Source organism: Eleutherodactylus coqui, chromosome 6 (genome assembly GCF_035609145.1).
Source record: "Eleutherodactylus coqui strain aEleCoq1 chromosome 6, aEleCoq1.hap1, whole genome shotgun sequence".
Taxonomy (NCBI): domain Eukaryota; kingdom Metazoa; phylum Chordata; class Amphibia; order Anura; family Eleutherodactylidae; genus Eleutherodactylus; species Eleutherodactylus coqui.
The window spans coordinates 228,472,914-228,534,618 of NC_089842.1; the positions used below are offsets into that span (position 1 = coordinate 228,472,914).

At 50.2% G+C, this 61,705-nt stretch overlaps 1 protein-coding gene across 1 annotated transcript; it reads right to left on the bottom strand.

Annotated features, from left to right (window-relative positions):
• Nucleotides 1-13,015: 13,015 nt before the first annotated feature.
• DCAF8 (DDB1 and CUL4 associated factor 8) lies at nucleotides 13,016-56,580 on the bottom strand. Its single transcript, XM_066609039.1, is given in 14 exon segments — nucleotides 13,016-13,929; nucleotides 18,643-18,759; nucleotides 20,541-20,660; nucleotides 24,003-24,133; nucleotides 25,259-25,366; nucleotides 26,552-26,609; nucleotides 38,948-39,020; nucleotides 39,466-39,576; nucleotides 39,651-39,745; nucleotides 44,248-44,388; nucleotides 49,422-49,456; nucleotides 49,459-50,097; nucleotides 50,472-50,554; nucleotides 56,301-56,580. Coding segments are annotated over 13 exon segments (1,794 nt in total). The 5' UTR covers nucleotides 50,518-50,554; nucleotides 56,301-56,580; the 3' UTR covers nucleotides 13,016-13,809.
• Between the last annotated feature and the right edge of the window lie 5,125 nt (nucleotides 56,581-61,705).

The following is a 61,705-nucleotide window of genomic DNA, read 5'->3' on the forward strand; positions in this document are numbered from 1 at the left end:
TGACAACTGGGCCCATATGCGACGGCTCGTTCTCAGCCGGACTGATGTCACGTGGATGTGCCACAAGTGCATTAGAGGTGAAACACATGAGTTCCCCAGCGGGCAGGGTAATGGCGTCGCTCGGAAAGAAAGGAAGCAGGTTTTTGTGATATAGACCAAGCGAGAGAGACTGGACCGCTGGCCGAGGTGGACTTCCCATTGGATGGTCTTCAGCTAATCCAATAACCTTTCTGGTTGATATCTTCACATGGGAGACATATTTGAGCAAGATACAAAAAGTAACTCTGGGGAGCATCGGAAGGAGAGTACTGAGTTTTTTTTATGTACTCTGCACCCCCCACTGCCACCAATGTACTTGGGAAACTCTTGTTTAGCCCAAAAATTTCATAAAATGTATTGGATAGTTGCACAATGTCATCATCACAACACATCACACACACAGGTCAGCATGCTGTAAAGTCAAAAAAGCCAAAATTGCCATAAACAAATGTATATTTTTGTAAAATTTGCCTACCCACCACTTCTTACCGTGCCTTCCAAACCGATAGACTGCAGACTGTTTTTTGTGTTGTGGTACGATCGGATAGGTTAGCTTTTATCACCGGCCGATCGCCTCCATGACGTTAGGCCCACAATAGAAGAGTATCGTCACACTTTGCTACCTATTTCTAACAAAACATCTTGGGGGGGAAGGGGTTCATCCGAAATTGAAAAACATCCCAAATTCTAGGGAATGTATATCAAAAAATTACCAAGTAAGAATCAGACTTCAGAAGATATGAAAATGTTTTTCCTTTAAGGGGAAAAAAACAAAAAGTTTTAAATGCGTTGGCCCCGATATTCTGTATTCCATCATGTAACATCCGATGACTTTGCAAAGTCTCAAGCAAGTATGGAGGAGGCCTTCTCGATGATATTGTGTGACCATTCAAGGTCACCAAATCACTTTATACCATGTCCTTAAGCACAGTATAATCACAGCTTAACGAAGGGGATTTCTGATTGGGATGAAGAAATGAAACTCAACGCAGGTCAAGGTTGCGCGTTTCAGTCCGTGTGAGAAACAAGAAAGGTCAATGATGGAGATTTATAGAGGAGTCGTAAGTGAAAGTTGGGCAGGGTCTCGAAAACCGTTCAACATGATGTGCATCCCTCTGACACACAGAGCTCATGAGGAAACTACTCAAACTACTAAAAGTTTTTAGTACGCAGCCAACACCCCTCGATTTGACGGTATTAAAGAGACACTTCAGCATAAAGGCGATACATCCCCCTCCCCTTCCCCAGTAACAGATCCCTCCCTCCTCTACATCGACAGTCTAAACCGAAAAGGCGTGACTATTTTACGCAGACACACTGCCATACTTAGCCCTTGGCTGTGTCCAGTACTGCAGGTCAACTTCCTTCACTTGTTGAATGGGGATGAGCAGCAATAGCACAGATAACCCATGTGCGAGAGAGGCCTTGGCCGCATTGGGGACTATCCTTTTAACTTGCAGTCCACTCTTTAGAACCAAGCCCTGGCCAGCATCTCCTAGCTGTGAGGGTGACACTACCAGCACTTTCATAAAATGCAAATTCATAAAATTAATTATTTGAGAGTCATCCAGACTGAAAATTAAGATTAGGAAACTCCCACAGCTACCAGATAACTCCAGATGACAGTGCGCCCCGTCTGCTTTCCCACTGGTTTGACCAGCATAGAGCACCCTTACTCAGATAGCCTTGGGTGCTCCGACATATGCCGCAAGTTTACATCATACCAACAGCAGCCTTGCCCATCATGATCAACTACATATAGATTATATATAGCTCTAAAAAAATGGGGTTGTCTAGTTCAATAATCTATTCTTAGGATAGACCATCAACACTAAATTGGCGTGGTCCACCACCTGGGACCTCTAGCAAGCAGCTGTTCTCTTGGCCGATGCACTCGTTCACCGAGCTGATTTCTGCAGGAAGCGGACAGCTCCATTCACAATGCAGTGGGAAGGCTTGGAATTACAGGCCAAGTAGCCAAAAAAAGGAATAGGCTGCAATACTAACTCTGGCCACTGCAGTGGGAACGGAGCTGTCCCGTTTAATGAAGAAATCAGCTCAGTTCACAAACACACCAGCCCAGCAAGCAACTGATTTAGTGAGGATTCCTGCTGATCTAAGGATAGGCCATCACTAGTTTACAACTGGACAACCCCTTTAAATTGTGTGGGGGGGGAGGAGGGGGGGGAATATATAAAAAAAAAAAAAATACCATTACATTTAAAATCACTGGTGGCGGATTCATACCCAAATCAGTCATGGAAGTATATGCTGAAGACGTCCCCTCCAAGTATGAGGCACACATCGAAATGCACAGCTTAAACAGAGTATATGGATAGGATATAACTAAAGCAGACATATATATATATATATTTTCTATAGATCGTACAAGTGTCCTTCATTATCTGAATTCAAAAAAAAGAAAAAAAAAAGAAATAAAAAACAGCCATTTCCGTTATATCTCCATTCATGATCTGGTCGCTGCCTATGGAAAAAGCCATATTAGAAAACGACACAAAAAATAGAAAACCGCTATATAAAAATAACCTAACATTAAAAGACACAACATTTTAACGATTTCTTCCCTTTTTTTGCGTCAGAACTTTTTTTTTTTTTTTTTTCCGTGTTTGGCATTCGTATCGTCCACTTTGTTTTCCAGTTTGCTCTTTCCCAGCATCCAACGCTCAGACCGTGTTAACTGTGTGTACATATATATATTATAAATATATGTATATTAAATATACTAAGTGTTCCTCTCGCTGTTTAGTGTTAATTTATTGCAAATCTACAGGACTTGAGATGAAAGAATTCAACTTCGGTTTTTTTCTATACTCCAATTAGAAATCTATTATTGTGGAGAAAAATATATATTTTATAAATATGGAGAAAAAAAAAAAATCTATTTAAAATATATATTTTTTAGACGGCTGTCATTGGGAAGAGGTTACAAAACGGCCCCAATATTGTTCCATAGTATGAAAAAAAAAAATTTAAATTAAATATCAAACTTCAGATATGGTGTGGTTGCCCAAAAAATTTACAGGGGATTAAGATTTCAAATTTAGCAAAATTTTGCCAAAATTGTATAAAAATTTTTATAAAAATTTCAAAAACTTTAAAAATTCTTGTAAAATTAAATTCATTTGTTTTGTCTTCTTTTGGACCTTTAAAGTACTTTACATCGTTGTTAACATACAGAATTTAATGAAGTATGACAGAGGTGGAGGGAGGGGTGGGGGGAATAAAACTCAAACCGCCCCCTGCACTTTTCAAAGATGTCGCCGCCCTTCCGCAATGACAGCAAATGATAAAAAAGAGGGATATTACGAAATAATGTGAATCTAGAACTTCTAACAGCATATTGCACTGACCACTTGGAACACCTTCCATCGAGAGTCCCTTATTTGCTAAACTTTGTTATAAAACAAAAAGAAAAAAAAAAATTTTAAGCGTAAAAAATTAAGAAAATGCATATTGTTAGAGAGAACTGAAAGTGGATAAATCCCGAGCTTGGCTTTAGCATTCTATTCAAGTTGTAAGAGAAAAAAAAAGTGACAAAAATAATTGTGCTAATAAAAGTTTATTGTATTGAAATGTAATCTGTGTTATCGCCGTTTTTGCATTTGTAAAATCGAGAAAGAGGGCGGGGACTCAAACTCCCTCTAGTGGTGGCTGCAGGCAATAACATCTAGGAAGGGGATTTGTAGGTCTATAAAGATATTAAAAGGGAACCTGTCACCATTTTACATCTAAAATCAAAAGGTTTTAGTGTTCCCACACTATATGCAAATTATGGGTCAAGTGGGCATGCTGGACAGTCTCAGAAGGCCTGCGTAAATCCCTATACACCGCCCCAATCTGTCTTGGTGATGTGGTAAGTTCTCACATCATTGCCACTGGTCTAGCTCTTGCGCAAGTGCCGTGATCAACGCGATCAGCGCATGCGCAGTCGATTTCATGACTCCGCTCAGAATAGGAATTGGCTGAAAAGCAGTTGCGCCGATTACATTGGTAACAGCCCATGGCGGCGATGTAAAAAAAAATGTCCTATGTCACTAGCTCAGAGTGGGCCGGTGTTCATGCACGCACGATGGCCGCAGGAGACGGCACACCCACCAGACCGATCACCCATAATTTGCATGTGGTGTGGAAAAAACAAAAACCTATTGTACAGGTATGCTCAGTTCTGGATGGCTAGCAACGTGATTATGTAGATAACCATTTTATCACTTTTTAACCTTTTCCAATCCACTGTCTGACCTCTGAAGACATTATGATTTAAGGCTGTACAGCACTGATGTTGGGAGACGTCCATCAAGGTTCTCTTACTGTATATTGCCAGCCTCTCTGCTGTCGGAACCTATCCAACGTGTCACCTCATGCAGTACTGGCTTTAGCCAGCAGATAGCGCCGTTTTATAACGGCAGAAAAGAGTAAGCAATCTAGGAAAACCAGGATACAAATTGGATTGGAAAGGGTTAAATGCTATAGGGGGTTTAATAGGCGACAGGTTCCCTTTAAAAGGGGTTGTATCAGCCATTTATCATCTATCCATAGAATAAGGGAGAAAATCCTGATGGGTGGGGATTTCATCATCGACCCCAAGAACTGCAGTGAGGAGCAGAGTGAACAGAGCGTGGTCACAGTAGGCAGAGACACTCCCATTCTGCTATCAGCACAGACAATGCAGGAAGCAGAGGGCGCTGTCTGTAGTGCAGTGGTTGGGGTTAGTATTGCAGGCACAGATCCCATTGCATTCAGTGGGAACTATGCCTGCAGTACCAAACCAGGCCGCAGTAATATTGTCAGTGCTAGCTTTTCTAGCACTGACCACATTGGCAATGGGTTTGGGAAACCAGCTGATGGATAGGAATCCTGAGTGGTGAACCCCACCAATCATCCTAAGGATACGTCATCAATAGAAAATGAAAAAAAAACACCCAAAGTCCCGGACAACCTTTATAATAAAGTATGAATGGATCCGTCTCATCGTGTTTTAAGAGTGGATTTTCATAAACGATCAGTGAGACACCCACCAGTCGTTGGATCCCATGACTGCTTCCACCTAAGACCAACTATGTGCCATCAACATTTAAAGGGCTTGTCCAGCCTCTTAAATGTTGGAGAAAAAAAAAAAGCACAATATGATCACTGTTGCAGGTCACCTGTGTGTTCAGGGATTGGCTGCAGGAGCCACATGTCTGAGTCTGGGAAGAGTCAAATCTCGAGCAGCAAGGGATCAGTGAGGTAAGCATGCCTTCTTTTAAAATTACTTTAAAGCACTGAAAGTCTTTCAATCTTTACATTGTAAGTGGCCAAACAACCCCTTTAATTCTTTCCGGCAATTGGGGATAAGGTAAAGTCCCGAGATGCAAGCACTGAGTCATGACTGACTCCTCGGGTGACGTCCCCTTGGCAGACTCTTTACAGGGTGGTTTGCCATTGCCTTCCACAGTCATCTTTTACCCCCACCAAGCTGGGTTCTCATTTTGCCGACCTTGGAAGGCTGAGTCAACCTTGAGCCAGCTACCCGAACCTTGCGGGGATTGAACCTACAACCTTCAGGTCGTGAGCGAGAGCTTAGGACTGCATTGCTGCTGCCATAACACTCTGTGCCCTAGAACATATTGCCCTATAAACAGAAAAAAGTACCCCAAAACATTTTTTTATTATATACACTAAAAACTTTGGGCAATGTACTAATAAGACGAATAAACAGACAAGACTGTGTATCAATGTGAGTTACTCCAAGGTTTTTCAGACTTCAAAACAACAAAAATAAAGTGTAAAACCTCCACCTCTTATTAATTTGTGGGTAATTACACTCTGAGCATCTAACGATAACAGAGATGCCATCCTAGTAACCCACTTATAGTCCTCTCACACCAAGATGGACCCCTGACGTGGAGCTATAACAAATTGTCCTCTCATAGCCCAGAAAAAGCCTAGGGCAATGCCGATCTTATTTTACGCCTGTTTGATACTCTCAGACCTAGATGGACCCCCGATGTGGAGCAGAATTGCAATCCCCTGCGGCAAACAAAAATAAAGGAGATAGAGCAGAGTAGCATAGGCGCCAGCCCTGATGGCGGACTGGTGGCTGTATCAGGGCTGCCAGCTATCTACTCTGCTCTCTCTATGCCCTTTATGTTTGATTGCAGCAGGGGGTTGCACCCTGTTTAGGAGAATAGATTAGAATCCAAACAGGAAGGCAGCCATAGGGTTTATCTTTATGGTAGGTATCTGAGGTCATTGTAACCTGAGAATCAAGAATTTAGCAGCAATCTAGTAGCATCCAGGGATATTGCAGCGATAGGGATCCTACAGTATGGCAGTCTTTGTATTTTCATCCTGGCATGATTCCCCAGACACTGTTGTAGGTCTTGGGATCTGGATAGATAGGGGAGCTGCCACATCAAGCTCCCCTATAGTATGACATTAGACCACCTGGTTCCTGATGAGTTGAAGGTCAAACAAACACATTGAACCACCATGTACCTCCTCATTTAGTCTGGTGGACTTGTCCCTCTACATTAGGGGGTTTCTCAACCAGACTTTAATTTCATGGAGACCTGACAAAAAGTTATTATTGTCCCGGATGATGATTTTCCGTTCTGTTGCATCCGACTTTCAGTCACTCTATGGATCAATGTTCTCCACGCATTCCTGTTTTTCACGGTGGTGGACTTGATTGTATCTAGCCATCTTGTTCTTTGTCCTGATCTTCTCTTTCCACTGACCTTGCCGAGCATCAGTACTGTTTCCAGTGAGTTAGCGCGCATCACGTGTCCAAAAAAAGAGCCGCTGTTTGACGATTTCGCCCTACAGTGAGATTTTCAGTCTGACGGGATCTAACACTACCTTGTTCGTTGTCATGGCGGTCCAAGGTTTCCGTAGTATTCACCTCCAGCACCATTGTTCAAACGCATCAATATTCCTTCTATCTGTTCCTCTGAGTGTCCAACTTTCGCAACCATGTTGTTATGGGAAAGCCGATTGCATTGACCAGTATGGCCTTGCTTATCCAGATCTTTCCCATTCCTTGCATTTCTACCAAGTGTAATCCGTTACTTGATCTCAGGTCCCTCTTGGACCGACTCAACCCCTACTGAAGAATTATAGGTTCCGGTCAGTTTCAAATAGGTGTAATATAAGATTGTCATTTCCCTAGGGTCCTTCTGGGGTGTGAGAGGACAATTTGTTGTAGCCTTGCCCCACATCAGGGGTCCATCTTGGTGTGAGTGTACTATAAGTGGGTTACTAGGAATGCATCTCTGTTACCGTAAGATGCTCAGAGTGCAATTACCCACAAACTAATAAGAGGTGGATGTTTTAGGCCTCCTGCCCACGGCCGGGTCAGGTTCCACCTGTGAAATATTGCAGCAGAATCAGACCCGGCGACCCCCAGAGACCCCATACTCACCTCTCTGGATCTGCAGTGAGAGTCTATGCTGGCAAGCCAGCACGGAAGTGCAGCGCATGAGGCGCCGGCGCTGGACAGGGGCGATATTTCTTGCAATACTTCCACTGTGCTTACAGCGCGGAGTATCGTGAGACAGACGGCTTCCATTGACTGCAATTTTCGCATACAGCGTTGAGCAGCCTTTCGCCCCAATGACTGCAATGACCCTTCTTAGCCGCTCGCCACCAAATTCCCATAGATGTGTGGAGGGATTTGCCTCCATTCCCAGAGGAGCTTCAGATAGTCATGTGGGGGATGATAGAAATGTGTTGGGTGTGCAGGAATACAGCGTTCTAGCTCATCCCTAAGATGCTCGATGGGATTTAGATCCGGACTTAAGGCAGCCAATTAAGTTTGCAGAAGTTCTGCTCCTCCACCAAGCGTGCCATATGACATGGCGCTCAGTCATGTTGGTGGAGACACGGAGCTGTACCAAAGTATTGGCACAGGGTAGGTGATGCCACATTGTTTGGAATGTCTCTGTACCCATTGGCGGTGAGGGTGGACTTCACTATAACCCATGGCCCTAGTCCTTCCCCACAGTTTTTTCCCCCCTCCATACCTTCACTGTTGGGACAACGCAGTTGTGGAGAAACCACCCTCCAGGCAACGGCCACACCCAAGTGCGGCCATCTGATCGGCAGATGGTGTCCTGCGATTCAGCCGTCCACGACATTTGCTTCCACTCATTTACAATCCGTCGCTCAAAACACCGTCGCAGGCACCACTGTGATGTTGTGTGCAGCCGCTCGTCCATGGTAACCCTTCACATGCCGTTCCCTATGGATTCTTCCAGCACTAATGAATGTTCCAATGCCCTGTGAGACCTCCTCAGCGAGGGCAGACGATGTGTGTAATGTCTTCACAGCTCATACAAGGCTTTGTTGTCCATGTTCTGTCAGTTTACAAGGTCACTCTGAACATGGCGGCACCGTCCCTCTCTCCCCCCCTGCTGTCAGCTCCACACCTGGCGACGCCCCCCCCCCCACCCTCAGCTCCACACCTGGTGACCACCCCCACCCCGCCCTCAGCTCCACACCTGGTGACCACCCCCACCCAACCCCTCCCTCAGCTCCACACCTGGCGAAGTCCTTCACCCCCCCTCCCCCCCAGCTCCACACCTGGTGATGTTCTCCCCCCCCCCTCCCAGACCCCTCCCCCCCAGCTCCACACCTGGTGATGTTCTCTCCCCCCCTCCCAGACCCCGCCCTCAGCTCCACACCTGGCGACGCCCCCCCCGCCCTCAGCTCCACACCTGGTGACCACCCCCACCCAGCCCCTCCCTCAGCTCCACACCTGGTGATGTTCTCTCCCCCCCCCCTCCCAGACCCCGCCCTCAGCTCCACACCTGGCGACGTCCTTCACCCCCCCCCCCCCCAGCACCACACCTGGTGATGTTCTCTCTCCCCCTCCCGCCAGACCCCGCCCTCAGCTCCACACCTGGCGTCGCCTCTCCCCCTCCCGCCAGACCCCGCCCTCAGCTCCACACCTGGCGTCGCCTCTCCCCCTCCCGCCAGACCCCGCCCTCAGCTCCACACCTGGCGTCGCCTCTCCCCCTCCCGCCAGACCCCGCCCTCAGCTCCACACCTGGCGTCGCCTCTCCCCCTCCCGCCAGACCCCGCCCTCAGCTCCACACCTGGCGTCGCCTCTCCCCCTCCCGCCAGACCCCGCCCTCAGCTCCACACCTGGCGTCGCCTCTCCCCCTCCCGCCAGACCCCGCCCTCAGCTCCACACCTGGCGTCGCCTCTCCCCCTCCCGCCAGACCCCGCCCTCAGCTCCACACCTGGCGTCGCCTCTCCCCCTCCCGCCAGACCCCGCCCTCAGCTCCACACCTGGCGTCGCCTCTCCCCCTCCCGCCAGACCCCGCCCTCAGCTCCACACCTGGCGTCGCCTCTCCCCCTCCCGCCAGACCCCGCCCTCAGCTCCACACCTGGCGTCGCCTCTCCCCCCTCCCGCCAGACCCCGCCCTCAGCTCCACACCTGGCGTCGCCTCTCCCCCTCCCGCCAGACCCCGCCCTCAGCTCCACACCTGGCGTCGCCTCTCCCCCTCCCGCCAGACCCCGCCCTCAGCTCCACACCTGGCGTCGCCTCTCCCCCTCCCGCCAGACCCCGCCCTCAGCTCCACACCTGGCGTCGCCTCTCCCCCTCCCGCCAGACCCCGCCCTCAGCTCCACACCTGGCGTCGCCTCTCCCCCTCCCGCCAGACCCCGCCCTCAGCTCCACACCTGGCGTCGCCTCTCCCCCTCCCGCCAGACCCCGCCCTCAGCTCCACACCTGGCGTCGCCTCTCCCCCTCCCGCCAGACCCCGCCCTCAGCTCCACACCTGGCGTCGCCTCTCCCCCTCCCGCCAGACCCCGCCCTCAGCTCCACACCTGGCGTCGCCTCTCCCCCTCCCGCCAGACCCCGCCCTCAGCTCCACACCTGGCGTCGCCTCCCCCCCTCCCGCCAGACCCCGCCCTCAGCTCCACACCTGGCGTCGCCTCCCCCCCTCCCGCCAGACCCCGCCCTCAGCTCCACACCTGGCGTCGCCTCCCCCCCTCCCGCCAGACCCCGCCCTCAGCTCCACACCTGGCGTCGCCTCCCCCCCTCCCGCCAGACCCCGCCCTCAGCTCCACACCTGGCGTCGCCTCCCCCCCTCCCGCCAGACCCCGCCCTCAGCTCCACACCTGGCGTCGCCTCCCCCCCCTCCCGCCAGACCCCGCCCTCAGCTCCACACCTGGCGTCGCCTCCCCCCCTCCCGCCAGACCCCGCCCTCAGCTCCACACCTGGCGTCGCCTCCCCCCCCTCCCGCCAGACCCCGCCCTCAGCTCCACACCTGGCGTCGCCTCCCCCCCTCCCGCCAGACCCCGCCCTCAGCTCCACACCTGGCGTCGCCTCCCCCCCTCCCGCCAGACCCCGCCCTCAGCTCCACACCTGGCGTCGCCTCCCCCCCTCCCGCCAGACCCCGCCCTCAGCTCCACACCTGGCGTCGCCTCCCCCCCTCCCGCCAGACCCCGCCCTCAGCTCCACACCTGGCGTCGCCTCCCCCCCTCCCGCCAGACCCCGCCCTCAGCTCCACACCTGGCGTCGCCTCCCCCCCTCCCGCCAGACCCCGCCCTCAGCTCCACACCTGGCGTCGCCTCCCCCCCTCCCGCCAGACCCCGCCCTCAGCTCCACACCTGGCGTCGCCTCCCCCCCTCCCGCCAGACCCCGCCCTCAGCTCCACACCTGGCGTCGCCTCCCCCCCTCCCGCCAGACCCCGCCCTCAGCTCCACACCTGGCGTCGCCTCTCCCCCCTCCCGCCAGACCCCGCCCTCAGCTCCACACCTGGCGTCGCCTCTCCCCCTCCCGCCAGACCCCGCCCTCAGCTCCACACCTGGCGTCGCCTCTCCCCCTCCCGCCAGACCCCGCCCTCAGCTCCACACCTGGCGTCGCCTCTCCCCCTCCCGCCAGACCCCGCCCTCAGCTCCACACCTGGCGTCGCCTCTCCCCCTCCCGCCAGACCCCGCCCTCAGCTCCACACCTGGCGTCGCCTCTCCCCCTCCCGCCAGACCCCGCCCTCAGCTCCACACCTGGCGTCGCCTCTCCCCCTCCCGCCAGACCCCGCCCTCAGCTCCACACCTGGCGTCGCCTCTCCCCCTCCCGCCAGACCCCGCCCTCAGCTCCACACCTGGCGTCGCCTCTCCCCCTCCCGCCAGACCCCGCCCTCAGCTCCACACCTGGCGTCGCCTCTCCCCCTCCCGCCAGACCCCGCCCTCAGCTCCACACCTGGCGTCGCCTCTCCCCCTCCCGCCAGACCCCGCCCTCAGCTCCACACCTGGCGTCGTCTCTCCCCCTCCCGCCAGACCCCGCCCTCAGCTCTACACCTGACGACATCCTCTCCAGACCCAGACCCCACCCTCAGCTCTACACCTGGCGACGTTCTCCCTTTCCCCCCCGCCAGACCGCGTTGTCAGCTCTACACATGGCGACATCTGATTATTTCTGTACTGGGATATGATCCATGATCCTCTCCTCTCTTTTATACCTCATGCTCACACATTACTGGACAGCACCGGAGTTGTGGTGGGGGGGCAATACTCTTGCCAACATAGCGCCCCCTCCTCTTACATAAATAAACCAAGCACATGCCGGATAACCTTGTCTTATTGCATTTATTTATTTCTATATAATATATAATATTCATTTGTTTAAACTTAACAATTTGCAACTTCATAAACATCCAGCTCGATAGATTAATAAAACAGTGATAAAGCAAAGCCATTGACTGCTTCAAAATCCTCAAGTTTGGTTCAGCCAGTATTTTTTTTTTTACTTTTTTTTTTCAGAAATGCACATTAATTATTTGTTGGGGGAGGAGATTTTTATTTATTTTTTTTCACATTTTTTTTCTAATAGAGTCTTAATGAAAACCGTAGAGAGAAAAAACAAACAAAAAGAAATCCTGAAGAGTGCAAACAGTCGCATTATGTACAGAGTATCCTGCCAGGTAGGAGAACGCCATGGAGTCCGGAGAATAAACGACCTGCGGAGCAGCCACCGGCTAACGAAACAAGTCCCTGCGCTTAACAAAATTAGGAACGGTCGCCAAAGAAATGTTTGTGATGGTTTAACGCACTACCAAGTGGTTTTAACATGACGGCTCCCATTGATGTGTAACCATAGTAAACCTTCAAAAAGGAGTCCGAGCAAAAACAACCTTCGGCCTGTGATCTCACCGGGACCCGGTACAATAGTGACGTCACTATTCCCAGGCGAGTGAACAGGCGGAATATATGTACTGCTGACTCACAACACAGGAATTATCCACTATGGTAAACAGAGAGGAGAAACGGAACATTACAGGAAAAAAAAAAAAAAAAAAATTCATGAAAAACCAAAAACAGCATAATAAAGCGAATGGGGTCAATAACAACGGCTGGAGATAAAAAAAAAAAAAAAAAAAATTCACACAAACACTCGAGCAGCAAACGCTCCGTGCATATTTTTTGTCATGCTTTTTTTTTTTTTCCCTTTCTTCTTTTTACCCACACAGCCTAAAATTTAAGACTTACATATTACTAGGTTTAATGGGGAAAACAAAAAAAAAAAAAAAGAGGGGCGACAGAGGGCCGAGGGGCGGGGAAAGAGCGGGGCGGCAGAGGGCCGAGGGGCAGGGAAAGAGCGGGGCGGCAGAGGGCCGAGGGGCAGGGAAAGAGCGGGGCGGCAGAGGGCCGAGGGGCAGGGAAAGAGCGGGGCGGCAGAGGGCCGAGGGGCAGGGAAAGAGCGGGGCGGCAGAGGGCCGAGGGGCAGGGAAAGAGCGGGGCGGCAGAGGGCCGAGGGGCAGGGAAAGAGCGGGGCGGCAGAGGGCCGAGGGGCGGGGGAAAGAGCGGGGCGGCAGAGGGCCGAGGGGCGGGGGAAAGAGCGGGGCGGCAGAGGGCCGAGGGGCGGGGAAAAGAGCGGGGCGGCAGAGGGCCGAGGGGCGGGGAAAAGAGCGGGGCGGCAGAGGGCCGAGGGGCGGGGGAAAGAGCGGGGCGGCAGAGGGCCGAGGGGCGGGGGAAAGAGCGGGGCGGCAGAGGGCCGAGGGGCGGGGGAAAGAGCGGGGCGGCAGAGGGCCGAGGGGCAGGGAAAGAGCGGGGCGGCAGAGGGCCGAGGGGCAGGGAAAGAGCGGGGTGACAGAGGGCCAATAGGGAGTGGGGGAAAAAAAAAAATGGAGGGATGGGTTGGGGGGGGGGGAGGGGGGCGAGAAAACAGGAGAACAAAGAAAAGATATAACATTCAAAATAAACAAAAACAGACAAATAGGAGAAGCGGGGGGTACAAGCTGCTTAAGATGGCTGCTTATTTTCCTAGAAACGGAAGAGGAAAAAAAAAAAAAACCCTTACAAAAATAATGCTTACTCTGCCTTCTGCCGCTCGCTTTATTTTTTATATTTTTTTTTAACTCTTCATAAAGTTCCTGTCCTGTCGATGCCAGAGGCTGTCAAAATGCTGGTAATAAAACGCTCTCGAACAAAGAGCTGGGATAGCGGGAAGAGACTCAGGTTCCATCATGTGGATCATCCCCTTCTTTCACACTCTAAAGCCGACATATCCAAAGTGCAGTTATGCAAAAGCAAAGAAAAAAAAAAAAAAAAAGTTTACCCCTTTCCAAAAAGAGGAAAAAAAAAAAAAAAAAAACAACTCCCAGGGCGTACGAGGAATAGCGTGGTTTTCTTACACTATAGTCCTAGAACTTTGATAAAAAGCTGAAAAATGTCTGTTAGTAAAGTAACTCCCCGCCGCCTCCCTTAGAGGAAGAGGAAGGGGGAAAAAAAGCTCCACGCCGAAAACATGGGAAAGGAGGCGGCTCATGACGGGATGCACTGGACTCGATCGGGACCCTCTTCGTCCTCGTCTGAGCTGTCGGAGGTACTGGGGGAGTCGTCGGAGTCTGCGTCGGCTGTGTTCAGACCAGGATCTCTTCTCCTCTGAGAGGGGGGGGGGGGGGGTTAAAAAAAACACAAAAAACAAGAATAAAGTAAAAGAGCCATTTCTGATAAAACGATCTCCTGCAGACAGGCGATCGCCGGCGGTGTGATCACATTGTAAACTAGGCATGGAAATGTATTTTTATGTTCCTCTTCCTCCCTTCTGGAGAGATGAGTCAGAGAAGATGAGACAGAAGCGCCGTCTCGGCACCTGCCGCACGCAACCCCTAATTTACAGCAATTGAGTAACTATCTGAGGGCGCGCTTTGTGCCACACAATGGGATTGATGAGTAGCGCAGGTGGAGGGGTCTTAACCTTGGGAGGACACGATCTAAAGCGGGAGCGAGGGGATGATAGATGTATCCACTGAATGGCCACGTTATCAGACACCCTTCTCATAGCACGTTAGCGACAATACATTCCTCGCACCATTACTCCATCGGACAGGAAGGGGTCAGCGATTCATGCTGCCTGTGCCAAATTCTGACCTCCCATCAACACGGGGCAGCAGACATCTGGATCCATCTGACCAGGAGAGGTTTCTCCGTTGCTCGGTGATACAAGATTTGTGCTTTTACCCCCCAGAGTCTCGTCTTCTGCTTCTCTTAGATACAATGGTGCTGAAAGCTGTCTCCGTCCACAGGATCCCCTTTCGCTGTATGTCGATTGCGCCATTCTCCGCACCATTATATGGAAAGATTACCCCCGCGGTTGGCAGTGAGACCTGGCTAGTCTAGCACCGATGACCCGGCCTCGTTAGAAGTCACTCAGATCGTCGGATTTTCCCATCTAATGTGGATTCACACAAACTGATCCGTGGAAAACTTGTCACGCGATTGTACGCCGCACTCCGGGGTCACGGGGAGAATGTCCATACAGGGAAGCCCAATCATGAGAGGGTTGGGGACCGTCATATAGGGGCCATTCAGTATATATTAGGGTAGTGCTGTGCAACCAGTGGCAGAGCATGCCACTGGTTGGAGATCACAGCACCGGGTGGACCGCTCACTACCAACATGTGCGCAGAATCTACACTCAGGATGTCACAAAAAAGTATATTTATCTATCTTTCCGAATTAGTTGAAAAAACATTCTAAGTAATGAAAATTACAACCTGTCAATTGGCGCTTCTGTTTGGCACATCCCTGTCAGCTTGGCATCTGATTAAGAACTGTGTGCGTGCGGTTCTGTAATTACCCATAAATAAAGGACACCAGATAGACAAACCCACACACCGCAGGGGAGACAGAACTGCTGGATCGGCCCCGACTGCATGACGGTACAGACGGCAGAGCCAAGAAAGACATCCCCTTCTACATCAGGTGCAGACAGACCCAACCGACTACTTTATACTACTAGAACAGTATTATAGTAGTTGTATTCTTGTACATAGGAGCAGTATTATAGTAGTTATATTCTTGTACATAGGGGCAGTATTATAGTAGTTATATTCTTGTACATAGGGAGCAGTATTATAGTAGTTATATTCTTGTACATAGGAGGCAGTATTATAGTAGTTATATTCTTGTACTTAGGGGGCAGTATTATAGTAGTTATATTCTTGTACATAGGGGCAGTATTATAGTAGTTGTATTCTTGTACATAGGAGACAGTATTATAGTAGTTATATTCTTGTACTTAGGGGGCAGTATTATAGTAGTTATATTCTTGTACATAGGGAGCAGTATTATAGTAGTTATATTCTTGTACATAGGGGGCAGTATTATAGTAGTTATATTCTTGTACATAGGAGACAGTATTATAGTGGTTATATTCTTGTACATAGGGGGCAGTATTATAGTAGTTATATTCTTGTACATAGGAGACAGTATTATAGTGGTTATATTCTTGTACATAGGGGGCAGTATTATAGTAGTTATATTCTTGTACATAGGGGGCAGTATTATAGTAGTTATATTCTTGTACATAGGAGGCAGTATTATAGTAGTTATATTCTTGTACATTGGGGGCAGTATTATAGTAGTTATATTCTTGTACATAGGGGCAGTATTATAGTAGTTATATTCTTGTACATAGGGGCAGTATTATAGTAGTTATATTCTTGTACATTGGGGGCAGTATTATAGTAGTTATATTCTTGTATATAGGGGGCAGTATTATAGTAGTTATATTCTTGTACATAGGAGGCAGTATTATAGTAGTTATATTCTTGTACATATGGGGCAGTATTATAGTAGTTATATTCTTGTACATAGGGGCAGTATTATAGTAGTTATATTCTTGTACATACGGGGCAGTATAATAGTAGTTATATTCTTGTACATAGGGGGCGTTATTATAGTAGTTATATTCTTGTACATAGGAGGCAGTATTATAGTAGTTATATTCTTGTACATAGGGGGTAGTATTATAGTAGTTATATTCTTGTACATTGGGGGCAGTATTATAGTAGTTATATTCTTGTATATAGGGGGCAGTATTATAGTAGTTATATTCTTGTATATAGGGGGCAGTATTATAGTAGTTATATTCTTGTACATAGGGGGCAGTATTATAGTAGTTATATACTTGTACATAGGGGTAGTATTATAGTAGTTATATTCTTGTACATAGGGGCAGTATTATGGTAGTTATATTCTTGTACATAGGAGCAGTATTATAGTAGTTATATTCTTGTACATATGGGGCAGTATTATAGTAGTTATATTCTTGTACATATGGGGCAGTATTATAGTAGTTATATTCTTGTATATAGGGGGGCAGTATTACAGTAGTTATATTCTTGTACATAGGAGCAGTATTATAGTAGTTATATTCTTGTACATAGGGGGCAGTATTATGGTAGTTATATTCTTGTACATAGGAGGCAGTATTATAGTAGTTATATTCTTGTACATAGGGGGTAGTATTATAGTAGTTATATTCTTGTACATTGGGGGCAGTATTATAGTAGTTATATTCTTGTATATAGGGGGCAGTATTATAGTAGTTATATTCTTGTACATAGGAGGCAGTATTATAGTAGTTATATTCTTGTACATATGGGGCAGTATTATAGTAGTTATATTCTTGTACATAGGGGGTAGTATTATAGTAGTTATATTCTTGTACATTGGGGGCAGTATTATAGTAGTTATATTCTTGTACATAGGGGGCAGTATTATAGTAGTTATATTCTTGTACATAGGGGGTAGTATTATAGTAGTTATATTCTTGTACATTGGGGGCAGTATTATAGTAGTTATATTCTTGTATATAGGGGGCAGTATTATAGTAGTTATATTCTTGTACATAGGAGGCAGTATTATAGTAGTTATATTCTTGTACATATGGGGCAGTATTATAGTAGTTATATTCTTGTACATAGGGGCAGTATTATAGTAGTTATATACTTGTACATAGGGGTAGTATTATAGTAGTTATATTCTTGTACATAGGGGCAGTATTATGGTAGTTATATTCTTGTACATAGGAGCAGTATTATAGTAGTTATATTCTTGTACATATGGGGCAGTATTATAGTAGTTATATTCTTGTATATAGGGGGGCAGTATTACAGTAGTTATATTCTTGTACATAGGAGCAGTATTATAGTAGTTATATTCTTGTACATAGGGGCAGTATTATGGTAGTTATATTCTTGTACATAGGAGCAGTATTATAGTAGTTAAATTCTTGTACATAGGGGGCAGTATTATAGTAGTTATATTCTTGTACATATGGGGCAGTATTATAGTAGTTATATTCTTGTACATAGGGAGCAGTATTATAGTAGTTATATTCTTGTACATAGGAGGTAGTATTATAGTAGTTATATTCTTGTATATAGGGGGGCAGTATTACAGTAGTTATATTCTTGTACATAGGGGGCAGTATTATAGTGGTTATATTCTTGTACATAGGGAGCAGTATTATAGTAGTTATATTCTTGTACATAGGAGCAGTATTATAGTAGTTATATTCCTGTACATAGGAGCAGTATTATAGTAGTTATATTCTTGTACATAGGGAGCAGTATTATAGTAGTTATATTCTTGTACATAGGAGCAGTATTATAGTAGTTATATTCCTGTACATAGGAGCAGTATTATAGTAGTTATATTCTTGTACATAGGGGGCAGTATTATAGTAGTTATATTCTTGTACATAAGGGGCAGTATTATAGTAGTTATATTCTTGTACATAGGGGGCAGTATTATAGTAGTTATATTCTTGTACATAGAGGGCAGTATTATAGTAGTTATATTCTTGTACATAAGGGGGCAGTATTATAGTAGTTATATTCTTGTACATAGGAGCAGTATTATAGTAGTTATATTCTTGTACATAGGAGCAGTATTATAGTAGTTATATTCTTGTACATAGGGAGCAGTATTATAGTAGTTATATTCTTGTACATAGGGAGCAGTATTATAGTAGTTCTATTCTTGTACATAGGGAGCAGTATTATAGTAGTTCTATTCTTGTACATAGGGGGCAGTGTTATAGTAGTTATATTCTTGTACATAGTGGAGTATAACTGCCAGTAACTTATAGCTGCTTGAGAGAAGGGATTGACTGCTTACATCCACTTGTCCATAGGAATTATGCGCACACCCATATGGATGAGCTGATGTAAGCATTCTCCTAGGGTGCAGCACTCAAGGAGGTTTCTTTGTAAAATGTAACCATAAAAAAAATTTTAAAAAAACAGAACACAGTGACATCAGCAGTACATACGTCCGTTATTTCAGAGACGGCCTCATACTCACCCTGCGGTGCCCCCTTTGCCGAAGATGGTGCATGAGAAACCAGAGCATGTGGTTATCAAACAGGTCCGCATGGTGTAGACTGTCTTCGTCCCGCTCCCGCTTATTTTTCTTTATAACCTGGAAGACGAGGAGCTTAGTGAGTGCTGCAGTGACTGAGGGCAGCGGTGTGCCCGCTACTAGTCATACATACAGTGATGGAAGGGAAACCTTAGTCTAACCCATCAGCTCCAGTGCCGCATTATCAGGAGTGCTGATTAACCACTTAGTGGCCAGTCTGTTTTGGCTCTTAAAGGACCAAGCAATTTTTATCATCGCATTGCAAGAGCCGTAACGCGTTGGCATAGTCAGTCGCATGAGGGTGTGATTTGTGGGAGGAGTTGCACATTTTGGGGGCCGCACTCTGGGGTTCCTTTACAGTGTTGTAGAACTTTCATTACTTTTTTATTTATTCTTGGTGGGGGTAACATTGACACCCCCACAGAACTTCCAGTGTTTTTTTTACTTTTTCCAGAGTTCAGTCAGTGAAAACAACATAATATTCTTTCTGACCAGCACGATTACTGCGAGACCATAAAAAGGAGCAGGCAAGAGAAATGAAATATTTCCATTGTCTGGGTTGTTGCAAATGCAGCGATACCCAATATGTGTTGTAAAAAAAAAAACTTTTTAAAATACATATTTAAAGGGGTTGTCCCGCGCCGAACGGGGGGGGCTGTTGAAAAAAAAAAAACCCGTTTCGGCGCAGGGACTTAAAAAAAAAAAAAAAAAACGCACAGCGCTTACCTGAATCCCCGCACTCCGGTGACTTCTTACTTACCCGGTGAAGATGGCCGCCGGGATCTTCTCCCTCGGTGGACCGCAGGGCTTCTGTGCGGTCCATTGCCGATTCCAGCCTCCCGATTGGCTGGAATCGGCACGTGACGGGGCGGAGCTACACGGAGCCGCTCTCCTGCACGAGCGGCCCCATTGAGAAAAGAAGAAGACCCGGACTGCGCAAGCGCATCTAATCGGGCGATTAGACGCTGAAAATTAGACGGCACCATGGAGACGAGGACGCCAGCAACGGAACAGGTAAGTGAAAAACTTCTGTATGGCTCATAATTAATGCACAATGTACATTACAAAGTGCATTAATATGGCCATACAGAAGTGTATACCCCCACTTGCTTTCGCGGGACAACCCCTTTAATACCGGTATTTGTGGGGAAATGTGTATTTTTTTTCAACTGGACTTTTTTTCATTAAACTTTATTGATCTTTTTAATGACACTAATTTTTAGTCCCTGAAGGAGGCTTGAAGATGTTATAGTGCGATCGCTAGTACACTGCATTACTTGTGTAGTGCATTATACTAAGTCTATGACAGCGGCCTATTACTCCTCACCTCCGGCAGAGGCACACAGCAGTATAGAGACCTTTGTTAAGCCTCCGGCTGCCATGAGAACCCATTGGTGCCTTACGATCGTACTGCTGGGTGCCGATGGGTGACAGGAGGAGCCTCTTCCCGTTATCTGCTTACACGCTGCAGTTGCTATTGATTGTGGCATGTAAGGATTAAACTGCCGGGGTCTGAGGTTTCTCCATTCCTGGCTGTTGGAGCAGGAGCCCCGCTGTCAGTAGTCAGCAAAGCCGCTGCCTTTTAATAAAATGGTCTATGTGCAGGTTTATAGCCCATTAATGAGATCAGCTGGCAATGAAGCGGTTACATTCTCGTCTCTCCGTTTTGTACCTTGCACGCCACGAGTCTCATCTCCCGGGCGCGGTGACTACAGCGCCATATGGATCAGAGATGAGCTCACTGCTGAGCTGACTAATTTGGGCCCACACATTCAGAGGGACGCTCTTGAGTTAACGTTAACCCCTTAAGTGCTGGGCTTGGTACGGTGTTGGGGGCTCACCTCTTTCAGTCCGTCCAGCTCTGTCGGATCCTTGGACGTGGGCAACCAGATTTTCACATCGTAGTCCAGGCCACTGGTCGCCAGAACGGGGAGGTGGGGGTGCGGCTCCAAGCAGTTAACCTGTGAAGACACCACGTATAATTATATACCTTCAATGCGGACTCCTCTGTGTAAGGCTGGGGTCACACAGGGCAGATTTGCTGCGGTTTTGCCGCGGATTGTCGTTGCATATCCTCACTGCGGCAAAACCGCTGCGTTTGCAGTGCAATGCAGCACAAATGAGATTTGCCAAAAAGCTGTTCTTACAGGACGGATTTTTTTCCCGCACAGCCGCAGTGCGGAAATGCAACTGCGGCGCGGTTTTCAAAGATGCAGCATGTCCATTCTTCTGTCTTTTCCGCAGCGCTTTTTGTCCATAGACCTCTACGGACGCAGCCAAAACCGCACCAAATACGCGACAAAAAATATAAAACGCTGCGGAAAAATCCGCAAGCCAAAAATTAACCTCTGAAGCGGTTTTGCATTCCCCCCTCCCCCCATTTCATTCCACTGAGTAATTTTGATAACGTTCAGTACATTACAGAGAACCATCCAAGAATACGCAAAAAACAACCTGCAGGCCGCCACAATCCATCGGTTTGAAAAAGAAAAAAAAAAAAGTTATTTTTTTGAAAGTGGAGAGGAGAAAAAAAAAACAAAAACAGTGCCGCACCTTTAAGGGGTTAACCAATGTAAAACTAGCAGGTGGAACTGCGAACCGAGTGTGAAGCCGTGATATAACTGAAGAACAGTTCAAGTAGTATTTCCATAGCGACTAGAGATGAGCGAACCTACTTGGCCACGCCCCTTTTTCGCCCGAGCACCGCGATTTTCGAGTACTTCCGTACTCGGGCGAAAAGATTCGGGGGGCGCCGTGGGTGAGTGGGGGGTTGCAGCGGCGAGTGGGGGGGGGGGGGGGGGGGGAGAGAGAGAGAGGGCTCCCCCCTGTCTCCCGCTCTGCCACGCCTCCCCCCGCATCTTTTCACCCGAGTACGGAAGTACTCGAAAATCGCGGTGCTCGATCGAGTAATTACTGGAAACGAGTAGGTTCGCTCATATCTAATAGCGACCCCAACTCATTTGCCCCGTTGACTAAGAGCTGGCTTCAGTGCCGACCCTATGAGAGGAGCAGAACGGCTGCCCGGCCCTCCAGCTGGGGGGATTTCGTGGCCCTATGAGAGGAGCAGAACGGCTGCCCGGCCCTCCAGCTGGGGGGATTTCGTGGCCCTATGAGAGGAGCAGAATGGCTGCCCGGCCCTCCAGCTGGGGGGATTTCGTGGCCCTATGAGAGGAGCAGAACGGCTGCCCGGCCCTCCAGCTGGGGGGATTTCGTGGCCCTATGAGAGGAGCAGAACGGCTGCCCGGCCCTCCAGCTGGGGGGATTTCATGGCCCTATGAGAGGAGCAGAACGGCTGCCCGGCCCTCCAGCTGGGGGGATTTCGTGGCCCTATGAGAGGAGCAGAACGGCTGCCCGGCCCTCCAGCTGGGGGGATTTCGTGGCCCTATGAGAGGAGCAGAACGGCTGCCCGGCCCTCCAACTGGGGGGATTTTGTGGCCCTATGAGAGGAGCAGAACGGCTGCCCGGCCCTCCAGCTGGGGGGATTTCGTGGCCCCCCTTAATTTTTTTTTTCATTAAACACAATGCTGGAGAAATAAATAATTTCCAGCGGAGCGCAAAATAATTTCGTATTAAAATCCGCCGTTTTATTACACTGCAGCTCGATGTCACATCGGGGGCCGCCGCTTCCGAAGAGTTCATTGCGCATTTATAAGCGTTATTACTGGAGGGAGCAATAACAAGCTGCGCCCCCCCCCCCCTCCTTTCCCCAATCACAAGACAGATGTAGCGCAGTTATGCAAATTACCAGATTACGGGCCGCAGCTGCGCGTCTATAGAAAACAGCGCTGATGAATTACCGGTGAGGAGGCGAAGCTGCAGAGCGCCACCATACTGAACGCCCGAGGAGCCCGGAGACGTCCCAACAATAGGAGCAGACATAAGTGAGAATTATGGCCGTGTGTGAAGACACTGACCACCCGGAGGGCAGCGGGGAAGTAAACGGCTTATCTGCGGCCTAACTACACCATCGAGACTGAAAATAAGGCTTATCATGAGTTATAGCAGTCAGCGGACAACACAAGCTGGATGGAGGGAGGATGGCTGATCACCATGTGCTCCTTCTCATTGAATGCTGGAACAGGCTAATTAAAACTACTGATAGTCTATCCCTAGGACAGGCCATCAATAGTAGTCTGCCGTCCAGGATCCCCGCATAGCAGCCATTGTCCAGGTTGATGCACTCAATACATTCAGATAATTTCTGCAGGGAGTAGACAGCTCTGTTCTCACTATAGTGGCCAGGCGTGGAATTGCATGCCATTCAGATCAGTGGGAAATTTATCTGTAATTGCAAGCCTAGCCACTGCAGTGAGAACGGAGCTATCTGCTTCCTGCATAAATCAGCTCAGAGTATTGAATGCACTGGCCCGGCAAACAGCTGATCAGGGTCTTCGGTGGCAGACTCCCACGATCTATTATTGATACGTTATCTTGCAGATAGGCCATCAATAGTTTGCAACCAGACAACCCCTTAAAAAGGAATTGTCCAGTTATAAACTATTGATAGCCTATCCTTAAGGTAGGCCTTCAATACTGGATCCGCAGAGGCACCGGAGACCCCTTCAATACTAGATCCGCAGAGGCACCGGAGACCCCTGCCAATCAGCTGTTCGCTGGGCCGGTGTCCTTGTGCACTCAGCTGATCACAACGGTCTCACTGCAGTGGCCAAACTTGAATAGGAATTTTGCCTGTAATACCAAGCCTGGCCACTGCAGTGAGAATGGAGCTGTCTGCTTCCTGCAGAAATTAGCTAAGCGTGAACACACTGGCCCAGCGAACAATCGATGAGCAGGGGTCCTGGGCTGCGGCTGCAATGGATTTTTATTAAATTGACCCTCCGATCCTGGACAAACATCTGACGACCTGATGCACTAGTATATGTTGGTGGTCTAACACACTACATGCTACCCTGTGGATAGCACTGAAAAAACAAAGCAGCAAGTAGCGTTTGAGAAGCAGTGCTGACATCTTTGTTTGTCTGGGACCGGAGGGTTGCTTTAAAGGGGATAACAATTTGATTGATTGGGGTCTACCCACAAATCCAGAGCAAGGGGGTCCGATGCATCGGGGATCGGTGGTTGCTCATGTGGACTGCAGCCCCATGCATCGCAACGAGACTGCTGGAGATGGACAAGTGCTTGAAGTCTATGTCCAATGAATGAAGCAGCCACCACTCCATTCATACAGGGATCTTTGGGACCCCCGTTCTCAGGATCGGTAGGGGGTCCCAGACAACCGATCAGATAGTTGGACCGGGAATAACTTTCTAGCTTGGCAGAACCCCATCGCTTGTACTGCTTACCACTCCCCCCTTGTCACCATCCATGAACTGCACAATCTGGCAAGACGCCTTCTCCCACAGGAAGATGTGGCCGCAGTCGCTCCCGCTCACCACAAACTCGCTCTTCGGCCCGTAGAAGTTGACGCCTTTCACTGAAAAGAAGAATTTAAAAAAAAAATTAAATCTAAAATGTAATCAAGTGCCTGCCCCCCCCTGCAACAATCTCTGGTACAAGCGCTGCACCGGACATAACCGTTCTATGCTTGTACTACAACTCCCAGCATTTCCTGCACCCTAGACAACCAGAACAGCCCCCCGCCCCGCTGCACAGGGGTTAAAGGAGTTCATAGAGGACATATTAGCATAAAACTGCACAAACAAAGAATCACTTAGCTGGAAATATTTAATGAGTTCTCACAGCCTTTCACAGAGGCGGCCATAATGAGAACGCAGGGAGAACACTATAATGAACGGATGTCGCCTGCAGAGCATTGCAGGAGCTGGCGGTGCAGCAGTGGAGGGGTTAACACTAGCCAAACTGAGGTCTAGTCTGCTAAATGGTATATCATATAGCAATAAACTAGAAGCGAGTACTATCCTGGCCTGCGGCTCCCTCTGCTGGACTAATGCGGTACTGTACACTTCCTCAACACTTTCTCCCCATCGAGAACCGCAGCCGAATTCAGCCTGCACAGACTCCTCTACCGCTCAGATACTACGCCCTCGCCACAGCACTGCGCCCATCTCTTACCCAGCAACTGCTACTGAGCGTCACCGGTCAGGTGATGCGCTTACTTCTGTAGCACCAAACCAGCAGCAGTGCTCAGTAGCTGTTGCGAGGGGACAGATATAGGTGTTGCACGTTCGGTTCCTGCGGTGGGCTGTGTGCTGTTTTATAGTCACACATATGCTGCAGATTTGGCGCTGCCGCCTCTCCGTCACGTCTGAGCAAACCCTTGAGGTTTTTGGCATGAACAGATCGTCAGCCCAATGTAATCAAGTGCCGATTGACCAGCAAGTCCATTGGCGCTCGTTTGCTTTACGCTACAGGATAATTGGACTGTTTGTCTCCGTAGGTCGGCGGTACATCTCCCTGTTCGCACCAGAAGATGTACAGCAGATCAGTTGGCAGATCAGCCCATGTACGAGCGTCTGCCCCTTTGTTGGCGCTTCTATACGTCTCCACTGCTGGATGAATGAACGTACATCTCCGATAACCATCAACTCCTACATAGCATGTCACACAATAGCATCCAGCCCGGGGGTCGCCGACTCACCTGTGGCGTTGTTCCGGTGCCCCTTGTACCTCTTGATGTATTGTGCCCCATCACTGTGAGAGGAATTGAACAGGTAGATATCTTCATCGTTGTAGCTGGCGAGGAGCTCTGGAGGAGACAAGGAAGTAGTCATTACCCCACTGAGTGACAACTACATAAACAGGGTTCTTTGGTGGGTTAGGAACCAACACTGGGGGAGGGGGGGGGGGTGTAAAAAACACACCTTTGTATTCAATGTATATTTAAAGGGATGCGGGTGTTACACAAAACATTTTGCGCCATTTTCTGGCAGGAAAAAAAAAAAGTGCCAAGTTTTTCAAGGGAGCGCGACACTTGGGTGAGCGCTACCAGGGACTTCCTCATACACTGTATATCCGCAGTGCCTGGTACAGCAGCGCAGTCCTTTTATCTCTCAGGCCATCACTGGTCAGAGAGGAGGCCACACTTGAAGGTGCCAGCTGTACTATACAAGTTAGCTCCTTACTCGCTCGGTTCCTTCTGTTTGCACCCTGCTTCATGTCTAAGTTCTGAATTTCAGTTTGCCTTCCCCATTTTTGCATTGCTTTGCTGTTTCCAATCCACTTTCATGTAGTAAGCCAAGCATGCTGCCAGTAGTTCACTGTCCTGACTTCCATGCCATGACTTCCCATGCTGCATTGCAGTCTGTGGTCCAATCAGCAGGAGGCAGTAGCTGAATGCCCACCCCTCTGCTGCCCCAGGACATTTCAGGCCAAATAAGTAATCCCACTATAATACATGTATACTCAGACATACACACACCCAGGAGAGGCAGAGATTATTAGCACAGTGTCTGCAGATCTGTAAGCCTACAGCCTCTGAGGGCATGGGAGTCACCTGTGAAGATAGCCCATCCCCTGTTGCTAGGGAAACACCGATGGGGGGGTAAACTGACAGTTTCCCGTGTGATTTACTAGGTGCTTTAACAATTGTCCTGTGCGTTTTTCACTGCGCTGGGCTTTCTGGTCTTTAAGGGGTTAATCAGCAGCAGCTTTTTCACGGCGTGACAACGTGTCGCAGCAGACGAGGAATATTTGCAGATCGCTTCTTGTTATTGTGCGGTCTGGAGGATTCCGCAGATGGAGCCGACAGGAGCCAAACAAACATGCGTCATAGGGCTGGCGGGCGCTGAGCGGCGTACCCTGCACCAAACAAGCTCATTAACCCTTGAAAAGTTACCTCCACCTCGTGTATCCCCCTCCATTAATTAAGGAGGAACACCCCTTTAAGTGTCCCCCAGATTGTCTAGAGCCACATAGGAGGCTGCACACTCACCTGTGCCGTCATGGCTGTACACCAGACACGTGATATTTGCTTTTGCTTCACTTGTTACCTGGAACATAAAAGACAGACTGTTAAGAGCTTCCTGGCGCCCCCTACTGTCGTAATATCAGGATTCAGTCTCTCTCTCTCTCTCTCATTGCTGGGGGGGACTGGAATGAAAGCAGTGTGGTAGAAGCAACGCATTGCCATTAACCTAGAGATGACCGCTCCCAAATGCAATGCGATTACCCACAGAGTGCCCCCTCTACTGGCCACATAACAGCAGAGCAGAGCAAAGGAAAACAAGTGCAGTTAAAGGGGTTGTCCAGGGTTAGAAAAACACAACTGCTTTCTTCCAAACACCGCATCATTCTTGTCTGTGGGTTCAATAGAGCCAAGCTGCAATACCAGACACAACCCATGGACAAAGGGTGGCGCTGTGTTTGGAAGAAAGCAGCCATGTTTTTTTTTAGTCCTGGACAACCCCTTTAAAGGAATTGTCCAGTTACCATATGGCAATTCAATGGCAGGCGCACATATGATAAAACAAATCCAGCGTTACGTACGGGTCCTCAGCCCCACGGCCCTCCCGGTTTTGGTTGTCGAAGATATTATCAGCAGATCTCCTCTGACCGCTGCAAGCAATCATCGCCTGGCATCAGTGCTGGCATCCTGTGCGCCATGACGCCAGGACTAAAGAACGGCGACACTGAGGACTTACCTTACCTTAATAATATTGGCGCACCCCGCTCCAGCGCGCCGTGTGCCAAGACGGATGTGCAAAACCAACAATCTTAATAAAAGGTGTCCCAGGAAGTGGCAACCTGGCATGGGATAGCACGGGGATCTCCAAGGGTTGGAGGTATGGCTGTTGGGAAACATGCTGGGAATTGTAGTACTACAGAAAGAGGTTTACGCCAAGTGTTTATTTTAGAGGGAAAACTTTAAAGGGGTCCAGTCACCTCAGAACAGCGGCAGACGCCAAGTGATGGCGCCGTTATGGGAGGCGACGGCGAGCCGGGTGATGTCATTTTTATACTCAGCCGCCCTCTGCTGGTGGAGATCGCGCTGGACACGTAGATATGACTCTGGTCTGAATGACATGCGGACGCTCTCCCATATGAGTCTATAGGGGAGGACGCACTAGTCACACAGAGAAGAGCTTGCTGCCAGTGCCATCTCCACCGACTAGGAGCGCGCTAGTATAAAAATGACATCTCCGGCTCCCCGTCAACCCCTGGAACTTTACTTAAGCTTATGGTGCTGTTCTGAGGGGACCGGTTCCCTTTAGGCCTCATGTCCACGGGAAAAATCAGGCCCGCTACGGATTCTCCATGGAGAATCCGTAGCGGGTCCCTCCTGCCCCGCGGACATGAGGCCTAAAAATAAGAATTAACTCACCTCTCGCCCGCTCCGGATCTTCCCTTCGCCGCGGCTTCATCTTCTCTCGTCGCGGCCGGATCTTCTTTCTTCGGCCCGGCGGATGCGCAGGATGACGTCGGTGACGTGCCCCGCGCATGCGCCGGCCCGAAGAAAAAAGATCTGGCCGTGATGGAGAGAAGATGGCGCCGCGGCGAAGGGAAGATCCGGAGCAGGTGAGTAAATTCCGATTTTGGTCTCCCGCGGATCTGAACGGCTTTCATAGGCTTCAATAGAAGCCCGCGGGAGCCATCCCCGCGGGAGACCCGCATGAAAATGGAGCATGGTCCAGATTTTTTCATGCTCCATTTTTTTTAAAATCACTTTTATTGACCATCCGCGGGTATTTATCTACCCCGCGGGTGGTCAATGCATCCCTATGGGGCACGGATCCGCGCGCGGGAGAAGAGTTAAAATCCGCTGCGGATTGTAATTCTTCTTTTGCCCGTGGACATGAGGCCTTAAAACGTCCTTTTAGACTAGCAGAGTTCTCGGTCCAATGTGAGGAGCGCCAATCAATACACGTTGATCAGCTCCGATTTCATTTTCCTTCACACGGTCCAAGACTAGACCTATAGGAACGAACGACCAGAATGATGACTGTTTGTCCACTTCGTCTGGTTGTTCATCTCCGTCCATACGGGTCTTAAACGCCCGCTGAAACTGAAGAATCAGCCAGCAAACGAGCATTCGCTGATTGCTCCTTGTACGCGGCACAACTGTTGGGCGAACGAGCTCAATAATCGGCTCGTGTAAGGGGAGCTTAAGACAAATGCCATTACTGCTCCGTCCCTTCTCTGCCGCCAGACAGCGCCCCTCCAGTTTAGAGTCCTGTCTGACAGGTTAGTGGCTACGTCACACTGCCTGACAACCAGGCACTTAAGGCTGTATCTACACTCGGGCCGGCGCAATATCAGTTTGAGGAACTCTGACAGATATCTTGCTTGGTAATATGTGATTTAACATGCAAGTGCGATGCGTGTTGCGCATGGAAATCTCATGCAGTTTACTCGCATGTACGTGCAAGTGTGATTTTTTTCTCTCACCCATTGTGATTTCTGTGGACTCGCATTAAAATAGAACATGCTGTAATATTTTGATCTGTAGCACTAGGCGCTCGGTGAGCACTCCCATTCATCTCTATGGGAGAGTGTGTGCGCTGTTTGAAGAGAGTCACGCTGTGCGCACCGGTCAACAATAAGGAGGCCTAGACCAGGACCGGGGCACCCGCCGAGCATGGAACGGCGCCCCAGACCCCCCGTTCTTTCACGTTTGAACGGCGTAGCGTAGTTTATAGGGCTCAGAAGGTGACAACAAGTTTCCCTTAATGTAGCTGTCTGTGTCTGACGACTCGAGTCTCCAGTTTGTGGCTGAATTATGAACTGAGGACATGGACAGGACAAGGGGGCTCGGTGGGCGCCCACCTCCCACTGCCGCTCTATACGGGGAGGCTTGTGATTCATGCAGTCATTTCCTCTTTCATCACACACCATTTCTGATCACCATTGTGTAGTGCAAGTACAACCCGCCCCAAAGTTCCACCATGTCCTAGCGAATGCAGGTCAACGCACGTTACAGCTGGCTAGGAGGGGTTTTTTGAAGACCAGCAGTGGAGGATCTCTCACACGTATTCATCAGTTTTTGGCACACCCAGCCGCTGGCCATTTGGTGAAAGACAACGATCGCCTGTTTAAAGGGGCCGTCGCAGTCATGTAAAGGCCGTCTCACCGAGACCCTCGTAGCACACAAAAAGAAAGCAGCTGATACTTGCCAAACAGGGAGCATCAGCCGCCGTCTTACCTTACACCTGGGGGCCGGTGAGATGGCCAAGCTTGTCCATCGTTACACCGGGCTGAGAATCATCACCAAGGACATGCTGACACATTAGGGCTTACTTACCATTTCCTGGCACTAGTAACAGGCCGCCATGCTGTGCAGCACTTTCACCATGTGTATTGAGACAATTTCGGGGAGTTTTTCCCGACTTGTGAGAAAAGGGTATAACCAAAACGGTGCCAAAAACTGTGCGAAAGTGGGCTAAAATATTGGCACAATTTGTGGCATAAACTAAGCCGGGTGTAAACAGACTACACAGTCTTAAGAGTCAACAGACTTATCATTCAGCAAAGGTTTGATGAAAGATCTGTTGAGTTTAAGACTGTCTAGTCCACATTTGCGCAGTAATTCTAGACCGTATTCGTACACAAGCCCCGATGTTTTTCAGAGCACATTTGATACTGATTCTGCAAAAAACCTAAAAGGTGAAATCCGCACGCAGAAGTGTCTTATTGGACAGATTTTCTACAGTCAAAGTCATCTCCTGTAAAAGCACCCTTAGGCTGGGTTCACATGGGGCAGATTCCCGTCGGAAATCTCGCGGTTTGGCCGCAGCAAAAACCGCGAGATTTCCACCAGGAGAACCGCCGCGGTTTAGAAGCGGCCCGGCCGCTTGCTTTTCCGTTGCGGCCGGCGCTCCATAGAGGAGAGCGCGGCCGCGACGAAAATAAACAAAAAAGAAAAGTAAATACACATGCTGCATCTTTTGAAACCGCGGCTGCGGCGGCCGCGGTTTCATTCGGATTTACCGCAGCGGATTAGCCGTCCCGTGTGGACGAGATTTGGTGCCGCGTTTTGGACAGCACTAGCTGCACAACCAAAAAAAAAAAAAAAAGAAAAATTATACTCACAGATGGAGGCGCTGTCCTGGTCCCTGGCGCTGCTTTCCGGGGCTCCAGGCATTTGTCAGAGGATCTTTTGTTAGTGACGGGGTTTGAAGACCCTGCCTCCAGCAAGAGATTGCTCTGATTGGCTAATCCAGCGCCAATCACAGCCATTCAATGAATGAATGGCTCAGCCAATCAGAGCAATCTCTTGCTGGAGGTGTGGTCTTGAAACCCCATTACCAGCAAGAGATGCTCTGCGAGGACAGAAGTACCTGGAACCCTGCAGGGACCCCGCCTACTAGGTATTTTTTTTTTTTTTTCAGCTTCCTTGGCTGTGTTATCAGCTGTGCAGAAAACGCAGCCCAAACGCTGGCATAACGCTGGCATAACGCTGGCATAACGCTGGCATAACGCTGGCATAACGCTGGCATAACGCACGCCAGCGCTGCTGAAATCACAGGAAGCCCAGCATTGAAAAACGCTGCGTTTACTGCAAACGCCTGTGAGAGAGTGCTAAAAATCCGCATCAGAATAATACGACAGATTTCAAAGGAAATCTGCTACAGAGATCCGCAAGTTACGGTAGATTTCTGCCTTGGATTTGTATTGCTACCGTCTCCGGTTCTACATCAAAAAGTGCCGTCAAGGCTTTTTTTGCCCCACAATGCAGATTTCCATTCAAACGTTTTGATGTGGATTTTGACACGCGTTTGATTCGGTGGCAAGAACCACTGTGTGAACAAGGACTAGCAAGCAGTAATCTACTTTTTCAACTGCACGCAGCCCCATCGCCCTACACAACATGTGACATTAGTGTTGAGCCAACTGATTGACCGTAGTTCACTTGTAATGGGGTTGTCCAGTTGTAAACTATCGATGGCCTATCCTCAAAATAGATCAATAGTAGATGAATGCGGGTCTGTCTCCAGCTCCCAATGAAATGAAGGGAAACTTTGCCTACTATACCAAACCTGGCCACTGCGGTGGGAACGGAGCCGTCTGCTTCCTGCAGAAATCAGCTCGGTGTAGGAGCACTGCGGTCCAAAGAATGGCTGATCTGTTGGGGTTTCTGGGGACAGACCCGCAACGATCTACTATTGATAAGTTATTCTGAAGATAGGCCAGTGGTGGCGAACCTATGGCACGCGTGCCAGAGGCGGCACGCAGAGCCCTCCCTGCTGGCACGCGCCCCATTAGCCGCTCACCACTTGTGAATACCAGCAGGGGCCGCGGCTCCCCTGCCGGCATTCACAAACGGCACTGCTAGCCGCGCTGATCCCGGCACACACTGATTTCAGTGTGCAGCTGGAATCCCTCTCCCCCTGCCCCGACGTCTCCTACTACTTAGTTCCGCCGGGAGGGGGGAGGCGTCCAGCAGCGTGTGTGTCAGTGTGTGCCGGGAGCATATGAACACTTTCTTCCCCAGTTCTGCAGCAATCAGCAATTCCCAGCAACCTGATTGGTTGTTTGGGTGGCTGATTCACCAAACAACCAATCAGGTTGCTGGGAATTACCTATTGAGGCAGAAGTCGGGATGAAAAAGTTAATATGCGTGCTGGGACCATAGCTGAGCAGAAGAGGAGCATCAGCTTCCAGGAGGAGGGGGAGGAGGAGGAGGGGGTAAGTATGTGGTTCTTGGGAGGGGCACTGTGGGGTGTCACTACTGCACTGGGGGGCCGTAGGGGGTGTCATTATTGCACTGGGGGGCCGCTGGGGGGGGGGTGTCATTGTTGTGCTGGGGGTGTCACTATTGCACTGGGGGGGCCGCTGGGGGGTGTCACTATTGCACTGGGGGGGCCGCTGGGGGGTGTCACTATTGCACTGGGGGGGCCGCTGGGGGGTGTCACTATTGCACTGGGGGGGCCGCTGGGGGGTGTCACTATTGCACTGGGGGGGCCGCTGGGGGGTGTCACTATTGCACTGGGGGGGCCGCTGGGGGGGTGTCACTATTGCACTGGGGGGCCGCTGGGGGGGTGTCACTACTGCACTGGGGGGCGTCACTACTGCACTGGGGGGCGTCACTACTGCACTGGGGGGCGTCACTACTGCACTGGGGGGCGTCACTACTGCACTGGGGGGGCCGCTGGGGGTGTCACTACTGCACTGGGGGGCCGCTAGGGGTGTCACTACTGCACTGGGGGGGCCGCTGGGTGTGTCCCTAATGCACTGGGGGCTGCTGGGGGGTGTCCCTAATGCACTGGGGGCCGACTATTATTGCTGTGGGGTGGGGGTCACTATCACCGCTGGGGCCGCTGTGGGGGGTCACTATTACCGCTGGGGCCGCTGTGATGTGGGGGGGTCACTATTACTGCTGGGTGGGGGTCACTATTACCGCTGGGGGGTGGGGGTCACTATTACTGCTGGGGCTGCTGTGTGGTGGGGGTCACTATTATCGCTGTGGGGGCGGTCACAATTACCGCTGGGGCCGCTGTAGGGTGGGGGTCACTATTACCGCTGGGGGCCGGGGGTCACTATTACCGCTGGGGGGTGGGGGTCACTATTACCGCTGGGGCTGCTGTGTGGTGGGGGTCACTATTATCGCAGTGGGTGGTCACTATTACCGCTGGGGCCGCTGTGATGTGGAGGTCACTATTACCGCTGGGGCTGCTGGGGGGGTGTCACTATTACCGCTGGGGTATGTTTACAGGTGGCGGAAATGGGCAGGGCTGTTCAAAATAGACAGGGTGCAGATTTTGACTGCTTTTTGGATGCGGAAATGCTGTAGAATTTTCCACAGAAATTTCCGCTGAGGACATTCTGCAGTATTTTCGCGTCCAAATAGGAGTCGAAATCTGCATGCTGTCAATTTAGATGCGGCCCTGTCCTTTTTAGAACGACGGGGGTAAAATCATACGCCGTGATAAGCCCCGCCCCCTGACGTGTTGGCACTTTGCGATAAATAGGTGGGTTTTAGGTTGCAGTTTGGGCACTCGGTCTCTAAAAGGTTCGCCATCACTGCCCTAGTCAGTGAGTATTTTTGGGCCTGATAGGTAAAACACCATGATGGGAAGTCAGTGTGCACCCATAGTATAAACAGACCCCTGTAACATTCCAGTAGAAAAGGTATAAGCAGACCCCAGTAACATTTCGGTTGCAGTAGTATAGGCAGACCCCTGTAACATTTCTTTAGTAGAAGTATAGGCAGACCCCTCTAACATTTGCGTGGCAGAAGTAAAGGCAGACCCCAGTAACATTTATGTAGCAGCAGTATAGGCAGACTGCAGTACCATTTCTGTAGTAGAAGTATAGGCAGACCCCTGTAACATTTACGTGGCAGAAGTATAGGCAGACCTCTGTAACATTGAAGTGGCAGCAGTATAGGCAGACCCCTGTAAAATTCTTGTAGCAGCAGTATAGGCAGACCCCTGTAACATTTAAGTGGCAGCAGTAAAGGCAGACCCCAGTAACATTTAAGTTGTAGCAGTATAGGCAGACCCCTGTAACATTTATGTGGCAGAAGTATAGGCAGACCCCTGTAACATTTAAGTGGCAGCAGTATAGGCAGATCCCAGTAACATCCTTGGGGCAGCAGTATAGGCAGACCGCTGTAACATTTACGTGGCAGAAGTATAGACAGACCCCTGTAACATTTACACGGCAGTAGTATAGGCAGACCCCTGTAACATTTACGTGGCAGAAGTATTGGCAGACCCCTGTAACATTTACGTGGCAGAGGTATAGGCAGGCCCCTGTAACATTTACGTGGCAGCGGTATAGGCAGACCCCAGTAACATTTACGTGGCAGCAGTATAGGCAGACCCCAGTAACATTTACGTGGCAGAAGTATAGGCAGACCCCTGTAACATTTACGTGGCAGAAGTATAGGCAGACCCCTGTAACATTTAAGTGGCAGAAGTATAGGCAGACCCCCGTAAAATTATTGTAGCAGCAGTATAGGCAGACCCCTGTAACATTTTTGTAGCAGCAGTATAGGCAGACCCCTGTAACATTCTTGTAGCAGAAGTATAGACAGGCAGACCCCAGTAAAATTTCTGTAGTAATAGTATAGGCCAACCTCTGAAACATTGGGGTACCATGAGCGTAGGCGAAGGCCGGAAAAATTAGTTGGATAAGAGTGTAGGCGTGGGCCCCCAAAATAAGTGTACCAAGAGTACAAGTGTACCTCTGAAAAATGTATCAACCGAGAGGGCAGGTGAAACCCATAAACATTTTTGGAAAGATACAGCTCACTGTTGCTTAATTTGTAACAGAGCCTGGAGGCAGCCCTGTTGAAAAAATTGGTTCATATTAAAAGTATCAATGCACTACAACTCCCAGCAGACAACCTGTAAAATTCAGACGGTCACAGGTAGCCCTAAGAAGGACCGTTGGGGTTCTTGTAGACAGGATCCCACACTACCACTGTCCCTCTCTCAGCAGCACTGCCCCTATACTCGGTATAATTGACTGCAGACTGAGAACGCTATAGCTGTAACGGCCTGCACAGCGCGAGATGAAAAAAAAATTTTTTGGTGCAAAACTGCTCCCAGCAGCCACAACAGTAATGCACACGGTCAGATGTGGCCCTAAGAAGGACCGTTGGGGTTCTTGAAAACAGGAACCTACACTAACACTTTCCCTATAGCAGCAGCAGCACTGTCCCTGATCTCTCCCAGTGTGTGTCTGAGGCGAGCCGCGGGCGGGACCGCTTTAAGTACTCAGCGGTCACTTGATCTCGCCAGCCACTCACTGCAGGGGGGTGGGATCGGGATGGCATGTCACAGGAGGAAGTGGTAATGCCTTCCCCACAAGTCTATTGGCTAGAAAATGGCGCTAAACATGCAGGGAAGGAAATGGAATTGACTCGAGTACCGCGTAGTGCTCGTCTCGAGTAACGAGCATCAAGCAACAAGCATCCCTAATACTCGGACGAGCATAAAGCTCGGACGAGCATGCTCGCTCATCTCTACATAACATGCATTTAAATATATGGAAAAAACCTGTAAAAAAACTTCCCATTGCCTTCTATAAGGACATGTTCACACGGGGCAGATTTGCTGTGGAATGTCCGTAGCAGATCCGCAGCTGAAGTCTGCAGCAAATCCGGCACAGATGTGAATTGCTGCAGGTGTTCTCCTTTTTGGTCTCTAAGATGGTCATTTATACGGAACGATTATTGCTCAGAATTTGTTTAAACCAATTAAATTGAGCGATCATCGTCCCGAGTAAATACAAAAAAATGTTTACTATTCTTTTACTTATTAATCGCTGTGTTTCAGCACAAAAAGCATCGCTGGATCGCGAGATTCTCACTAACTCAGCGCGTCACATAGAATGCTATTAGATTGTAAGCTCTTCAGATCAGTACATGTACAAGTTTAAAAAATCTTAAGAAAAAAAAAAAACAGCAGAAAATATGATGACATCACAATTAAAAAGATGTCACAGGGCTTATGACATCATAATTGGAACAGAATGTGAAAGTTCTAAACCGGAACCATCTTGTGTCAGTTCAGCAGGACAGCCTGACGAGGACGGGTCCAGGTAAGTAGCTCCTCACGTAGCGCTGAGGCCTTGTTCACACATCGTGTAGCCGGGGGGCTAGTGGTGAAGTGCAGAACTGCACCATTTTAGCCCCCCAAAATGTCAGCACAGACACCTCTTTGACGTGTTACTTGCTGTGATTATCAGGACAAAACATTAAAAAGAAAGATTTTAAAGAACTGATCTTATGGAGATTGTGCGCATCTGAGCGCCGTGTATTTTGCCTCTCCAAAAATTACAAAATGCGCCATGTGTGAACCCGGACTCACAGGGCTTTCCTATAAAGCTATAGTAGACAGACGGGGTACAGTAAAAAAAGGGTGGTAGGGCAGGTAGCCTGAAGCCGGGGCCTGGGGGCGGTAGGGCAGGTAGCCTGAAGCCGGGGCCTGGGGGCGGTAGGGCAGGTAGCCTGAAGCCGGGGCCTGGGGGCGGTAGGGCAGGTAGCCTGAAGCCGGGGCCTGGGGGCGGTAGGGCAGGTAGCCTGAAGCCGGGGCCTGGGGGCGGTAGGGCAGGTAGCCTGAAGCCGGGGCCTGGGGGCGGTAGGGCAGGTAGCCTGAAGCCGGGGCCTGGGGGCGGTAGGGCAGGTAGCCTGAAGCCGGGGCCTGGGGGCGGTAGGGCAGGTAGCCTGAAGCCGGGGCCTGGGGGCGGTAGGGCAGGTAGCCTGAAGCCGGGGCCTGGGGGCGGTAGGGCAGGTAGCCTGAAGCCGGGGCCTGGGGGCGGTAGGGCAGGTAGCCTGAAGCCGGGGCCTGGGGGCGGTAGGGCAGGTAGCCTGAAGCCGGGGCCTGGGGGCGGTAGGGCAGGTAGCCTGAAGCCGGGGCCTGGGGGCGGTAGGGCAGGTAGCCTGAAGCCGGGGCCTGGGGGCGGTAGGGCAGGTAGCCTGAAGCCGGGGCCTGGGGGCGGTAGGGCAGGTAGCCTGAAGCCGGGGCCTGGGGGCGGTAGGGCAGGTAGCCTGAAGCCGGGGCCTGGGGGCGGTAGGGCAGGTAGCCTGAAGCCGGGGCCTGGGGGCGGTAGGGCAGGTAGCCTGAAGCCGGGGCCTGGGGGCGGTAGGGCAGGTAGCCTGAAGCCGGGGCCTGGGGGCGGTAGGGCAGGTAGCCTGAAGCCGGGGCCTGGGGGCGGTAGGGCAGGTAGCCTGAAGCCGGGGCCTGGGGGCGGTAGGGCAGGTAGCCTGAAGCCGGGGCCTGGGGGCGGTAGGGCAGGTAGCCTGAAGCCGGGGCCTGGGGGCGGTAGGGCAGGTAGCCTGAAGCCGGGGCCTGGGGGGCGGTAGGGCAGGTAGCCTGAAGCCGGGGCCTGGGGGCGGTAGGGCAGGTAGCCTGAAGCCGGGGCCTGGGGGCGGTAGGGCAGGTAGCCTGAAGCCGGGGCCTGGGGGCGGTAGGGCAGGTAGCCTGAAGCCGGGGCCTGGGGGCGGTAGGGCAGGTAGCCTGAAGCCGGGGCCTGAGGGCGGTAGGGCAGGTAGCCTGAAGCCGGGGTCTGAGGGTGGTAGGGCAGGTAGCCTGAAGCCGGGGCCTGAGGGTGGAAAGGCAGGTATAGGCAGGGTATAATTTCTACTGTATATTAGATTACAGAAGCAGGGTGTGTTTTTCTATTTCTGCACAGTATTAGCTGTCCCTAGTCTATAATTACATACATCTAAACAGCAATATGCAGCAGGACAGATTGGATCCAGGGCGATAGCCGATCGCCACATTTGGGGTCAGGAAGGAATTTTTTGCCCCCCTGAGGTAGAACTCTCCGGGGAGTTTTTTCGCCTTCCTCTGGATCTTTGGGTCCGGCGGCTCTCATCTTAGAACATTGGTGGACTGGTCAGAAGGATCGCAGCAAGTTCTGTGGTCTCCACCAGTCCTAACCTGAGAGTCACTGTGATCATTGTGTCATTTATTAAATGGCCGATAATATTTAATTAAAATGTTGCTTATTGCTATTCTAATAAAACAGAATTCTATAATCTACATCATGGTGTTTGTCTTTTGTCCGATTTCTCCTTACACGGCTATCATGATTGGAGTGATTGCTGCAGCCCAATGTTCCAGAAGTCTTATCGTACATATAGTATAGTGCAGTGGTGGCGAACCTATGGCACGCGTGCCAGAGGTGGCACTCAGCCTTCCCAGCTGGCACTCGCCGCCGTCGGCCACTCACCACATTAGTAAATACCGGCAGAGGTGCCGCAGCTGTGATGTCAGTGTGCAGCCGGGATCCTCCTCACCCCTCCTCTGACGTCTCTTACTTGGTTCCGCGAGAGCAGGGGAGGGGAGGAGGTGTCCGGCAGCATGTCACAGTGTGCTCCCGAGATCAGTGGCAGCAATAGCGCCAAGCAGAGGAGGTGGGGGATTTTTGGTCTCAGAGGGGAGGGCGCTATTACTACAGGGGTCACTGTGGGATGTCGCTATTACTACAGGGGTTACTGTGGGATGTCGCTATTACTACTGGCTACTGTGGGATGTCAATATTACTACTGAGGATACTGTGAAGTTTCACTATTACTACTGGGGACCACTGTGGGATGTCACTATTACCGCTGGGGGCGCTGTATGATGTCACTATTACTACTAGGGGCTGCTGTGGGATGTCTCTATTACTACTGGGCTGATGTGGGATGTCACTATTACTACTGGGGGGCCACTGTTGGATGTCACTATTACGACTGGGGCCACGGTGCTGTGTCACTATTACCGCTGGGGCCGCTGTGCGGGGTTACTATAACCACGAAAGCCGCCATCAATAGTTTACAACTGGACAACACCTTTCAATAACATTTCTGTAGGAATGCAGGAGGAGCCCCTTTAAGTGCACCATTTCATGTCAAACAGGTTCACTTATGATCAAGTGTCCACATAGCACTTACCAGGTGATGAGGACAGAACTTCTTCAGGACTCCGTTATTTTCATTCTCGTTAATTTTCCGCTGGTCGTAGATCCTAGGAGAGGACGGAGGGCAGAATGAACCGACGCACACAACACTCAGCTATGCGCGAACAGCCGTCATGGACGGCACGCACATCCCGGCATCACTGTACGACTTAGGGGATTGCGAAAATGTACGGATTCTGCGCTTCCTGGTTCTCTTACAAAAAAAAACCCTATGTCCCACAAGTTAAAAATAGATTGCGCTTGCACCCCTTTTTTCGTAACACACCCATTCACAATATGTGCATTTTTTTTTTACCTGGAGCATACATCTGAGAAAAAAAGAAAAAAAGAAAAAAAAAAAAAAAAAATCAATAAATCACTAAATAAATAAATTGCCCCCCTGAATCCAGTCTAGAGGGGTTTTCCATCCAGGACTGTAGGAAAGCCCCATGCTATACCAAGAGTCATCCGGCTTTCCTGGTCAGGTGAGATTCTGTCCGTCCTATCACTCACCGGACAAACTGGTCGCGTCCTCCCACGGCGAACTGGTAGGTGTTGGCGGGATTGACGTAGATGGTGTACAAGCCGATCTTCTTCTCTTTCTCCTTGGTGACCACAAGTCGCCTTTATGGGGAAAACGGCAGGTGAGGAGGAGAAAAAAGAGGCAGCGGCGACGTATAAACAGGTCTGTTACTCACGAGGCCGGCCGATCTTGCCGCAGGTCGATGGTGAAAACCACGGCGTCCTCGCCGGCCGACAGGAAAGTGCAAGGGGAGTCGGGTTCCAGGGCGAGCTGCGGAGACAAAATCATCGGATGATGCGCTAGTGCCCAAACCTACAACACCGCTCATCCTGAGCCTCCTTGTTCATGACCAGAAGGCCAGTAGGATGTAAGAATACAGATTTACGGACAGTTCGGGATCACTTTAACCCCTTCAGGACCAGGTTTTTTTCTTTCTTTTTTTTTCATCCTCGTCTTTGAAGAGCCATAACTACAGATGAGCGAGCGTGCTCGTTTTACATTTTTTACTTTTACCGCTTCGCAAAACAGGCCTTCCGATCAATTTTAATTCAATTTTTTTGTAAACTGTGATGCAAGCAAACACAAAAAGCCCACAATTCTGGCATTTTCTCTTTTTAATAGCCTTCACCATACGAGATTAGTAAAAGGAGTTTTGTTACCTACTGTGAAATCTGTTTCTCGCCACGTTCATTGGTGGAAGAAAGCAAACCCGTGGGAATAGCTACGGCCACTAGGAGGCGACACTAGGCAAAAATAAAAAGGTTAACTCCTCCCACCGGCACGGAGATAAATCTGTTTGTACGAGAGCAGGAGGAGGAACACAACTTAACGCACACGGTCAGATAATCCAGACCGTAACGAGCAAACAAATGGTACCGTGGCAGAGCCAGAAAGGACTGAGGGACCCCTGTAAACCACCAGAACCCTTCAAGACGACATGCCTGGTGGGTGCCGCGTCCCCTAAGCAACGGAGGATGAGAAATGGATTTTACGGTAAGTAAGAAAAGTCCAGTTTTCTCGTCCGTGCCATTGGGGGACACAGAGAAGACCGTGGGACGTTTGAAAGCCGTGGTCCGCATGCCACCACCTGGAAACACGTAACCGGAGATCAGCCAGAGGATAAACAGCAAGGTATTCGGTAGAGTAGGGCAAAAAAAAAGTGCCGCCTGGGAAGGAGAGATCCCCCACTGTAAGGTGGTAAGTCAAGAGACTCCATAAGTCACGGTGTAAATCCTTACGGTCGCTGCGGGTCTTTCTTCAATTGGCCAGGTAAGCCATTGTTGTGGGGTTCTTCAACGGACCCAGAGTGGCAGAGAACACAACAAGTACCGTAGGTCTGACCGCAAGGGGGGATTCTTCAGGATCTAGCACTGAAGAGGATGGACCCGAATCCCCTTGGAGGAAAGAAGCCTCACTGGAGAACATACGCTACAGGTGACTCATGGACGCCAGAAGGGTCAGGGATCAGCTGCAAGGTTTCCCAAGAAGAGGGAAAACGGATTACAGGCATGGGGGGAAAAATAAAATTTGCCCCGAGCTGCACATGTAGTGTGAATTTTTCCCCCCACAGACTAAGGGCTACATGTGAAGGACGGGCGTCCCAGGCCCGTGACATGGATGCACTGAAATACACCCACAAACTAAAGTTCGTATAGCCTAGTTACCCCCCTAAGGGGCGGAGCTTTCGGAGGATTCTAATTGCAGAATCCGCGATTGGCGTCCACGTGGAGAATCCGCAAGAAAACACAGCCAAAGGCACGTAAATTTGCTTTTCTCGCTCATACTCACGGATACGAATTGCATATTCCACGAGCAGAGGTGAAAATAAATCCCAGCTTGCTCTATTAGGCCATGGTTGGCCTGCATTGAAGGCAACGGAGGCCATCTAACTTATAGTCCACCGTGTATGGGCCACGGGTACCCGTGTCATCGCTTAGCGGCGGTGCTGGAAATACAAATTTTTTTTTTGGGGGGGGGGGGGGGGGGGGGGGAACTGACTGTAGTGTGCATGACAGATGGCAAGGCACTGCAGTCAGCTGTAATAGAGAAACCATAGGTACGCAGGGTCACCGGTCAGCTTCCATAGCCGCTGTGCATCTCCCGTGTGCGGGCCCGATGGCAGCGGTTGCAATCATGACCAGGGGTAACACAATGACTGCGCCCAAGGGAAGGGTTAATGAGGGGGGCATCATACTTACTGCAGAGTATCCGAGTACTACAATTACTGCTCCTATGGAAGAGGGTAACGATGCTCGTTAGAATTACGTAGTCATGAGAGGTATAGAGTCTGGTAGTAATACAACTACTCCTATGGGAGAGCGCAAGGAGGCGGCTGACGCCTGCCATCACTGTGTTGTCCTGAGGGATACGGAGACTCCTTGTAAGACAATTACTCCTCCTATGCGAGGGGGGTAATAAGGTTTGATGATGGAGGTGAGCCAGCTTGATGCTCACCATAACGATGCCAATCACAGAGACAGGATTAGGGCTATTCCTCCTATGGAAGGGGGTAACCAGGGAAGCTTGATGGTTGCAGTACCTGAGCAGTCGTTGCACAATTACTTCTCCTATGGGGTAAAGTGCAAATCATAGCAGCTCCGTCAGCTGGAAGTGGTAAGCAGCCTATAGTAGTACCGACACCCCCTTCCCAGCAGAGGTGTTGGGCACAGCACTAAGCCAACAGAACCCTTCAGAAGAGAAAGTTGTGAGAGGTCAGGACTCCGTCCCCGCAGTACCAGTGTGTGCTGGGGAGTGGGGGAGCGAGCGGAGGATCACGGGGCGCACACCTCCAGGGACTAGAGTTAGCATGGTGGGTGGACTGCGAAGAAAGGGCAGGAACCGATGGCAGGAGGTGACAGGGAGACCCCAGGGCTGCAATGGAGGATGGCCCAAGAGACAGGCTGAGAGAAGTCCTATGGAGGAAAAGGGGACTCTAACTGACTAGAAGTGAAAAAGGCACTCAGAAGGAGTGGAAGAACGGGAAGGTGATCAAGCATGGAGCAGGGTGGGCAATGGTGCCACACTTACCCAAACCATGCTTACTTACCTTCTCTTGATCCGCCCCTTCTGTGACCGTTATTGAGTGGTAGGTGGTGGGCAGGAACCTCCGGTGACCCCATGGCTGGCGGAAGCAGAATGGTTTAGAGCAGCTCTGTGCCAGTTTGTCTTCTTGTAGGAGGGAGTAACAGCGTTTGAAGCAGCGCTGCTCACCCCCTCACCCGGGGACAATCAGGGAGGTCAAATCACTCCTGAGACCCACCGAGAGGGAAAGAGGAAAAATAATAAACTAAAATAAGAAAAAAAAGACAAAAGACCTCCTCCTACAGACACTAAGCTAAAACTGATCAGCTCGGTCCCTGCAGGAGGGGGTATAGCTGGTGGGAGGAGCCAACACTGTTTTGCTTTGTGTCCGCCTCCTAGTGGCAGGAGCTATACCACTAGCCAGGTCTTGTTGTGTTCCCAAATGACACGGACGATAAATTATATTTTAATAGTTTAGACTTATGTACACAGCGATACCAAATATATATGTGTGTGTGGGAGGGAAGGGGGGGTTAATAGTTTAGTAACAGTAACTTTTTTTAAAGTAATAATTGTCTGAATTTTTCTTTTTTACTGTTAAGAGAATATAAGAAGATTCAATAAAGCTTATTTAGTCCCCAGGGGGGACTTAAACTCGCGATCATTTTATCACTTGTAGTATATACTGAAATACTATAGTATTGCAGTATATAGCAATTTTTAATCTTAACTATGTAGCCTTCGGTAAGCTCTGGGATGCCATGCTACTCTATTAGCACCTCCCAATCCTGGTGAGGGTGCAGCAATGGAGTGTGGGAAGGCATCCCCATTCACCTTCCTGCTGACTGTTAAAGGGGTTGTCCCGCGATAGCAAGTGGGGTTCAGCACTTCTGTATGGCCATATTAATGCACTTTGTAATGTACATCGTGCATTAATTATGAGCCATACAGAAGTTATTCACTTACCTGTTCCGTTGCTAGCGTCCTCGTCTCCATGGTGCCGTCTAATTTTCAGCGTCTAATCGCCCGATTAGACGCGCTTGCGCAGTCCGGTCTTCTCCCTGGTGAATGGGGCCGCTCGTGCCGGAGAGCTGCTCCTCGTAGCTCCGCCCCGTCACGTGTGCCGATTCCAGCCAATCAGGAGGCTGGAATCGGCAATGGACCGCACAGAGCCCACGGTGCACCATGGGAGAAGACCCGCGGTGCATCGTGGGTGAAGACCCCGGCGGCCATCTTGGTAAGGTAAGTAAGAAGTCGCCGCAGCGCGGGGATTCGGGTAAGTACTAAACCTTTTTTTTTTTTTAACCCATGCATTGGGTTTGTCTCGCGCCGAACGGGGGGCCTATTGAATGAAAAAAAAAAACGTTTCGGCGCGGGACAACCCCTTTAAGATGTACGGTCAGCTTGGACCACGGCATCTAAACAGTTAATGGCTGCGATCAGAGCCAACTCTGATCATAGCAGGCACAGGCAGCTGTCAGAAACCACTGATCGCTGCCGGGTACGGGGCGGATTCAGTTCCCCAGACCGCTCCATACACACTTCAGGACCACAGGACATTCATGTGTGTTCGGCGGGCCTGAAGTAGTTAAGCTATACGAACATCCCCATGAGCACCACAAAGGCAGCCAGTAGTAGTTGTCATAGGCTCCGGTTAACTGTATACATGACACAGAAATTTCACAGGCCAATATTTCCCAGCCTGCAGTTCAATTTGATTCTCTTATAACAAGATCACATCATTTACCCACCTTATGCGATGCCCCTTTATGCTGTGCCACCCGCTTCGTGTTTTTGCAGCACTGAGTGGCTGAGAGCTCGGCCACGCGCACCTGCCCATCCCGGGCGCACATTGCCAGCGTGGAGTCTCCGCTGTTGGGCAGGAATTTTGCCTTAAAATAAGAAGACAGAAAAAAAAAGTTAGCCTTGAGCCAAGAAGGCCTAATAGTCATGCAAAACCTAAAATGCTCTGCGCTGCTGTGGACATCTGTCTGGAGACAAATGGAAAGTCACACCATGACAGTCTTATTCTGACCATTTCAACTTCCTCCTTAAGGGGGTCGTCCATTAGTAGATCACTGATGGCCCATCCTCAGGACAGGTCATCAATAGTAGACTGGGCAGGGGTCCATCACTTGGAACCCCCACCTACCACCTGGAGCGGTACGCTTGGGCACGGAGCCTATTTCTGCAGAAAGCAGACAGCGCTGGTCTTAAGGCCCATTTACATGCAACGATTATCGCTCAAAATTTGTTCACGTAATGGTATGTGAGCGATAATCGTTGCATGTAAACGCTGCAATCGTTCACTCTTTGGCTGAACGATGATTTTAAGGACAGCTTAAAATCCATCCTTCAGCCAGAGAAAGCTAAACAGGAGCCGCACGCTGTGTTCTGTACGGGAGTCAAAGATTACATTGTATTCAGCCAACAGCTCATGCAAGAACAATGGAGCTGTGTACAGACCTCAAACGACATGCTGTAATTCGCAAACAGCTCCCGGATGCCATTTTAAATGCAAATGAAGCTGATAAAGTGTTAATGGACATTATTGTCCATTACCACTTTATGCAAAACTCTCAATCTTTTGAAAGATTATCTTTGCATGTAAATGGGCCTTTACCATAGTGGCCCGACTTGGTATTACAGGCAAAGTTCCCACTGAACTGAAAGGAAACTTGGCCTGCAATATCAAGACTAGCCACTGCAGTGGAAACAGAAGTGAAGTGCACTAGGCTGGCAAACAGCTGATTTAGGCTGTTCTGGATGATGGACCCCAGCCGATTTACCATTGATGACCTGTCCTGAGGATGTCATGTGCTGCTTGGGGAACCATGCACCTTTCACTCTATAAGTCAGCGTCACACCGATGGTCACGCTGAGCCCATCCCTCTCCTTAAATACTCTGCACAATGGAAGGGAATGGAGAAGAGACCTGGCGTTCTGGTCCTTTAATAAGACACAGCCAGCCGTCCCAATGATCATCGTTCCCGTGCCGAAACATGGGAGCAGCAATTGCCCGCTGAATGGAGGTGGACCACCGGAGATCTCTTCCGGACCCGCCGGCCTCCATTCAGAGTAAACAGGCCGTCAATAAGAGAATTGCCACATACGATTATCGGCAGACTTATGCCCGCAAATAATGAACATCGAGCGATAAACGAACAAATTATCATTTATTAGCTGATTGTTGGTCGTTTTTAAACTGAAAGATTATGGCTCAGATTCACAAGATCCGACGATCACCTGAACGATCATCATCCATATAGGAGGGCCCTACAGGTGGTCGCATATCTGTGTTGGGGATTCCGCTCTCCTGATCTGTTCAGCGAGCAAGAAAGGAGAATCCCCGCGGCGGAACACTTCCATCTCTGGGCGGAGCCGAACAGCGCCTGGTGGACCCCTTTGACTATAATGGGGTCCCCCCGCTTTCTCTCCAGCTGCCCCGTTGTGGGAACAAAGAAAAGGGTCTGCATGCAGCGCTATTTCCTCCGGCATTTGCAGCCAGATCTGTGATGGAACAGCCGACTGGAAGCTTCTGGCGCAGAAGTGACACCGGCCAAACTGATTCATAGCATTGTTCTAGCTTTCACAAATCTGTTACGCTGTGTGAATCAGTCACCAAATACATCAATGTCAGAGGATGTACAGTAACCAACGCATCAGCCAATAATATATAATGTACATTAGTATAATACTGCCCCCTATGTACAAGAATATAACTGCTATAATACTGCCCCCTATGTACAAGAATATAACTACTATAATACTGACACTATGTACAAGAATATAACTACTATAATACTGCCCCCTATGTACAAGAATATAACTACTATAATACTGCCCCCTATGTACAAGAATATAACTACTAAATACTGCCCCCTATGTACAAGAATATAATTGCTATAACACTGCCCCCCTATGTCCAAGAATATAACTACTATAACACTGCCCCCTATGTCCAAGAATATAACTACTAGACACTGCCCCCTATGCACAAGAATATAACTACTATAACACTGCCCCCAATGTCCAAGAATATAACTACTAGAACACTGCCCCCTATGTCCAAGAATATAACTACTAGAACACTGCCCCCTATGTCCAAGAATATAACTACTATAATACTGCCCCCTATGTACAAGAATATAATTGCTATAACACTGCCCCCTATGTCCAAGAATATAACTACTATAACACTGCCCCCTATGTCCAAGAATATAACTACTAGAACACTGCCCCCTATGCACAAGAATATAACTACTATAATACTGCCCCCTATGTCCAAGAATATAACTACTAGAACACTGCCCCCTATGTCCAAGAATATAACTACTATAACACTGCCCCCTATGTCCAAGAATATAACTACTAGAACACTGCCCCCTATGCACAAGAATATAACTACTATAATACTGCCCCCTATGTCCAAGAATATAACTACTAGAACACTGCCCCCTATGTCCAAGAATATAACTACTATAACACTGCCCCTATGTCCAAGAATATAACTACTATAACACTGCCCCCTATGTCCAAGAATATAACTACTATAACACTGCCCCCTATGTCCAAGAATATAACTACTATAACACTGCCCCTATGTCCAAGAATATAACTACTATAACACTGCCCCCTATGTCCAAGAATATAACTACTATAACACTGCCCCCTATGTCCAAGAATATAACTACTATAACACTGCCCCCTATGTCCAAGAATATAACTACTATAACACTGCCCCCTAAGTCCAAGAATATAACTACTATAACACTGCCCCCTATGTCCAAGAATATAACTACTATAACACTGCCCCCTATGTCCAAGAATATAACTACTATAACACTGCCCCCTATGTCCAAGAATATAACTACTATAACACTGCCCCCTATGTCCAAGAATATAACTACTATAACACTGCCCCCTATGTCCAAGAATATAACTACTATAACACTGCCCCCTATGTCCAAGAATATAACTACTATAACACTGCCCCCTATGTCCAAGAATATAACTACTATAATACTGCCCCCTATGTCCAAGAATATAACTACTATAATACTGCCCCCTATGTCCAAGAATATAACTACTATAATACTGCCCCCTATGTCCAAGAATATAACTACTATAATACTGCCCCCTATGTCCAAGAATATAACTACTATAATACTGCCCCCTATGTCCAAGAATATAACTACTATAATACTGCCCCCTATGTCCAAGAATATAACTTCTATAATACTGCCCCTATGTCCAAGAATATAACTTCTATAATACTGCCCCCTATGTCCAAGAATATAACTTCTATAATACTGCCCCTATGTCCAAGAATATAACTTCTATAATACTGCCCCCTATGTCCAAGAATATAACTTCTATAATACTGCCCCCTATGTCCAAGAATATAACTTCTATAATACTGCCCCCTATGTCCAAGAATATAACTTCTATAATACTGCCCCCTATGTCCAAGAATATAACTTCTATAATACTGCCCCCTATGTCCAAGAATATAACTTCTATAATACTGCCCCCTATGTCCAAGAATATAACTTCTATAATACTGCCCCCTATGTCAAGAATATAACTTCTATAATACTGCCCCCTATGTCCAAGAATATAACTTCTATAATACTGCCCCCTATGTCCAAGAATATAACTTCTATAATACTGCCCCCTATGTCCAAGAATATAACTTCTATAATACTGCCCCCTATGTCCAAGAATATAACTTCTATAATACTGCCCCCTATGTCCAAGAATATAACTTCTATAATACTGCCCCCTATGTCCAAGAATATAACTTCTATAATACTGCCCCTATGTACAAGAATATAACTACTATAATACTACCCCCTATGTACAAGAATATAACTACTATAATACTGCCCACCTATGTACAAGAATATAACTACTATAATACTGCCCACCTATGTACAAGAATATAACTACTAAAATACTGCCCCCTATGTACAAGAATATCACTACTATAATACTGCCCCCTATGTACCAAGAATCATAACTACTATAATACTGCCTCCTATGTACAAGAATATAACTACTATAATACTGCCCCCTATGTACAAGAATATAACTGCTATAATACTGCCCCTCTATGTACAAGAATATAACTACTATAATACTGCCTCCCATGTACAAGAATATAACTACTATAATACTGCCCCCTATGTACAAGAATATAACTGCTATAATACTGCAGTACAAGAATATAACTACTATAATACTGCCCCCTATGTACAAGAATATAACTGCTATAATACTGCCCCCTATGTACAAGAATATAACTGCTATAATACTGCCCCCTATGTACAAGAATATAACTGCTATAATACTGCCCCCTATGTACAAGAATATAACTAAAATACCGCCTCCTATGTACAAGAATATAACTGCTATAATACTGCCCCCTATGTACAAGAATATAACTACTATAATACTGCCTCTATGTACAAGAATATAACTACTATAATACTGCCCCTATGTACAAGAATATAACTGCTATAATACTGTCCCCTATGTACAAGAATATAACTACTAGAATACTGCCCCCTATGTACAAGAATATAACTACTATAATACTGCTCCCTATGTACAAGAATATAACTACTAGAATACTGCCCCCTATGTACAAGAATATAACTACTATAATACTGCCCCCTATGTACAAGAATATAACTACTATAATACTGCCCCCTATGTACAAGAATATAACTGCTATAATACTGCCTCCTATGTACAAGAATATAACTACTATAATACTGCCCCCTATGTACAAGAATATAACTACTATAATACTGCCCCCTATGTACAAGAATATAACTACTATAATACTGCCCCCTATGTACAAGAATATAACTACTATAATACTGCCCCCTATGTACAAGAATAAAACCACACCAAGTACCTGAAATACGTTACTTTTGTGACCACTTTCAAACTCAGCACTGGTTTCTTCTTCACCCAGTCCCACACCACCACTTTTAGGTCATCGCTACCACTCGCCAACCAGGTGCCCCGCTGGTTGAAGTGCAGAGTGTTGACACATCCCAGGTGGCCATCCAGGCCATGCAGTAGTCGGAATCTCTGTACGAAACCTCTTGCTCCACAGGCGTCGTAGATGAAGCGAGTGCTACTCCCAATCTCCCTCTGCCTCAGGGCGCGTATTGCCCTCCAGCGTGGTCGGGGGAGAGGCGTTTTCTCAGACGACACCCAGTCTTCCAAGGCTTTCTCATCATCGGAAGAGTCCTGGTCGTGGTTAGCTCGCTTGCGTTGGCCTCTCTTACGTAGTCTAGCCTCATCTTCGTCCTCCTCTTCTTCCTCATCATCATCCTCTGAGTGGGATCGGTCGTTCACCCGATTCTCGTCGTTGATGGAGTAGTGACCGGTGTCATCCATACTGTCAGAGTCCTTATCCTCTCCAGAACTCTCTGAGCAACTGTCTCTACTTTCGGCGCGGTTGGTACCAGTCTCATCACCAGTGAGGCTTAAACTCATGTCAGATGCCTCCACCTCAATCCCAGAGGAGTTCTCCCGTCCTTCATCTGCTCCAGACATGTCTTCAGGGCTACTTGAGAAAATGCCTGTGGGGCCGAAGAAAATAAATTAGACACTCATATCTAAAATCCCTCTGCAGACATCCCTTTATATATGAGGGCACTCTTCCTCTGGATAACAAGCCCAGGACCCTCTCATTGAGCGCCCCTTTAAGGTAGACCACTGAGTCAAAAGTCAAGGAATACTAATAAGAGAGCCCTGGAGTTTGGGTGGAGTTCCCCTTTACACCACACCCTCTAATGGTTATATCCTCTTGTGACCAGAAGGGGGTGCTCTTCTATTAGCAATAAAGTGACTTAAAGGGAAACTCCAAGTTAAGTGTGGCATTTTGGCAGCGCTACAGTGGTCAAGAGTCATCCAGAGCTGCAGTCTCCGGGCACGTAGAAGGCTATGTACTTACCGTTTAACTCAGTTTTCCCTTCGCCCATCTCTCTGCTGAAGGACATGGCGATTCCCTGGGTTTAAGGAGAAAGGGCCGAATCCCTGCAGAGGAAGAAGACAGCGGGATCAGTCCTGGGGAAACGCCAGTCGCTGCCATATGGGTTGTATATAATGATCTACAATGATGGAAGGTACATACATACATACATACATACATACATAGACAGACACACACACACACACAGTGTTTCTCAATATATAAACAAAGCGAGGAGGAGTGAGTGGGGCACCCCATATAAACACAGCGAGGAGTGCTAGAGGGGACACCCTATATCAACACAGCGAGAAGGAGGGGAGGGTTAGGGTGCACGCATCCCATATCAAGGAGACCCGATATAAACACAGCGAGGGGGGGGGGGGGGGGACGACACCCTGTATAAACACAGCGAGGGGGGGCGGGGACGCCGTGTATAAACACAGCGAGGGGGGGGGGGACACGCCCTGTATAAACACAGCGGGGGGGGGGGGACACGCCTGTATAAACACAGCGAATGAGAGGGGGGGCGACCCGTATAAACACAGCGAATGAGAGGGGGGGCGACCGTATAAACACAGCGAATGAGGGGGGGGGGCGCCCCGTATAAACACAGCGAATGAGGGGGGGGGGGCGCCCCGTATAAACACAGCGAATGAGGGGGGGGGCGCCCGTATAAACACAGCGAATGAGGGGGGGGGCGCCCCGTATAAACACAGCGAATGAGGGGGGGGGCGCCCGTATAAACACAGCGAGGAGGGGGGGGGGCGCCCCGTATAAACACAGCGAGGAGGGGGGGGCGCCCGTATAAACACAGCGAGGAGGGGGGGGCGCCCCGTATAAACACAGCGAGGAGGGGGGGGGGCCGCCCCGTATAAACACAGCGAGGAGGGGGGGGGCGCCCCGTATAAACACAGCGAGGAGGGGGGGGGGCGCCCCGTATAAACACAGCGAGGAGAGGGGGGGCGCCCCGTATAAACACAGCGAGGAGAGGGGGGGGGACGCCCCGTATAAACACAGCGAGGAGGGGGGGGGGGGGACGCCCCGTAAAAAAACAGCGAGGAGGGGGGGGGGACGCCCCGTATAAACACAGCGAGGAGGGGGGGGGGGACGCCCCGTATAAACACAGCGAGGAGGGGGGGGGACGCCCCGTATAAACACAGCGAGGAGGGGGGGGGGGGCGCCCCGTATAAACACAGCGAGGAGGGGGGGGGCGCCCCGTATAAACACAGCGAGGGGGGGGGGGGGCGCCCCGTATAAACACAGCGAGGAGGGGGGGGGGCGCCCCGTATAAACACAGCGAGGAGGGGGGGGGCGCCCCGTATAAACACAGCGAGGAGGGGGGGGACGCCCCGTATAAACACAGCGAGGAGGGGGGGGACGCCCCGTATAAACACAGCGAGGAGGGGGGGGGACGCCCCGTATAAACACAGCGAGGAGGGGGGGGGGGGCGCCCCGTATAAACAGCGAGGGGGGGGACGCCCCGTATAAACAGAGCGAGGGGGGGGGACGCCCTGTATAAACACAGCGGGGGGGGGCGCCCTGTATAAACACAGTGAATGGGGTGGGCACCATGTATAAACAGCGAATGGGGGGGGGGCACCCCGTATAAACAAAGCGAGGAGGGGGAGGGGACGCCCCGTATAAACACAGCGAGGAGGGGGGGGACACGCCCCGTATAAATACAGCGAGGAGGGGGGGGGACGCCCGTATAAATACAGCGAGGAGGGGGGGGGGACGCCCCGTATAAATACAGCGAGGGGGGGGGGGACACGCCCCGTATAAACACAGCGAGGAGGGGGGGGGGGACGCCCCGTATAAACACAGCGAGGAGGGGGGGGGACGCCCCGTATAAACACAGCGAGGAGGGGGGGGACGCCCCGTATAAACACAGCGAGGAGGGGGGGGACGCCCCGTATAAACACAGCGAGGAAGGGGGGGGGGACGCCCCGTATAAACACAGCGAGGAAGGGGGGGGGGACGCCCCGTATAAACACAGCGAGGAGGGGGGGGGACGCCCTATATAAACACAGCGAGGAGGGGGGGGGGACGCCCTATATAAACACAGCGAGGAGGGGGGGACGCCCTATATTAACACAGCGAGGAGGGGGGGGGGACGCCCTATATAAACACAGCGAGGAAGGGGGGGAGCCCTATATAAACAGCGGGGAAGGGGGGAGCCCTATATAACAGCGGGGAAGGGGGGGAGCCCTATATAAACAGCGGGGAAGGGGGGGAGCCCTATATAAACAGCGGGGAAGGGGGGGAGCCCTATATAAACAGCGGGGAAGGGGGGGAGCCCTATATAAACAGCGGGGAAGGGGGGGAGCCCTATATAAACAGCGGGGAAGGGGGGGAGCCCTATATAAACAGCGGGGAAGGGGGGGAGCCCTATATAAACAGCGGGGAAGGGGGGGAGCCCTATATAAACAGCGGGGAAGGGGGGGGAGCCCTATATAAACACAGCAAGGAGAGGGGGGAGCCTTACATAAACACAGCGGGGAAGGGGGGGAGCCCTATGTAAACACAGCCAGGAGGGGGGGGGGCACCCTATGTAAACACAGCCAGGAGGGGGGCGGGGACGCCGTGTATAAACACAGCGAGGGGGGGGGGGGGGGGGACACGCCCTGTATAAACACAGCGAGGGGGGGGACACGCCTTGTATAAACACAGCGGGGGGGGGGCGCCCTGTATAAACACAGCGAATGAGGGGGGGACGCCCCGTATAAACACAGCGAGGAGGGGGGGGGACGCCCCGTATAAACACAGCGAGGAGGGGGGGGGGACGCCCCGTATAAACACAGCGAGGAGGGGGGGGGGGACGCCCCGTATAAACACAGCGAGGAGGGGGGGGGGGACGCCCCGTATAAACACAGCGAGGAGGGGGGGGACACGCCCCGTATAAACACAGCGAGGAGGGGGGGGACACGCCCCGTATAACACAGCGAGGAGGGGGGGAGGGACGCCCCGTATAAACACAGCGAGGAGGGGGGGGCGCCCCGTATTAACAGAGCGAGGAGGGGGGGGGCGCCCCGTATTAACACAGCGAGGAGGGGGGGGGCGCCCCGTATTAACACAGCGAGGAGGGGGGGGGCGCCCCGTATAAACACAGCGAGGGGGGGGGGGGACGCCCTGTATAAACACAGCGAGGGGGCGCCCTGTATAAACACAGCGAATGGGGGGGGCACCATGTATAAACAGCGAATGGGGGGGGCACCCTGTATAAACACAGCGAGGAGGGGGGGGGGACGCCCCATATAAATACAGCGAGGAGGGGGGGGGGACGCCCCGTATAAACACAGCGAGGAGGGGGGGGGGGACGCCCCGTATAAACACAGCGAGGAGGGGGGGGGACGCCCCGCATAAACACAGGAAGGAGGGGGGGACGCCCCCGTATAAACACAGGAAGGAGGGGGGGACGCCCCGTATAAACACAGGAAGGAGGGGGGGGACGCCCCGTATAAACACAGGAAGGAGGGGGGGACGCCCGTATAAACACAGGAAGGAGGGGGGGACGCCCCGTATAAACACAGGAAGGAGGGGGGGACGCCCCGTATAAACACAGCAAGGGGGGGGGGGACGCCCCGTATAAACACAGCAAGGGGGGGGGACGCCCCGTATAAACACAGCAAGGAGGGGGGGGGACGCCCCGTCTAAACACAGCAAGGAGGGGGGGGGACGCCCGTCTAAACACAGCAAGGAGGGGGGGACGCCCGTCTAAACACAGCAAGGAGGGGGGACGCCCTGTCTAAACACAGCAAGGAGGGGGGGACGCCCTGTATAAACACAGCAAGGAGGGGGGACGCCCTGTATAAACACAGCAAAGGGGGATACACGCCCTGTATAAACACAGCGAGGAGGGGGGGTGCCCTATATAAACACAGCGACAAGGGGGCGGACGCCCTGTATAAACACAGCGAGGAGGGGAGGGGGGGACGCCCCATATAAACACAGCGAGGAGGGGGGGGGACGCCCCGTATAAACACAGCGAGGAGGGGGGGGGGACGCCCCGTATAAACACAGCGAGGAGGGGGGGGGACGCCCCGTATAAACACAGGAAGGAGGGGGGACGCCCCGTATAAACACAGGAAGGAGGGGGGACGCCCCGTATAAACACAGGAAGGAGGGGGGGACGCCCCGTATAACACAGCAAGGAGGGGGGGGGACGCCCTGTCTAAACACAGCAAGGAGGGGGGGGACGCCCTGTCTAAACACAGCAAGGAGGGGGACGCCCTGTATAAACACAGCAAAGGGGGATACACGCCCTGTATAAACACAGCGAGGAGGGGGGGTGCCCTATATAAACACAGCGACAAGGGGGCGGACGCCCTGTATAAACACAGCGAGGAGGGGGGGGGACGCCCTATATAAACACAGCGAGGAGGGGGGACGCCCTATATAAACACAGCGAGGAGGGGGGGGACGCCCTATATAAACACAGCGAGGAGGGGGGGGACGCCCTATATAAACACAGCGAGGAGGGGGGGAGCCCTATATAAACACAGCGAGGAGGGGGGGGAGCCCTATATAAACACAGCGAGGAGGGGGGGAGCCCTATATAAACACAGCGAGGAGGGGGGAGCCCTATATAAACACAGCGAGGAGGGGGGGGAGCCCTATATAAACACAGCGAGGAGAGGGGGGAGTCCTATGTAAACACAGCGGGGAAGGGGGGGAGCCCTATGTAAACACAGCCAGGAGGGGGGGGGAGCCCTATGTAAACACAGCCAGGAGGGGGGGGGGCACCCTATGTAAACACAGCCAGGAGGGGGGGGGGGCACCCTATGTAAACACAGCCAGGAGGGGGGGGGCACCCTATGTAAACACAGCCAGGAGGGGGGGGGGGCACCCTATGTAAACACAGCCAGGAGGGGGGGGCACCCTATGTAAACACAACGAGGAGGGGGGGGGCCCTATGTAAACACAGCGAGGAGGGGGGGGGCACCCTATGTAAACATAGCGAGGAGGGGGGGGCACCCTATGTAAACACAGCGAGGGGGGGGGGGGCACCCTATGTAAACACAGCGAGGAGGGGGGGGGCACCCTATGTAAACACAGCGAGGAGGGGGGGGGCACCCTATGTAAACACAGCGAGGAGGGGGGGGGGCACCCTATGTAAACACAGCGAGGGGGGGGCGCCCTATGTAAACACAGCGAGGAGGGGGGGCGCCCTATGTAAACACAGCGAGGAGGGGGGGCGCCCTATGTAAACACAGCGAGGAGGGGGGGCGCCCTATGTAAACACAGCGAGGAGGGGGGCGCCCTATGTAAACACAGCCAGGAGGGGGGGGCGCCCTATGTAAACACAGCCAGGAGGGGGGGGGGGGCACCCTATGTAAACACAGCCAGGAGGGGGGGGGGCACCCTATGTAAACACAGCCAGGAGGGGGGGGGGCACCCTATGTAAACACAGCCAGGAGGGGGGGGGGGGGCACCCTATGTAAACACAGCCAGGAGGGGGGGGGGGCACCCTATGTAAACACAGCCAGGAGGGGGGGGGGGGGCACCCTATGTAAACACAGCCAGGAGGGGGGGGGGGCGCCCTATATAAACCCAAGTGATGAAGGGTCCCTCTATATAGTAGGGGCAGACACGCATACATACATATATATGTTTCTTGCTTTAAAATCCAGCGAGGAGGGGGCCCCCTATATAAGCCCTGGGGCAGACTCCCTATATACAGTGTAGTCCCCTATATAGTCTATGAGGGGGCCGGCCCCGTATACAGACACTGTTGTCACCTATGTAAACACTGCGGGGGAGGGGGACGTTATATAACACTACGGGGACCCGCCGGGGGATGAGGACAGTCACCCGAGCAGTGGAGCCGTCCGGTCAGGCCTGCAGGCGTCTCGTCTCTGCCGCGTTCAGTGCCCGGGAAGAGAAGTGCGGACCCGGGCTGGGAGCGCAGGACAGTCCGAGGCTGCAGTAGGCCGCGGTGCTCCCCGATCGGGCTCGGCGTCCTGTTCCCCGGGGCGGCGGTAATCCGGATCCCGGGATGAGGTGTCGGAGCTCAGGGAGATTCCAGGCCCCAGACAGGAGCGGAGAGGCTCAGCTCATCCGATCAGCTGCAGCCATGTCCTGCCCGGCTCCTCCCCCGACTGACGGCCAAAGCTGCGCGACACCAGCGCTGCCTCCATGTGTACAGCTCCCCGTCACCTATATGTAGCGTATACAGCTCTCTGTCACCTATATGTAGCGTATACAGCTCTCTGTCACCTATATGTAGCATGTACAGCTCCCCGTCACCTATATGTAGCGTATACAGCGTCCAGTCACCTATATGTAGCGTATACAGCTCCCCGTCACCTATATGTAGCGTATACAGCGTCCAGTCACCTATATGTAGCGTATACAGCTCCCCGTCACCTATATGTAGCGTATACAGCTCCCCGTCACCTATATGTAGCGTATACAGCTCCCCGTCACCTATATGTAGCGTATACAGCGTCGTCACCTATATGTAGCGTATACAGCTCCCCGTCACCTATATGTAGCGTATACAGCGTCCAGTCACCTATATGTAGCGTATACAGCTCCCCGTCACCTATATGTAGCGTATACAGCGTCCAGTCACCTATATGTAGCGTATACAGCTCCCCGTCACCTATATGTAGCGTATACAGCTCCCCGTCACCTATATGTAGCGTATACAGCTCCCCGTCACCTATATGTAGCGTATACAGCGTCGTCACCTATATGTAGCGTATACAGCTCCCCGTCACCTATATGTAGCGTATACAGCGTCCAGTCACCTATATGTAGCGTATACAGCTCCCCGTCACCTATATGTAGCGTATACAGCGTCCAGTCACCTATATGTAGCGTGTACAGCTCCTCGTCACCTATATGTAGCGTATACAGCGTCCGGTCACCTATATGTAGCGTGTACAGCTCCTCGTCACCTATATGTAGCGTGTACATCTCCCTGTCACCTATGTGTAGCGCGTACAGCTCTCCTTCACCTATATGTAGTGTATAGCACTTCGTGTCACCTATATGTAGCCGCACATCTCCCCGTCACCTATATGTAGCGTATACAGCTCTCCCTCACCTATATGTAGTGTATACCGCTCTGTCACCTATATGTAGTGTGTACATCTCCCTGTCACCTATATATAGTGCATACCGCTCCGTGCCACCTATACATAGTGTATACCGCTACCCGTCACCTATATGCAGCATATACAGCGCCCCGTCACCTATATGTTGCGTATACAGCTCCCTGACACCTATATGTAGCGTATACAGCTCAGTCACCTATATGTAGCGTATACAGCTCCCCATCACCTATATGTAGTGTGTACAGCTCCCTGCAATCTATATGTAGTGTATACAGCTCCTTGTTACCTGTATGTAGTGTCTACAGCTCTCTGTCACCTGTATGTAGTGTATCCAGCTTCCCGCCACCTATATGTAGTGTATACAGCTCTCCCTCACCTATATGTAGTGTATACCACTTCGTGTCACCTATATGTAGCGTGTACATCTCCCCGTCACCTATATGTAGCGTATACAGCGTCCCATCGCCTATTTGTAGCGTATACAGCTCCCTGTCACCTATTTGTAGTGTATACAGCTCTCCCTCACCTATATGAAGTGTATACCGCTCTGTGTCACCTATATGTAGTGTGTGCATCTCCCCGTCACATATATAGTGCATACCGCTCCCCGTCACCTATATGTAGCGTATACCGCTCCCCGTCACCTATATGTAGCGTATACAGCTCCCCATCACCTCTATGTAGTGTGTACAGCTCCCTGTTACCTGTATGTAGTGTCTACAGCTCTCCGTCACCTGTATGTAGTGTTTCCAGCTTCCCACCACCTATATGTACCGTACTCAGCTCCCTGTCACCCATATGTAGTGTATACATCTTCCTATCACCTATATGTAGTGTATACAGGTCTACGTCACCAATATATAGTGTATACAGTTCCCCGTCACCTGTATGGAGCGTCTACAGCTCCCCGTCACTTGTATGTAGTTTATACAGCTCCCTACCACCTATATGTACTGTACACATCTCCCTGTCACCTATATTTACCTTGCACAGCTCCCCATCACCTATATGTAGTGTCTACAGCTTCACGCCACCTATATGTAGCGCATACAGCTCCCAGTCACCTATATGTAGCATATACAGCATCCCATCACCTATATGTAGTGTCTACAGCTCCCCAATACCTATATGTAGCATATACAGCTCCCTGTCACCTATATGTAGTGTGTACAGCTCCCCGTCACCAGTATGTAGTGTCTACAGCTCTCTGTCACCTCTATGTAGTGTCTACAGCTCCCCGCCACCTATATGTACCGTACGCAGCTCCCCGTCACCCATATGTAGTGTATACAGCTTCCCATCACCTATATGTAGTGTATACAGCTCTATGTCACCAATATATAGTGTATACAATTCCCCGTCACCTGTATGTAGTTTATACAGCTTCCCGTCACCCATATGTAGTGTATACAGCTCTACGTCACCTATATATAGTGTATACAGCTCTGTGTCACCTGTATGTAGTGTCTACAGCTTCCCGTCACCTCTATGTAGCATATCCAGCTCCCCGCCACCTATATGTACAGTACGCAGCTCCCCGTCACCCATATGTAGTGTTTACAGCTTCCCATCACCTATATGTAGTGTATACAGCTTCCCATCACCTATATGTAGTGTATACAGCTCTATGTCATCAATATATAGTGTATATAGTTCCCTATCACCTGTATGTAGTTTATACAGCTTCCCGTCACCCATATGTAGTGTATACAGCTCTACGTCACCTATATATAGTGTATACAACTCTACGTCACCTGTATGTAGTGTCTACAGCTTCCCATCACCTCTATGTAGCATATCCAGCTCCAGCTGTAGCATATACGTCACCTATATGTACCGTACGCAGCTCCCCGTCACCAATATGTAGTGTATACAGTTTCCCATCACCTATATGTAGTGTTCACTGCTCTCCATCACCTGTATGTAGTGTCCACCATTCCTCGACACCTATATGTAGTGTCTGCAGCTCCCCGTCACCTACATGCAGTGTCCACAGCTCCCCGACACCTATATGTAGTGTCTGCAGTTTCCTGTTACCTATATATAGTGTCTACAGTTCCCCATCACCCATATATAGTGTCCACAGCTCTCCCTTACCTATATGTAGTTTATACAGCTCCCCGTCACCTATATGTAGTGCCTGCAGTTCCCCGTCACCTATATGTAGTATACACAGTTCCCCTATCTTGTATATCTAGTGTATATAGTTCCCCATCACCTGTATGTAGTGAAAACGGGGAAAAAAATAGTTTTGGTACGGTGTTAGCTAGTAGAGCATAATGTTATTGTTCTCAGCCTTACCTTTAACTGGCTAACAAAATGTACCTATATATACCACACACAGCTCCTCGTCACCTAAATGTAGTGTACCCTGCTCTCCATCATGTATATGTTCCACACACAGCTCCCCATCACCTATATGTAGTGTGTACAGCTAACCGCCACCTATCTTTAGTGTACACCATTTCCCCGCCATCTATATGCAGTTACACAGGTCCCGTCACTTTTCTGTACCATAAACAGCTCCCCATCACCTATATGTAGTGTGTACAGCTCCCTTTACCTAGATGTATCATACACAGCTCCCTGTCACTTCTATGTACTACACACAGTTCCCTGTCACCTATGTACCGCACACAGTTCCCTGTCTCCCATATATACTGTACACAGCTCCCTGTCACCCAAATGTACCATACTCAGCTCCCTGTCACCTTTATATATACTGCACACAGCTCCCCGTCACCTATATGTACTGTAACTATCTCCCTGTCACCTATATGTACCATAAACAGCTCTTCGTCACCTATAGGTACCATACGCAGGTCCCTGTTGTCACGGAGAGAGAGAGGCAATCCCGACTATGTCCCCGATTACTCATGGATCGACCATTCCGAGCACCCAGTCGCTACCAATTTGTCACGGCCGAGCCTCGATCAATCACTCTTGCGGGATTGCAAGCTTATAGTCGTTAGAATACAGGCTGATTTATACCCAGCATTCCCGGACTCCTGCATGCATGCAAAGCAAAAGCTAAAATCACCACCTGATCCGTTCTAAAGCACTCAACAATGCCGCACACAAACATGCTGCCTCCAACCACCAGCTTCTTACAGATGAACTGGAACCCAGACTTATGTTCATGAATTATGAAGACAATCTTCAGAGTTATGGTTCATTTTAAAACGGACAAGGCTGACTAATAAATGGTACATTTATTCTGGAAAAAGACTAGAAGTGCATACAAAAGATATACAAAAAAGGTTGTTAAACAGGAGTATAAGGGTATACAGTCAAACACAAAAAGACATTATTTTTTAAAGTAAACAGAAGAAAAGTAAAGCTAAAATACCAGATTTGGGATACGCGGCCCAAGGTTCTCTTGGTGGAGTTATGGGAAACAAAGGGACAGTCTATATGCAGCAGCAGCATACCTCTGTAGTCTGGCAGTTGTGAGGGAGGGAGGTGAGACAATGGGGGAGGATGTCAGCTCAACTTTCCTTGCATCCTGAACGTCAGCTGATTAATACTGGACAGCTGGGTGTTCAGTACTTTTTGAATGGTTGGTCTCAACAGTTCACTTCCAAAGCCCATCCTTGTCGCCTCGTCTTGATGGAACAGTCCATCTGCATTACCATGTTCACTTCCTTTCTTGTGATGGATAGTGAAGTTGTAGGACTGTAGTGCCAGTCTCCAGCATAGAAGCTTGCCATTTTCTCCAGCCACACGGTTCAACCAGCTGAGCGGCTTCTGATCCGTGATTACTGTGAAGTTACCCCCGTATAGATATGGCTGTAGCTTCTGTAGGGCCCAGATGATGGCTAAGCATTTTTTCTTGATCGTGGCATATGCCACCTCTTTCAGCTGGAGCTTCCGGCTGAGGTAAAGCACAAGGTGTTCTTCTTCCTTTGGTTTATCTGGCTGAGGACGGCGCCAAGGCCATAAACACTGGCATCAGTCTGCACCACAAACCTCCTGGTGAAGTCTGGGGCCTGCAGGGCCAGAATGCTGGAGAGAGCGCTCTTTAGGGCTACAAAAGACTGCTCGCATTCTGAGGTCCAGCTCGCCACTTGATGCAGACTTTTTTTCGTCAGGTCGGTGAGGGGCTTGGCCAGGGCACTCTAGTTGGATACAAAGTTATGGTAGTACCCGGCAATA